The 72,089-nt window shown below is 32.0% G+C and overlaps 1 protein-coding gene across 3 annotated transcripts; it reads left to right on the top strand.

Annotated features, from left to right (window-relative positions):
- The first annotated feature begins 21,400 nt into the window (after positions 1 to 21,400).
- On the top strand, positions 21,401 to 62,370 carry LOC127735514 (solute carrier family 23 member 2-like). Of its 3 annotated transcripts, none has more exons than XM_052245696.1 (11): positions 21,401 to 21,596; positions 35,295 to 35,467; positions 36,838 to 36,932; positions 37,493 to 37,575; positions 38,419 to 38,600; positions 39,292 to 39,412; positions 40,351 to 40,507; positions 40,952 to 41,205; positions 41,865 to 42,138; positions 43,870 to 43,965; positions 62,072 to 62,370. In XM_052245696.1, the coding sequence occupies exons 1-11, from the start codon at positions 21,462 to 21,464 to the stop codon at positions 62,362 to 62,364; spliced, it is 1,863 nt and encodes a 620-aa protein (XP_052101656.1). In that variant the 5' UTR covers positions 21,401 to 21,461; the 3' UTR covers positions 62,365 to 62,370. The 3 variants fall into 3 exon arrangements, with proteins under 3 accessions (XP_052101656.1, XP_052101655.1, XP_052101657.1); XM_052245695.1 differs by lacking the exon at positions 62,072 to 62,370 and adding an exon at positions 44,795 to 45,241; XM_052245697.1 differs by lacking the exons at positions 21,401 to 21,596; positions 62,072 to 62,370 and adding exons at positions 30,943 to 31,034; positions 44,795 to 45,241.
- The last annotated feature ends 9,719 nt before the right edge of the window (positions 62,371 to 72,089 follow it).

The following is a 72,089-nucleotide window of genomic DNA, read 5'->3' as shown; positions in this document are numbered from 1 at the left end:
TTGTTGTTGTACGGGGAGTAGAGTATGTAAGTTTTGTTGTTGTACGGGGAGAAGAGTATGTAAGTTATGTAGTTGTACGGGGAGTAGAGTATGTAAGTTATATTGTTGTTCCGTACGTTGAGTATAATAAGTAAGTTTTGTTGAACGGGGAGAAGAGTATGTAAAATTTGTTGTTATATGGGGAGTAGAATATGTAAGTTTTGTTGTTGTACGGGGATTAGAGTATGTAAGTTTTGTTGTTGTACGGGGAGTAGAGTATGTAAGTTATGTTGTTGTACGGGAAGTAAAGTATGTAAGTAATGCTGTTGTATGGAGAGTAGAAAATATAAGTTTTGATAAAACAAATTGCATCTCGCAGATCTTTACACTGGTGTGATTTGTTACCTGTTGTAATTTTGACTTGTAGTACATGTATTTAATTTTGCTGTTTGCAAATAACTGATGGGCAAATATTTCTTGAACATTCATGACGAGAACAGAATAACTATACACCCAAATATGTAGGTTCTATAAAGTGAGTTGACCAGGATGAAGGGCGGGTTATTTAGACAATCGCGTGTAACAAAGGACAAGAATTTGCCTTGAAAACAGGCCACCCACGGGCCCCTTAAGAAGTTGTTTCAAAGTTGTGTAACATGCAGTCAAGAGACCGATGCATTCTCCCTTCACGTGGAAAAATAATAACGACTGGAGTGTCTGCCTATCTATATCCTGTACTGTCAACCGGACCCCTCTTTAGCATGGGCTTCACTGACGGAGGTAGAACACCAGCTGACAATATATCTAAATCCCGATCAACCCTTGAGGTCTAATTATGTTTATAATGAAATTACAAATAAAACAATAAGAAAAGTTGAAAGATGTTTATTTCAGTTTAGCAGTTACAATGCACATTCACTAGTAGCAAGATTTAAGTCTGAAACGGTCATTTTGGTCTGATCAAGTCTTAATCGCCTTGATTTACTACTAGGGAAAAACGTTAAGACCGGTTTAGACTTTCAGACTCTCAACGGTTCCGATATATCGTGTTCAGTCATATCAGTCGGGTCAAGATAAACAAGACAGATTCTTCTAGCGTTCAAATAAGACTTGATTAGATCACGTTCAGATAAAATAAGACCAAAGGTAAAAAAATCGGTTTAGTTGCTGTAAGATCGTGTTCTGTCGTGTTAAGATTTTATAAATATTTTAAATAAAACGAGCGACACTTTATCTGTGTTTATCAGGGGTTACTCCCCTTTATGAATAAAATCGGCATAGCTAGGAGGATATTCTTTTGTGGTCTTTTAATGTAATACTGTATATCTATTTCATTAAATAACGTATGCAAACGTACAATTCATTTTTTCCCGATAGAATTTTTAACATTTAATTGGTTATATAAGAAAAGATTAGTTGTCTTAACCGGGAAATGTGTTTGTCATTAAAACTTTGCAGTCGTGCTTTCTGACATAAAGTAGTCCTGTATTTATTCATTCCGCCCGTAAAGATATAATGATAAGTAATATATCCCAAAGATGTTCTGAAATTTTCTTAAACATTTTTTGTTTCTAATGTTAAATAATAGTTCTGATCTGGGAACAGTATATGTTCCTGTTCTGATTCATATACAATTTGTCAAGAAAAATATATTCTAAGTATCTAATTTACTTTAAATTTTTAAATATTATACAGATGACAGTTGCTTGGTGAAAGTTATTTACATTTCAATAAACGGATTATCTAAGCAGTCAACCGAAACGGGTTGTCATAAACTATCTAAATAATTACCCATGCAACGCTTATGATGTTTTATCTATGGACGTAAAATGAATAAAGTTCCATGTTTTATCTTATATAAGGATTTACCGGGTAAAATTATTACATTGACAAATAAAACATTATTTTTAAAAAAAAAATGCAACAAGAATAAAGAATATTTTAAGAATTTAGTTGACAGTTTATATTTACCATTAGGTACCTATAAGACCGATTTCGATACCTCTCTTGATTTTTTGTTATCATCAAGTTTTTTTTAGCAAGAACTAATACAAGAATAAATCTTATAGAAAAATATCAAACAACGATTGATAAAATCTTGTGTACGGTTTATATTTCTGTTTCGTATCAGATTTTTTTTATAACACCAGCGTTACTTCTCATTTAAAAAACAGTGAGATGCTTACTTGCTTTTTCGAAATTGACCAAAAAGCTATAGAATAACGTAGCGAAATGACTGTACTTATAGATTATACCTTTGTTTTTCCATTTTGAATTGTTTTGCACTAGTCATTTTGGGGACCCTTATGGCTTGCTGTTCGGTGTGAGACAAAGCTCCGTGTTGAGGCCGTATTTTTAATCTATAATTGTTTTATACTTTGTAACTTGGATGGAGATGATTATTTGGCACACATACATCTATGTTTATATTAACCGGGAGCAGTTTATAATATTTTCATTTCGATAAAAAGAAATATGCAATTCAGTAAATCAAATCGATTTGTACCATATTGTTACATTCAAAAGTCTTTAACTGAAGTAAATGATTGATAGAAATACATTATTTGTATTGCATCGCTCCTAAAATAATGTCCAGTGTCAAATATTACACATCACTTAGATGTTCAACTGATTCAACCAAAAATTAAACTTAGGACTAGGATCAAATGCAATTCATTACGTTACAATTGTATCCAATATTAATATTGCTAATAACATTCAGTCGAGGAAAAGACACATGTGACATTGATATGCATTGGTTTGTTCTAGCCTGATACGGCGAGCGCGTGTCGACAAAAAAGGTCATGTTTACAAGAGAACAATTGTTGTGAATCAGAGCCAAATTGACCTTTGTTCCAACTTTACTCATAAATAATGCTTGCTTGTGGACAAAAGGTCACAGACGAAAGGTCACAATTCAGTTTCTGAGACTATTTTCTTTGAAAAAGAGAAAATACTTATTTAAAAAAATATATTTTGTATGTATCTTGAACTATTGTATATATAAACCAACTCTGTAAACAAATGTATTAAATGAACAAATAATTGTTTAGTAAATAAACTATCAAAGTGGATTGGTACCTAAACAGCTTCATGGTGCTAAGAAATATTATATCATTTGCATGATTAAAATTTAATAAATCTTCATTTACCAAGGCTAATGAACAATTTCATAAACTGTAAAAAGAATATATGTAATACAAAGTAATTTTTCAAGATATTTCTCTTACATACTTAAACAATTGTCACTTCCTGTCCTGTGACTTTTTGTCCTGTGACTTTTCAGTGTTTGCTTACTGTTAAGAATAGGACCTCCCTTACCCAGGACCTCCCTTACTAATGGAGAGAAAGCTGTCGGGACTACCAATCCTAAGTGTTAGAGAGAATAAAAAGTACATCAGTCATTCTCAATTTTATATGTTTTGCGTAAAACAAAACGGTTTTAAATGTTGAATTTAAGGAATGCTCGGATTTAAAAAAATAAATCTTTTTCGTTTGCTTTTCGTTGAAATCATCCTGAATATTATGTAATATTGTACGCTGAACATTCAACGATCATGGCCAAGCATGTGTTCTTCAAAATGCAATCTGTAGAAGAAAAAACACGGTTTTAAATCATGTACATTGGAAATCAAGAATCGTGTGTCGTGTTCGACCTATAATCCTTTATTAAATAGTCGAAATTGACTATTAATATATAGTTTTGTTTTGCACCTACATAACTCTATATATGCATGTTTTTGCCACTTTGCTTGGAAAAATTATCATATATCTTAATTCTCTTTCAATAACATTTCCTTATTCAATTTGCTACTCGTCCACCAAAAAAAAAAATAGATATTGTTTCATTTTTGCCATTTTGGTTATAATAAGTTCTTGGTAGATGTATGTCCTTTATGATCTCTCAGGTAAATATCAAAAATGAGTTCTGAGTTTTGACGGTTGTGAATTAAGGATTAGTTACTTTATGGAACACTTATTTCCTTGGATGGTAGTACAAACTTGTATTTTATCCTTTAAAGTTAGTATGCCTGTTTAATAATTTACAGTTTTAAGGAGAATTCTTCGTCTTTTGCAAATAGATGAAGAATAAAATGAAAATTTGCTTTCGATTGCATTGAGGCAGAGAGAAATATGTTTTGTTATATTTCAGACGATTTTTAGTACGGATATTAAACTATAATTCTTAATCTCTTCCAATTTACAAATATAATTTGGTATTGTTTTTTCTGCAAATGGTAGATGAAACTTGTATGTTCTAACTTTTTCAGAGGTCTGTGAAATCTTGAAAATATGACGTTCCCGGAAATCACAAGTCGCTATATAGAATGCTTGTAAAATTCAGAAACTTGCAGTACGCTCATATTTAATACTTTCTGTTAAAAAAGAAAGTGTAAAAATAAGAAGGCGAAAACGGGAAAAGGGGAGGGTTGTTACACGAACACTTTCTTCGCAATTTAATTCTAAACGAATAGTGATTATCTAACTTTTTGTTCAAATATCGAATACACAATCAAATCTCTAACTTATCCACGCTTGCAATAACCTTTTTATTGACAGGTTTCTGCTGGCATTTGATTGGACAACAGTTTAATGTAGGCGTGACAATCTATCACATTTATCCAATCAGCTGTCTTGTTAAACAAACCTGTGTGCGATGACCCACTGTCCACATAGTTTAGTTTAGAGAGTTTAGTTGTTTTTTTTATAATGAATTGATCATCAAAAGGACGTTGTTGCTATTGTTGGCCAGGGACTTTCTATACTAATGAAAAAGTCCATGTGTGTGCTTGTCAGATAGAAATAGACAACGCTTATATTTAAGAATAAAAAAAGTGATGAAAAAGAAATATTACTATGCATTGGATGGATATTTAGACTAATTCACTAGCTGTATTATACAGACGGAGAAATAACGCCACGTGTAGCCAGGATAAAAAAAATGATGATTTTAATTATGCTAAAAATGATATATTATCCAATCAAAGGGGAAGCGATATGTCGGCTCCTGAATCCGCCACTGACCAAGCAAATTACGACATAATTAAACAATTAACAACCTTGTAAAAAAATAATAGAAAAGCGTCTTTTTTATCCCTTATATTTTATGATATTTTGTGGACAATATAAATCTTAAATCAGTGTTTCAAAGTCATATCAGATAAAAAACATAATTGCAATTTCTGCCACAAAAAAAACGTTTTTTAGAATCACGAAATAATTGAAATCGAATTTGGATTAGTTTTGTGCTCAATGGAATTTATTAAGACTTTAAAATATCTGTTCCTTTATATTCGCTATTTTGAGATCGAATTTAATGAGGTTCATATATAAGTATGTGCCAAAACAGAAAAAATACAGTTGCAAATCAACGGGTACGTCTAAACACTGCCCAGGACCTCCTGAGTGCACTCAGGACATACAAAGTGCACCCAGGACTCTTTTAAAGTCATCGTATATGCACACAGGAAAAATGTTTACATTCTTTTCACGTTGTCTATTTTAGTGGAAACTTTTGGAATATTTTGAAAACGAACTTAAATAGATATTCAATATTTTTATAAAATAATGAGGGCACGTGTCACTGATTCACAACTACTCAGCCGTGAATAATCCAATCAACAAAATTGATTGGATTATCCTTATTGCTTATGAATATTCAGATTCAATATTTTATTAATCTATCTTATGAATATTATGTTATTGAAACAGTGTTCTTTATAAAAATTTAATAATGCGAAATTTTAAATTTTTTTCGAAATTGATTTATGTAATTAAATACTTTGTGTATTGACTTTAACTATAATGGAGAAAAAAACCTCAAAAGTCCCATTTAATGTATTTTTATACAGTTTATGTGTAATGAGTCAGCTTAATTAATTTTGTTATTATACGTTCTGCAGTTCTAAAGTAAAAGAAATAACAATTGATATTGTTTTATAGTTTGTCTATTATCAGTTCGTTTTTGTTTTTCTTCGTGAATTTTTTCTCCTTTCCAACATCAATTAAATAAACGAATATCATATTTTATTTAATATAAACATACAAAGTGTTTTTTTGTTTTGTTTTGATAAGTCTAATATCTTGGTAGAGTACGTGCTTTTATTGGTTTCTTTCTTTGGTTTGGCTTATGGGCAAGTTTTTGTTTTATTTTTATTTAACATCTGTGCATAAGGACTTATTCGTTGTAAGAACGGACTGAGTATCTTTCAACAGTCTGCGAAATAGTCTTTCTCGCTGTTCTTGATTATGAGTCTTGCAAAAACAATATTAAATTGATATGAAATAACATGTTTTCTGTAAGACCAAAAAGTTCATAATTTCTCATGAGCTCGATTTAAAACCAAATCTTACTACCTGAAAATGTTAAGAAAAAAAACCAAATATGATAAATGACGGGAGTTCAATGTACGCATTATTTTAGCCCGTTTGTGAAAGGGGGGGCGGGGGGTCGGTCTTGATTGGGACAGAAAACTGACAGAAAAATGGAGTCAAATTCATTATTCAGAATTTATTTTCTCATTGAAATTCGTTCAGGCTTGTAATCATGGTAATACTGGAGAAGAACGATTTTAAGGAGAAACAAAACTTTACTGTTTGAGTTTGATTATTTGAAAATCGTATTTTGATAAGTACGGCAACAAATACAGATAAGAACGGGCTTCATTCAAAACCAAATATTGCCTTATTAAAATGTTGATGACAAATTCCTTCTTCAGATTCTATGTCCCTATTCAAACTCGTTTGAGGAATTTATTACTCACTCATCGGTACAGCGGATACAGCTTAATAGGTACTTCGAAGGGTGAAAAGCTATATACCGTACATTCATTTAACTATGCACTGTACAGAAGGATTTATGTGGTCAGCTATACACTGTACACAACGCTTCTTTTCGGAATAAAATATCGAAAAATAACATATGTATGAAAGATTTCAATGCCAATTATTGAAACAGCTATACTTATTACGTACATACAGTGCATGGCCTTCTATCAGAAAAAGAGTTGCAATATTGAATATAGAATCATATCGGATGAGACGAGCGCCAACTTCTTTGACAAGTATTTGCGAATGTTTTAGTAAGTGTTCTTGTTTTAGGAAAATAATGAGACTTCTCTAATCATCAACCTACGACCAAATCATTTCTTAAAACAACAATTATGTTTAGATTGAGGTACACATTGATATTATGTAAACACAACAAAGACTTTCTTACCGTGTCAGAAGAAAAATCGATCACGTCCGCTTGGTTAGTACCTATATCCGCTGTACCGATGATACACGGTGTTACTGGACAAGAACGAGTGAAAAAAGCGACAGTGTCTTGTAAATATGTGGATACACTTTCAATAGTCACACACATATTTTATATACATTTATTTCGGGAATTATTTTTTAATTTATTATGCGCTCTATTGATGCCAGATTTTCCTTTTTTTTACTATCAATGTTCAACCACACCTATATATGCATTCTTATATTATAGGACTTTCCTCGTAGATGAAACAGGGGTTTTATCCAAAAAGGACGTCACGTTTTGCAATGAATAAGATCTATATTATTTTTAACGTTTTCAAATGAAATGAATTGAATTGAAAATTTCCCGACTATAGACAAGACAAGACGTATACATGTACATATACGTAGACTTCGTTTGGATGTGACATGTCTTTAAAATTAATACAGTTGAAATAAGACTGAGAATGAAACTTTTTTCTGTTAACTATGTACCATAAATTTAGGTACATCTCTCTACGATTAATCAGTTCAGTTCAGTTTCTTGTATATTCCTCCATTAATTGTGGAGCACTACCCATAGGGTATAATTGTAGCAACTATATACACCTTAGAACATAAGGAAACATTTAATTATGTACAGATGACTGAATTTATGCAATAATAATTACTAAATAATTAATATTATAACTAATTCATAGGATTGTCATCATAAAATTTTAAAAATAATATTCATAATGTGCAGAAGTGTAAGAATAAGTTAAGTAAGAACTGGATATATTTACAAATAAGAATTTAGAATTTAAGTGGTCTTAAATTAAACTTTCTTATAATTGTTAGTTAAAGGTGCTATACGTACATCAGAATTTATAATGAGAAGGTTATTTTATAAGACTTATGTAAAAGGGTTGGGGTTTTAGAACGATTCATCATATATACATGTTTTCCTTCACAGTTTAAAGTTACCTTATTTCGGATCTTATCATTATTCTTTAAAGGTAACTGGATATTTTAAAACTTTGCAAAAAATTTTATTTAATTTAGGTCCTAATACGTCATAAAATAGTAAGATGGTAAAGTAGGGAACTATTTTATTTTCAAAAAATTTACTTATACTGTACTTGTGTTCAAGTTTTTTATCCTTTTTGTCCTCTGAGTATATGCATGGCTTGGGTGAAAGAAAAGCAATTGATCTATACTCATGCAAATAACCCTTTCAATTATGCTTTTCTAAAAAGCTAGCCGTCTCATAGCTGATGAAAGTGGAAAATGTTTTCTCTTTGTAGTTCAATTCGTTCAAAATTGTATGTAAATTGTAGTAGATAACAAAAATTATAAAAGGCTTATACCTTTTTTTAGATTTACCAATTTTTTTGGGGGGAAAGTATTAAAACTGGAAATTGGGGGTAATGTCTTTTTCTCGATTATTTTTTTTCAAACAGATATCGGAGTTGTTCGTTGGCTTTTTCTTTGGTTGTTTGCTTGTTTATTTGTGTTAGAAAAGTATGGCCGCTTCCACCTGAAAGTTTTTCGTTCATAATAGGCATCGAAAAGTGTAGAGAGCAGGCATGGGGTAATGCAAATTTGTAATTGTAATGCATGGTAATGCATTACATTTTTCCAAGTAATTGCATGTAATGTGTAATGCAGCAATTTGTGCATTACATGTAATTGTAATATAATGCATTACTTTAGCAAAAAGTTGTGTAATTTCATGCATTACATGTCATTACTTTTTTCACATACTACATCTTTAACATATTGTTGGAGTTTTAACTAAACCAAATTTAAGATTTCTTGATTAATTAAGAATATGTTAATTTTAATTAAGGTCTATGTTTATTTTATAATTAGGGAAGTAATTCACAGTAATTAAATATTTCGTTTAAAATTTAAAGAAAAACAACAAAAAATATATTTATAAAGGTAAAGTCAACATTAAGTTAAAATAATTAAAAATTGTAAAAGTCAAATTAAATAGACTTTTTACATGTATACTTATATTCAATTCATGGAACAGTTACTGCATATGCTAGAATCTTTTGTGACTTGTAGTTGTTTTTCAAAATGTTTAATTTTTCTATTCACTAATAAAATTTTCAAATGTAATGTGTAATTCAAGGCATTACTTTGCAAAAGTAATTGTAATATAATGCATTACTTTGATAAATGCATGTAATTGTAATTGTAATATAATGCATGGTTTGGTCAAAGTAATTGTAATATAATGCATAACATTGAAATGTAATTCGCCCCATGCCTGGTAAATGTGAAACGTAGTAAATTTAAACATATAAGAACACAATTAATATATTTCCAACGGTATCTCACATCTTTTCAAAAATGATCCTTAAAATGTAAAGCTTCACATATATGTATGGTTATTTTTGTTGTCGATGAAGATTTTGTCTATTCATTGTAGTTGGACTGCAATGTGGAATGCCCCACGCCTCTTTTTCTATATTTGAATAATGAGTATCCTTAACAATTAAATGTTTCTTTTTTTCAGATTATTTGGTTTTATTGGACTTCTTGATTTTATTTTTTGATGAAAAATACTCAGAGTCGTGAGACGGATAATTTGTTATATAAGACCTATTGTAAGCGCCTGAAAACAAAGTAGTTTCGCCGCCATTTTTTTTCAAATCATAATAGACGTCGTTGGTTATAAAGAAGGTGATAAGTTCTGCAAAGCTACTTTAAGTTCACTATGAGGCCATCAACATAAGAGAATCAACAAATTTGACCAAAACTTAATCAAGCATACAGCTTGATACTGTATCTTTTGTTATTGCTTTACTTGTACATATCTTCATATTTATTTACTATACCATTTAATGTTGGATGACGAATAAGGCCCTTATCATACTTACCCTTAAAAGCTTGACATACTGGATTGACATAATCTTTTGTGGAGTCAAAAAGCGAGACATAGGTATGCTGTTTCCGGCGTCGGCGGCGGCGGCGTCGTCAACAATGTATTAGTTTGTGATTAGGTCTAGTTTATGGCGAACCACAAGTGGTAGGTCAATCATATTTGGTATGCAGTTGTATTAGCATTGGTACATCTCATTTCCATGGAGATTATTTGGCCCTGCCCCCTCAGTCATGGTCTATTGACTTTGAAACTTTTGCTTATTTTACATGTATTAGTTTGTGATTAGGTCAGTTTATGGGGAACCACTAGTGGTAGGTCAATGATATTTGGTATGCAGTTGTATAAGCATTGGCATATCTTTTTTCCATGGAGATTATTTGGCTCCCTTAGTCATGGTCTATTGACTTTGAGAATTTTGCTAAGTTAACATGTATTAGTTTGTGATTAGGTCAGTTCAAGGGGAACCATTTAGGGTAGGCAAATGTTAATTGGTATTCAGTTGTATAAGCATTAGCACATCTCATTACCATGGAGAATATTTGGCCCCGCCCCCTCAGTCATTGTCTATCGACTTAGAAACTTTTGCTTAGTTTACATGTATTAGTTTGTGATTAGATCAGTTTAAGATGAACTGCTAATGTTAAGTAAACGATATTTGGTATGCAAATTTATTGGCATTTGCAAATATCGTTTCCATGGATATTATATAGCCTCACCCCCTCTTCATGGTTTATTGACTTTGAAACTTTTACATAGTTTATAAGTTAATGTTTGTGTTTAGGTTTGTTTAAAGGGAACGACTTATAATAATTCAATGGTATTTGGTATGCAGTTGTATTAGCTTTGGCACATCTCATTTACATGGAAATTTTTAGCCATGTACCTCAGTCATGGTTCATTGACTTTGAATATTTGCATAACTTATGAAACATGTTAAAGTATTGCTATTTTAATTTCAACATTTGCATAATCAAAATTACAAAAGGATGAGACATATTTCTGTGATAACAGTTTATCTACAAATTCTGATATGAAGTTACATATGTTGAATTGCAATATTCATAAATAAATGATTGATCTATAAAAAATTTCTGACGGATTTTTCTTATTCTTCGCTTATCTGCCTCATTAAATTATTGTCATTTGGGTATTTTTGTATGGATAATGTAATTAAACATTTTGCTATACTCCACAGAATCCATATTGGATGTTTACACCTTTTATTTATTACGTTATCAATATAATACATGTTTTTATAATGTACTTGAATTATAACTTTAAGCTCACTGATAACAATGCTCAGTATAAAAGATAACTTGTATAACCAGTGGAACATATTTCACAGACAAGGAACTTATTTCACCAGGTAAGGAACAAATCTCACAAACCTGGAACTTAGTTGTTTCATAAGCAATTCTTAATATACCACATCTCCTTGTGTTTACATAGAGGAAATTAGTCTGTAATTTTTATGACCACACATATAGGTTATCCAGTATAAATAAGTATATCTGAGCCGTTGCCTACAAGTCTAGTGTCGGAACAAACTTTTGGTTTTACTCCAGTATATATATAGTCCTTTATTTCTAGTTTTTATGAACTCGTTCAATTATAACATAACTGTGTTTTAAAGTTATTATTCAAAGTCTCTTTTAAATAAAACAACTTTTTATACTATTCAAAATTGAGAATGGAAATGGGGAATGCATGTGTCAAAGTGACATCAACCCGACCACAGAGCAGAAAACAGCCGAAGGCCACCAATGGGTCTTCAACACAGCGAGAAAATCCCGCACCCGGAGGCGTGCTTCAGCTGGCTCCTAAACAGACACCAAGTGATGGATACAATTGTGGCTTATATTGTTTAATTAATTTTTTAGAGCAAAAGATTAATTGATTGTTGGTTGCTTAACGTCCAGTGGCAAACATTTCATGCATATTCAGGACGACAAAACTTTTCAGAAAAAGATTATGAAGTACTAGGTATAACAAATGTTAAAATTTTCTCATCGTTGACCTTTCAATACAATTTTGTTTATGATATGATCTTTCGTTGTCTTTCTATGGTTATGAAGTCATAAAGTATGTTCTATATATTCTAAGTTAGCATATCTGTACAGTTTGTCATTTTGACTTTTTTTTATTTTGCCATGGCGTTGTCAGTTTGTCTTTGAATAATAAGTTTGAATATCACTTTGGAAATGTAATTCCGCCTTTTTACAAAAATCATGAGATTCAAATTTGATAAGATGAAAGATTATATTTTAGACTAATACGTATGCACATCTGTACAATTTAATGAGATTCTTGATCGGGGGTAGACAATTCCTCTATCTAACAGAACAAGTATCGATTTGCATATTTGTAAAATTTAATGTCAGTGGTACACACAGTGGCGGATGGGGCGGGGGGCGGATTTTGGACCCCCTTTTGTTAATAAGGACATACGGTTGGATCCCCTCCCTTTATCCTTGGTTGGGAACCCCCATTTAAAAAGACTGGATCTGCCACGTGCACTGTACACAGATATAGTCCGCATTGTTTTCCGGGCAGTATAGACCACCACTGTTACTAATTTTTATAGTTGTAAATATTTACGCTAAATTTTGTTAATAAAGATAGGAACAGTTACAATTGTGTGGTCATAGATTTCGTAAATTTGTTTTCTGAATCCATATAGAAAGTGGCATGACATCATAATGGTGAATCGGGGAAATCACAGAAAGCTTATGGAAATGTTAGATTTTTTTTGATATATGACAACAGCGCAAAAAGTATCAAATATGTTTTAATAGAGAAAAAAAAAATGACTGTAGCTGTAATAACTATATTTTTATTTGTTTTTAATTGTGTCGCTCTTTGATGACCACTTATGAAACCTGCATTTTCGTCTTTCATTCTTACGTACGTCTAGAAATTTACAGAACTCAAATTATGTATCTGAATAAAAGGAGTTGTCGGTTTTATTTACGTCAATTATATAGCAAACAAACCAAAAACAAAAACAAAAACCAAGAGACATCCAGAGAGCAAAGTGGATTTTTCGGCTTGCAGTACAAACTAAGCATAAGTATAAAGAACAGTCATATTATAACTATACCACGTCAAAAGTTTTCTCGTTCATTTCATTCCATAGTAGAGTGAAATGACTAACTTTCATTTGACCTTTAAAGAGGCAGAATTAGTTGACACAATTGTTATGCCTTTTTGCATAGCTGATTGTATATATTTATGTTGAACATGTTAAATTCAAGGCGATCTTGTAGCGAACGCACAACCCTATACTGTGTTTGGTTTTTCTACGATATCTAGTTAAGAAAAAACTTTATTATCGGAGGGGTGAAACGAGGGAGAAAATAATATGTATTAGATACACATTAAGGGCGTTAGCCCGAATGAGCGCGTATTACTTACACCAAGATAAATTGAATATTGTCAATGCAGAATGACAAATTCAATAATTTAGGACAGGGACTTTCAATACTAACGGATTCCCTGTTAAGGAGGAGATCTTTTAACAATTTGACAATATGCTATTGAAATGCATGAAAAATGCAGGGTATCAAATTTTATTTATCGACATCTTTGTGTAAAAAAAGATACAATTTTGCTAGATAAATAGAAAACAATAACACATTTCCTTGCATAATCTTATCTAAAATTATTGAAAATTATCATAATTTATGGGTATTGTTTTAACATGATACACCAAAGCCGAATTTTGTATGTTTGCATTACACACTTGCACTGTTTGGATTAACGTATCAATTAGAAGGTAGGTTAGAAAATCACAAAAAAAGAATTAAAGGACAAAACGCCATTATATGGTTTTCCGGATAATGTTTTTTTTTTGGCAAATATTACCAAAAAAATCTTAAACTTTTACATATACATAACATTTTAGGTAAACACCTAGAGTTACATATATACCAGCATACATTTTTGATAGGAAAAAAATGCTATCAAAGATACTTCAGAAATGCCTAGCTCCATGCCTAAGAAATATACATCTTTTTTATTGTTCACATTTATTTAACCTCCATTCAACAATGGGAAGGAACATTTGCCTCAGCTGTGAAATGAATTGATTTAAAACGACTTTTAACATATTTACTTCTGTCTTGTCAATATCTTAGCATAGAATATGATCAGAATATGGTCTGTGTATAAAACAAGTATACCGCTGTAATAAAAGCACTAGACAATTTATACATGTAAATATATGCTACTTCCAACAGAATTTTGTTTTGTTTTTAGTTTTTAATTATTTTTTTTTCATTATCGTTTATTTTTTAACCACTAAATTTGCGGTTTTGTGATATGTTCGTGCAGTTTTAACAATGTCGTCAATAGTGTTCAGAAAGAAGCTATTATAAAATGTGTCAGAACCTTAAATTACACATACATGAACGGAACTATGATACCATGACAGGTGTACATATGATGTAATTGTGAAATAGCCATTGTAATTGCCAAGTTTTTGATAGTTTAAGGATCATTTTTGATCAGTGGCACGTGCCATCGAATTCAATCTTTATTGACAGAAAATATTAAATAACGAATACATTTATTACTATTATAGGAAGAAAAAAACGAAGAAGAATTATTTGCTATAGTGCAACTTGAATAAACAAATAAATACATAATTATTTTATATTAAATAAAATTGTTATTAAAATGAAAGAAAGGATTAACGCATTTACAAGGATATATACTCGATGCTGAACTTAAATTAGGTTGTATTGTTTTAACGAAAACTTCTATGAGGATCTGGAGGGGGTCCTTTATTTCTGTATTCTTTAATTTTTTATGCCGATTTTCTCTATTCTTTAAACTTTTTGTCTATTATTATCAACTCTTTATATTCAAGCACCTTATTATTCTCTATTCTTTATTTTTTTATCCATTTTCTCTATTCTTTATATTTATTGCCACTCATTCTCTATTCTGTAACCTCCTCCCCGCCCCCTCCCATCAACATCTTCTTCTTTCCGATGGTATGTTATTTATAATTTTATTGTCTCGTCACGGTCTAAGTGCAGTTTTCAGAATATTAACTGCACTCGGAGACATGGTTCCCTGATGCGGCCTTGGTGACTACGCATCACTACGAAATAAAAGCAAAAAAAAAAAAAAAAAGACGGTTGTCCAAATATAAAAAGAATAACACGTACGGGGAATGATTACTAAATGCCACGAAGTAATTATTAAGTTTTAGAGGAAAGTATCGAAAGATAACGAAATTAAGGATATAAATTATCTGACATAAAACATATTTATATTTACGTTGATCGTTCCCGATGAAGATAAATCCAGAAACGTGCTTCAGACGCATGAAATTTATAAGGTGTTTTCACTCTTTTGATAATGTTATGTTTAAAATTTGCAATTACTTCTTTTCAAAGAATAAGTAGATAAATACATAAATAAACATCAGAAAATAAAAAATAAAATAAAATCATAAACAGTTATAGGCGAATAAGTTATTTCCTCAACAAAACAAAATCACTAATCTCTTAAAAAAAGACCAACAGAAATAAAAAGTCAACCAATGATTTTATGTTTAATTATTAAAAATATACGTTTTTCATTCTAGCATTTATATTGTAATTTTTTTATAATTAAAATGTATCATCCACATGAAGGGGCGTAACTCCTAATATCATTCTGACACACTAAACGGATCTTAACCCGATCTGAAAATTTTGAACATTACTTTTTATGTTTGGTCTGAATTCGTCTAAAACCGTCTTAACATATCTTGTTTAACAGCTAGAGCCTTCTGTCTTGTTTATCTTGACATGAATGAACGGACTGAACACGACATATCTGAACAGCGTCTGAAAGTCTTAAAAAGTCTTAACGTTTTTCCCTAGCGGTAAATTCAGTTGATTCAGACTTGATCAGACCAAAACGACCGTTTCAGACTGAAATCTTGCTACTAGTGATATTGCAATGTCGCAGTTTCGCCCCCTTAATTTCAAGCAATAGTATGATGCTCGCATATATTTTTTTACTTTGAATTTTTCACATTCCTAAGAATTTGTTTCTTCAATCTTATATTGACCACATACAATGTTTAAAAGGGAAAAGTGCTTAAAAGCTGTGTTTCCGCAGATGGCGGTATCTTGGGCAACTGTATGAGTTATGATTTGCTGTTTGATTAGAAGTAAGCATAATTATTGATGATGTCAAAAACTTCTTTATTATTTATTACAGGGTTTTACTTAGTTTTAAGTGATTAGCAGTTGCATCAGAAACAAAAATTTTGGTTTTCACTCATTTTGTTAACTTTTACTCGAATTTCAGGAAACATGTGCTGTCTATCAAAAACACGCTTTAATTTTTTAAAAGTGCGTTTGATAAGCGACTGTTAATCGCTCTGCTTAAAGTTTGAACTGTTTGCATACATGAATTTATTATATAGAAGTCAGAATATGCAATCAAGTTGACACCTTGGAAAATATACACTTATTCGTCCTTGACCTTTGATCTTGATTTAACGGAAATTGCACCGTACGAATATTTTACGACCGGGCAAAACAGATAGCTCAGATGTTTAGCTTTCGAATAATATATAATTCAGCCGTGTGCTAGGTGGGTGCATTAAAAAATTAATTTTATGGTTAAAGTCACTCCACTATGTATCATATATATGATATTTAAACAAGATTTTAACAAGATATATTTTTTATATAAAATAACTATGAATTGCGGCGGAGAATCTGACATTCGGACACGTGCTTATACTGTATCATACTACGGGTTGAGACAGGATGTTATGATGTGTCGTATTTTTCTATTGGTCATCGATTTTTTCTAATTTTTTTTAAGAATATTTAGATTTTTCTTATTTTTGAAGTTCAATCCAACATTTTCTCAGCTTAATGCAAATATGAGATAATCCAGGATCTTCTCAAAACTGTAAGACAAATAATTAACTGGAGAATATCCCGGTTTAACTGCTATTTCCGAGAAAATCGGCAAGATAGAGAGATAATCCGGGGTTAAGCTGAGATAATGTCGGTTTATCTGAGAGAAAATAGGATTAATCAATTAACCAAGAGTAACCCGAGTTATTTAATTTCAATATAATAGAGTCGACCTGGGAAATACCGAATGTCAAAAAATTTGACAAAAATAAGATTTTCAGGTGAAAACTCTTTGTGTTTTGTATATTATTGATTTTTTTTTTATCTCCGTTGCCATTGAGGAAATGTAAAAATCGTTTTGACCTTTGAAAGTCATCAATGTCCTAACGAATAGCCAATGGTAATGTGGCAATATCGTTTCATGATGCTGGATAAGCCAACCAAACTAACGCTTTTTTGTATCACTTTTTCGTAGAACGCTCCGTGCAGTGTGATACGAGATTCATACGAGAAGTAGATAACATGCCACAACCATAAGAGATTTAAAGTTTCTATCTATCTATTATAGTTTTCAAGATAATAGGAAAAAATGAAAAACAAATGGTAAAAATCGTAGTTTAAGGACAATAACTCATATAGGGAGTCGCCAGGCAATTTTGGCCATGTTAAATTATTTGTAGGTCTTGTTTTGCTGATCATTTGTGCTATTTAGAATTTCTCTTTATCTATCATAATTTTTCAATACGCAAATTTGAAGGAGAAAATGGGAAAAATCGTCAGTAAAAGGCAATAGCTCATACAAGAAGCCGTCTGGCAGTTTTGGGGTAAGTAGACAAAAGGTAGATCACAACATTCTGAACATTTAGTCAGATTTTTTCTATCGATATAGTGATTTGCAAGATAATACAAAAAACACTGGCATTGTACCCGTATGTTCTATTTTAGCCATGTCGGCAATGTTAGTGGCAGGCGAGATCATCGGACAATTTTTTTTAATTAGTTGAAATTGACCCAGTAAGTTAAGATGAGAAGATCGGGAGGTGATGAGAATAACCCAGGTGATCTAAATAGAACGAAATAGCACGAAGATAACTACTAAATGGTATAGTTTTAATGTACATGCAACACGAATGAAAACCGACAATTCGAATTTTTAGTTGTGCTTTAAATTAGTTATGCTGAATTCTTAGTTATGCTAAAAATTTAGTTGTGCTTAAATTTTAGGTATGCTTCAGTTTAAGCATGTTTAAATGTGCTTTAAAAGTTTTGATGTTTTGCATGTAACTTAATATGCATGTTCTATATTTATTTATTTTGATATATGGTGCTTAAATCCCTTATCTTTTATGTTATTTATATATGTTATTTATATTCGGTATAAAGCTCTCAAGTGGTTATGTGTTTACTGTTTTGTGTGAATTGAATCAAAATAAAACTTCGTTTTCGTATTTCCAATACACTGTGAACACTTTTTTGTTTGTTTTTTATATCCGTATACATGAATATATTGAAATTTTTGCTCCTTTTAATATGTTAAAGTTTGACGTTTTAATTTTTTTCAAACTTGGTATCGTTCGAGTTGTTTCTTTAAAAAAATACATATCGTTCTGAAAAGAAGTAACTCCATATAGGCATATAAAGACATCAAATCAAAACTGCTAAATCGACGTGATTTTTTAAAAAAAACCTCCAGCAGCGTCCTGAGGCCCTTTGCGTGACTTGTTTCAAAATAGTTCCTTATAAATAGATCGTAATTATTTTCAACACAAATATTTCGCAATGTACCGAAACAATTGCGAGATTTATATTGCACGAGACACCCGTCCGTAAATTCGTGAAAAACATTAACATTGTAACTAATCGAATCAAGATATTCTTTAACCAAAGACTGAACTTTACTAGTAAAACACTGGTCATGTTTTTCATCCGAACTGATTACGAAGAAATGTTCGGTTACGATACAGGGATCATCGGGAAACCTTTCAACACCACCAAGCTCTAAAACAGAATGTCTATAAATGATCGAAACATGAATCATGACTTCTGTTCTCTGAAAATATGTCGATTGCACCTCCACCCTTTCCTTACATGCATAGTTTTCTGAATAGTCATGAATCTGACACAATACAATTATTTTGGGGTAAATTTTCCTTTAGAGATTTGAGTTGAGCATTTTGCCAGTATGCGCGAAATTGATGACCTGCATTAGCCTCGACATGATAACGACAGCAACACGTGAGTCTGTCCTTTGGAGAAGCTGCTCTAACGAAAAATGGTTTCAAACGTTCAAAAGTTCTTTGGTTCTTTGGTTCTTTGGTTCATACTGATCTCAGGATATTTAATTTTGATCAATTTTGAATTCATGAAATATTTCTGTTTGGGTTTTATCCAAAATATGTACAGTATGTTTTGAAAATTGTTTTGGTGCGATTCGAACACGTTTAATATCTGTTTTATTTGGGGACGGCCGGGAATTGTCGGGGTGCAACCAAAAGTCATATGCAATTTTTTTTATTTCATGGGAAATTGCGTCTTTTCTGGTTTTCCTTTTCAAATATATTTCCAACAGGACTCTTCTGAACTTAAAATTTTGGCTCTTACATTTTTTCCTCCGGAAATTCGTTTTACAGGAAGTCCTATTTATTTTGCTAATAAAACTTTTTTCTTTTCATTTTGAACATTTGATCCATTTGTAGACGCCGTTATGATGCTGATTGCAGTTCTTGCACGTTCTTGCACCATCTGTTCTTAATAACTTGGTTTTGTCGACAATTTCACGTAAATCGTGGATAACCGCCTTTCCTAGGTGTATGTCGTTTTTATCTTCTGGCGTTACAACAACATTTATTTTTTTCAAATTGGAAACTGTCGGTGATTTTTTACTGCTTAAGTAAGAAGCCATTACTGCAGTTCTTCGGTTCGGCGTTAATGGTAAAGATTGTTTTAATTATTTTAAGGCGCGACTTTTTTCCGTTCTATTTGCGAAAGTTTTCCGATATAAGGATATTTGCTCAATTACGGCAGTTTCCTTCGCAGATTTGCGATAGGATTGTTTTCTTTTTGTTTCCTTTTCTCTTTTCTCTTTTTTGCTTTTTCTCTCTTTTCTCGTATTTATTGCAGAATTTGTCATTGAAAGTGTTTGTTTTGGCTGTTTTGTTTCATTACTTAGTTTCTTATTCAAATAATAAATTTTGTTTTTTTCTTTCATTTTCTCAATTTTCTTTGCTTTCCAGAGTTTTATTCTATCTGCGGCAGAAATCTTTACTTCTATAAATAAAAGTTTATAGGGTCTCGGTCAAAGTTACATCTATCAATACAAATATCAACTGAAAGTATTTAAATATGACAAATATTCATATCATAACCGTTTTCATAATTTCTGGAATTATTAAAAAAGTATTTCGTAACGTTCAAACCAAAACTTCGACTGAAACGTTGTTTTTAAGCAAGTGCAACATTCTTGTAAGACTCCGCAAAATCGACGGTGCTTTTTAACGACTTATTGAAAATTGATGTATTTTAGATTTTTGAAAAATTAAGAAAAATAACATTTTAAAAAATCATAAAATTCTACCATTATAAGAGCAAGCAATTGACGTAAATTTGAGTTGAGTTTGTTTTTACGTCAAAAAATGGCGGTGCGACAACCTTGTAAGCCTTTGAAAAATCGCTCATAAATTACCATATATCATTTTTCAGGATATTTGTCTTTAAATTCATAAAATTAAGCAAATTAACATTGATGTAGTAAATACAAATACTGACCTTTTTCCATTTTAGATAAATGTTTTTTGATTCTCAAATCTGTAATCCCAATTTTTTCCCGTGGGACAGATTTGCCCTTGTAGTATGGAACGCTTTTTTTTCTATGGCGTCATCATAACGTCATAAAAAATGCATAAAAGACTGAAGGAACCTTTCTGTTAAATAATGGAAAAAACCGTTTTTCAAAATATTAAATAGTTTAGACGAAAATCATAGTTTAGTGGTTACAATAAATGAAATATGTTACGCGGGACAGCCTAAAAATAGCCGTTTTTTGTTTAAATGAAGCTTGTCGCATGCAGCATAAAACATAGTTTCAACAATTATTTTTTTCGTTTTTATTTTAAAAACACATTATTTTTTAAAATACGTACAATAGCAATGAATATGATATCACAAAATTATATATTTTGGACTTGCATCTTGTCAACTACACCGATTCTCCAATGAGGTACGAACATCGTGCGTAACGTCAAACATTTATGAATTATTCAATGTTGAAAAAAAGACTAGATACAACGTTATCTAGAATATCGGCTACATTAAAAAAAATATTTACAAACAAAACAATCAGTACAATGTCAATTTACTTAAATTAAAACAAATTTTTAAATAGACAATCTAAAACGAAGTAAATTGTTCATCCTCCGGAAATATTATTTTCTGTTTAAGGCTTGGTAATTGAATGATTATACATAAATATCCCCAGGATTTACAAGGAAAGAAATATGGAGGGAAATGACTTTGAGGATGACAGGCTAGACGCTGATTTGGATGAACCTGGTGTAGATGATAAGTGTACTGTTATATATGGAGTTGAAGATACACCAGCTCCTCACATGAGTGTTGTGTTTGCCTTACAGGTATTGTCATATTTAATAATAGGCTATTATCATTTATGTTCTGTCGATATCTTTTCGTCGTTGACTATTTTACTATTTACTTACTTATTAATTACTCAGGGCCGTAACTACACTGAGGCAAACGAGGCAAATGCCTCATGTTGGAAATTAAAAAAAAATAATAATAATAAGTTGAAACAAAAGCTTGTATTCATAACAAATTGTTAAAACGGCGAGTATCTTGCAAGAAGCAAGTTCAGTTCACCCTCTGACGTCGCCCCTGTATTTTCGAGATCCATGTTTCTCTTCTCATTTATTTTTAGTTTTCAGTGTTGATGGTCTATTGTTTGTCGTTATGTGCCTTATCTGTTCCCAGGGTTGTCGTTTGGTCATTGATTGCCCTGCCTTCTTCATGACTATTTTCCTAGTGTTGAATTTTATTTGTGAATTAGTATTTTTATGTTAAACTTCAGTTTTAATATATTTAAAGACCTCTTGTCTAATTCTAAAAACTACTTTGAATTGTAAAAATATTTGAAATTAGCTCTCGCCTTTTTGTTCTGAGGCGGCGTTAAGTGAACACCAATCAATCAATCGATCGTTATGACTATGGCTTCAGTTGTCTAATATTCCTTGTTGTGAACGTTCATTCTCTGCTTTGCGTAGACTAAATACTTGGGAAAGATCTACGATGACTAGTGAACGGTCATGTGTGGTTTGGCAATGTTACATGCCCACTGATGTCCAGATATTGTTCGAGAAAATGTTTTGAGAAGATACGATGCTACCGGACATAGATAAATTTGTCGTTTTTTCATGGAAAATTAAACTTTATATTAAAGAATACAAAACTGGCTCTATTTTCTGTAAATTAAACTAAAAAGCTGACATGGATTAAATTAAAGTGAGACAACCCAATCTCCCGGATTCTAATCATTTAAAAAGAAAATAATGTATTACCATATGACCTTTTACATTGAAGAGATAAACTTGTATTAAGCCGTGTTCAGTCCCTAAAATAGAAAATGAAGAGATATGGAGTATATGTGCATGGGACAACATCGCACACAGTACATAGAAAAAATACAAATTATCAATGAACAGGGCTTTTATTCCTGTTCTTCATCTTGAAAGTCGCTAAAGGGTCTTCAACAAAGAACGAATCATTCATACCCTACAACAAGATCAAGACGGCCCCTAGCGTCGACTTAAGCGGTACTTAAAGTATTGCACTGTGAATAAATTTTAAAGTCACAAAAATATTACACCAAAGTCTAAACACAATGCAAGACCAGAAAAGGCAGATCCGACATTAATCAGCCGGTATACATATTAAAACTACACAAACATGTAGCAATGAGGACTAAGAACAGTTTTCCTGAGGCTACCCTTAGTGTACCCTTTTATCCCAGTTAGGAACTGCATCAAGTTGTTATTGAAATGTGTTATAATAAACTGTTAACGCAGAGATATGTCTCGCCTTTTTGTACTTTTGATAATGCAAATGTTGAAATTAAAATAGCAATAGTTTCACATGTAAGTTATGCAAATATTCAAAGTCAATGAACCATGACTGAAGGTACATGGTAAAACAATCTCCACGGAAATAAGATGTGCCAGTGCTAATACAACTGCATACCAAATACAATAGACTTATCATAAGTCATTCCCTTTCAACAAACCTAAACACAAACATTGACTTGTAAACTATGTAAAAGTTTCAAAGTCAATGAACCATGATGAGGGGGTGGGGCTATATAATCCATGGAAACGAGACTTGCAAATGCCAACACATTTGTATACCAAATATCATTGACTTAACATTAGCGGTTCATCTTAAACTGATCTAATCACAAACTCATACATGTACACTAAGCAAAAGTTTCAAAGTCAATAGACCATGACTGAGGGGGCTGGACCGAATATTCTCCATGGAAATGGGATGTGCTAATGCTTATACAACTGCATACCAATAACCATTGACCTACCACTAACGGTTCCCCTTGAACTGACATAATCACGAACTAATACATGAAAACTAAGCAAACGTTTCAATGTCAATAGACCATGAATGAGGGGCGGGGCCAAATAATCTCCATGGAAATGAGATGTGCCAATGCTTATACAACTGCATACCAAATATCATGGACCTACCACTAGTGGTTCCCCATAAACTGACCTAATCACAAACTAATACATGTAAACGAAGCAAAGTTTCAAAGTCAATAGACCTTGACTGAGGGGGCGGGGCCAAATAATCTCCATGGTAATGAGATGTGCCAATGCTAATACATACTCCATACCAAATATCATTGACCTACCACTAGTGGTTCACCATGAATTAGACCTAATCACAAACTAATACATTGTTGACGCCGACGCCGGAAACAGCATACCTATGTCTCGCTTTTTGACTCCGTCAAGGCGAGACAAAAACTAAATTCACATAGTTATATCAATGATAATCAGCCCTCTTAACAAAATTTGAAAAAAAGCATAATTGACAGGCATAATACGTTTTCCTGCAAGCCAAAACTCAATAATAAAAACAATTAAAACAGCAGCCACAGACTTGACTATGTGAATTATGATTTTTGCTTTATCCTACATATCGGTCTTTTGATGTTGCCCCTAAAAACTAAAAAGTCTTAATCTGAATCTATATATTTTGCTTTGAGACCAGAATATTGTCGAAAAAATAATTAAAACAAAACTTGCGTTTTAAATTAAGAAAGGGTCCGGGAAACGCTCAGAATGCACGATTTTGCGTCATTCTTTCCAATTTTCTGCGGGCCTTGAGCGGACCAAATCCCCTCGCCGAAAATTTTTTCCTGTCTCACCGCTCGGCGAATATATTTTGCCTCACTTTTAAAAGAGGCTAGTTACGGTAGTATTACTACTAGTATATTAGTACAATTAGTAAACTAGAAAAACTGAGTAGAGTAACCTACTTCAAAAACGTTATAAGAGTAGTTGTATGGACATCCAATCAATGGCTTAGGAGATTCAGATACAAAACGTCTACTTCCATTCATATTGATATGGCAAATTACATGTTATGCAATAGGGAACTCTAAAAGTTACTGACAAAAATAGAAAAAGGGAACAAATATACATGTTAAAAGTTTCAATGAAATCCATTCATTGGGTAAGGAAAGCATGACTGGTTTAGAACTATGTTTAGATTATTGAGACTATGAGATACAGTTGCATAATTGTTGACGATGCCGTGATTTCATTGAAATTCATCTTGAAATTTAGGACGAATCGCAGATAAAATGTGCCATTCCCATTTGCGTACATTCCATATTTTCAACTCGTTATGAAGACAAATTTGACCAATTTGGTTTCCAATAGAAGTTTAAAAATAAGTTCTACATGTACATGACATGATGATCACCAGCAATGAAGGTGATATAGGATATAATATTCAAAGTAGAGAAGTATAAAGTGAATTTGAACCTCCCACCATAATAGCATTCTGCACATTTTGGATCACATATGGATCAAGCTGTTGTACTTGTGAACTAAAAGATTGTTGCTTGTTTGTTGTCAGGTACATTGTACATGTTGACAGTGCTATATGTTCATTAAATAAAATGCAGTTCAGAACAGTTATATTTTAGTAATAGATAGATTTCTTCTGTCTTTATTTGAACGGATAAACCAGATAATTAAAAAAAAAAAATTCTGACAACTATGTCTGTTCTGGAACTGAAGACTACCTTCACTTTTTGTATCTTCCTTGTTCATTTTCCTCCAGATAAATTACTGACTATCACCATGAGGCTTATAACATGTATAAGTAGGCTTAATTCCTCCAAGGTCTCCAGTTATGTCCTGTCTGTGACAAAAGTTTCAGAATACAAGACATGCAAAACATGAAATGCTAATCGGACAACAACATTTACTATTTATATGAAGTTTTATATTTCAGAGGGTAGAAATCATGGATTTGTCATTCTTAAAATCATAATCATGATAATGTATAAGGAATCCTTATGTTTAGAAGTTTCTGTCAAGACATTTGTCCATTGTCCTTATTCCCTTTTCATTGTTCAGTGCTCCTTAAAAAACTACATGTGTAGTGATTTTATCAAGTGAATTTGTGGCATATTATAAGTAATACGATAACTATATTTGGTATACATGTATGGGATCAAAGGTTTACATGTACATGTGATGTCAGACGGGTTCAACTTGTCTCTCAATTTTTTGTCGAGCCCCGGGTTCTCACTAAGGCGAGTCCTGGACTCATCATTTTCAAAACTTGCGAGTCCCAAGATGCATGAAAATTGTAAAATGTTGTATCAACTGACCACATACATGTATATCACCATTTTATCACAAAAGTTAAAAAATAATCTAAATTTTGTGTAATTAGGGATAGTGATGCGGCGGCGTTAACTCACTTCTTAAAAGCTTAATATTGCAGAAGGTAGAAGATCTGGATGCTTCATACTTTGTATATAGATGCCTTATGATATGAAGTTTCCGTCAGTCATATGTCTATTGTCATTGACCTCATTTTCATGGTTCAGTGACTACTTGAAAAAAAAGTTCAGATTTTGTTTCATGGATCAGTGAATAAGGTTAAGTTTTCATGGTCAAGTCCATATCTCAGATACTATAAGCAATAGGTCTACTATATTTGGCGTACATGTATGTAATGATTGTAAGGTGTACATGTCCAGCTGGCAGGTGTCATCTGAGACCTAATTTTCATGGTTCAGTGTTAATAGTTTAGTTTTTGTGTTTTGGTCTGTTTTTCTAATACTGTATGCAGTAGGTCAACTATATTTGGTGTATGGAAATATTTTACAATGTACATACATGTATCAGTCTGGCAGGTTTTATTTGACCTTGACCTAATTTTCATGGTTCATTGCTCAATGTTAAGTTTTTGTGTTTTGGTCTGTTTCTCTTAAAATTTAAGCAATATGTCAACTATATTTGGTGTAAGGAATGATTGTAAGGTGTATGCATGTATGTATGTCTGGTAGGTATCATCTGACCTTGACTTCATTTTCATGGTTCATTGGTCCATATGGAATTTCCATGGTTTGGTCTGTTTGTTTTATACTACAAGCAATAGGTCATCTATATTCTGTGTATGGAATGATTGTATTAAAGGTGTACATGTATTTCCGCCTTGGTTTATCTGACCTTGACCTCATTTTCTTGGATCATAAATGTTAATGTGATACTTGTAGTAAAACTTTATAAGTAGGACTATCAACATAAAATCAATGGTCAGTATAGTAGGCGAGACATTTCAGCGTGTGCACTCTTGTTTCAACTTATAAGTCTACAGATATCTAAATAAAAAATTAAGGTATATACATTAGGTAAAAATAAAAGACGGTGTTCATGTGACCCCAACCTCATTTTACCCATCAGTGATTAAGGTTATTTTTTTGTGCAAATTAATATATATTGTGGTTAATTCCATTTCTCAGATTCTACACAATGTATATAAAGCAGTAGGTCAAAGTTTACATATGAACAAGAAGAGATACTATACATGAAACGTTTATATATATGTTAATGATGATGATGATGATGATGATGATGATGGATAGCTGCTTACAGTCCAGTGGCAAATTAATATGCATATTCAGGACAAGAATATGTTTATGTGATGTGAATAATAACCCTGCTTTGTAATAGACCGACAGCAACTAAAATAGCAAAAAATAATTAAATGACATCTAGAATGCAACCTACATGTATATATAAGGCTTCAATAGAAGGAAAGGCAATTGTCTATGCAATATGTCAAGCTCTAGTCTTTAATGTGTCTATAAAAGTAGTGAATAAATTCAGCAGAAATATCTTGTTCATTGTGTCTGTGATAATCATTCATGTACATGTACATCACATCACTGCATGTACAAAAATGTACCACATCTATTTTATATAGATCTGTCATATGCATTTAATACACAATTCTAAAAATAAAAAAATAAAAACTATAGGCCATGCAACATGTACTACAAGTATACAACAGGGTTTATACTTGGTACAGGCACATGAAATGTGATTGAATTTAATGAAATAGTTTTTGTGTCACCTGAGACCATTGTTGTAAAATGTGACACTTAGGGATTACAATCAGCATAATCGTGCAGCAGCATAAACTATTTGAATAAAGTTTGATATTTCAGAAGATAGATGACCTGGATGTTTTATACCTTGTACACAGATACATTTTTGTGTACCTTATATGTGTAGTCACTAAGTTTCTGTCCAACAAATGTCCATTGTCCTTGACTTAATTTTTATGGTTCAGTGACTGCTTGATTAAAAATTATGCTTTTTTTTCTCATTTGAAATTTTCACTTTACAAATGTATTATGGTCAAGTCTGTATCTCAGATTCTATAAGCAATAGGTCAACTATATTTGGTGTATAGAATAATTGTTAGATGTACATATGCATTTTGGACTAGCAGTTTTCATCGAACCTTGACCTCTTTTTCATGGTTCAATCTTTAGTTGTTGTGGTTAAGTCTATTTCTCAAACTAGCAATTAGGCCTCTACATTTGGTGTATGGAATGATTTTAAGGTGAACATGTCCGACACAGGCATTTTTTTCTGACCTTGACCTTTTTCATGATTTATTATTTATGATTTTGGTCTATTTTGCAGACACTTTGAAGCAATAGGGCCACTATATTCTGCATATGACTTCTGCAGCCCTTCTATGTCAAGTATATATTGATCTTAAAAAATGACAGGTTATTGATAATTTAGTTTATTGCTTTCAATTTTAAAAATTTGATTAAAAGGTAAAAAAAGCTAGAATTTTCATTTTGGACTAAGGGAGCTACCATTTGATTTTTATGGGGCTAGGATGAAAAAGTTTTTTTTTCTTGTATGCAAGCCGAGGGGGGTGCTTGTGGCGCTAAACATATATATGTATGGTTTATCAATGCTTAGACTTTTTACATGTCCCATTCAAACTATGCATAGTTTGCACCCCCTTATCAAAATCCTTGATCCACGTCTGGCAGAGGGAAGCAGTCAGGGGCGGATCCAGCCATTTATAAAAGGGGGAGGGGTTCCTAACCCAGGATAAAGAGGGGGGGTTCCAACTATATGTCCCCATTCAAATGCATTGATCGTCAAAAAAAAGGGGGGTTCCAACCCCCGGAAGCCACCCCCCCCCCCCCCCCCCCTGGATCCGCCTCTGGCAGTGCTATAGTGTACAGTTTAACAGTGTTTACTGTACTCTTTAATTTCCACGATTACGATCCGACCTCAAGTCATAAAGCATATGAGGCACATCTGAAAACTTTGACAAACGTCACATATTTCAAATATTCATGGCTATAGTTACAATATGACGACGAAAGAGATTTAAAAACTATTTCCAAACGATTAACAATCGAAGCGATAAATTTTAAGTCCCATTGTTTTTATTTTTTGGATACCCTCGGGACCTTTCAATGAACCTCATTCAAGTAAATATGTTCCGCGTGCGCTGTTCAGATTGGATAACTAGAATTCTGATTGGTTGAAAAAGTCACATGCAAAATCTTTCAGAAGTGAAACCTTATACGGGTAGTTGTTAGATCTTCGTATGTAGTATAACCAAGGATTTGTATAGTGAGATCTCACTATACAAATCCTTGGTATAACGTAGTATAACGAAATCCGAGATCTATATTTTAATTAGATTGTTGCTGCCACTAAATTGGTAATTTTCTGTCTTACTATTTCAAAAATCTTCTCCTCTGAAACAACTGGGCCAAATACCTTCAAACTTTAAATGAATGTTCCTTTGGGTATTTAGTTTATAATTTGTATCCGAAATTTTGATCCATCAACAAACATGGCCGCCATGACTAAAAATAGAGCATAAGGGTCAAATGCAGTTTTTTGCTTATATATCAAAACGTAAAGCGTTTAGAGCAAATCTGACAGGGGGTAAAAATGTTAAACAGGTCAGGAGCTACCAGCCCTGAAATTTTCAAACAAATCAAACAAACCATTGTTGGGTTGCTGCCACTTATTTGGTAATTTTCGTCGTCTCTCGTCGTAAACTATTTCAAAAATTTTCTTCTCTGAAACTACTGGGCCAAATACATTCAAACTTTAAATAAATGTTCCTTAGGGTATCTAGGTTAAAATTGTATCCGAAGTTTTGATCCATCAACAAACATGGCCACCATGGCTAAAAATAAAACATAAGGGTCAAATGCAGTATTTTGGCTTACATCTCAAAAACTAAAGCAGTTAGAGCAAACGTGAAAGAGAGTTAGAGTGATGATTAGGTAAATATTTATCTATTATGAAATTTTCATGCCAATTGGAGAATTTGGAGAATTTATTGTTGGGTTACTGTAAGAAGTAGTTATTTATAAGGAAATTTTAGATTTTGATTATTTTCTTGAAAATTATAGTAGATAAGAAGAAAGTGTAAATGAGAAAAATAGTATTGATCTATCTGCATGAACATGTTCAGAACAATGGCACATTCACAATGCTTGTGTTCCAAAAGTGTTATATTGTCCTCTTTTCGAACATATTTTAATTAACGGTGGTAGTACGACGAAAACCAGGTAATTTCTATCATAATACATTTTAATTAACGGTAGTACGACGAAAACCAGGTAATTTCTATCACAATACATCATAGATTTCTACCTGAATGAATATTACTACTCAAACATAATTTTTCATAACTTTTTTTTTAAATCTAAGACTTTTATAACAACATCCGAACGCATGTGCTATGTTAAGTATTTACTTATATGCCTGGCAATATGAGTATTTAGTTTTTAGTACACGGATGTCTAATTTGTAACATCACGATAATTCTTTAACTGTCAAAGTGCATTAGTTTATACCATATTCCGTTTGCACTTATAATTTATAGACGGAGGCCGCGTTGTTTGTTACATATATTTCTACGTAAGCCCAAAAAGCATACGTGTAAAAGTTTTTTTTTGTATACGCATTGTCGTCCTTTCCTTGCATGAGTGAAAGACTGTAACAAAGAACGATCCAATTGGTTTAGACTAAAGACAAATGGGTATGGGATAATGTATAGACTGACATATAATTAGTTTTTCGATCCCGTTTGGAGCCAACACATGTTATTTATACATTTATGTACACCTGGAATAGGTCAGTCACATTTTATATCAATAGATCTTTGAATTAACGTGGTTAAATTTTGTTGATTTTTATGCTATTGACATTTTATGCCCAAATTCACCCTATGGTCAACTTTAGATCAAAGTCATTCACATTAAGTTATTTATCTTAGAGACATAAATATTTGCTATTCCTATGTTTGAACAATATAACAGTTCTTCACATAAGCATGGCCTTATTAACTATTAATACCTGTCCAGGTACAAAACAAACATGGGTGCACAGGATAACGACGTTTTCTTTCATGTTGAAGATGTTCCTTCTCCTCATATGTGTTTTATTTTTGCATTTCAGGTAAGAATTAACCAAAAATGATTTTTTTCCTTAAGCCATCAAGAATATGTTGAAAATATATTGAAAAAAGTCCATTTTTTAAAATGAAAGTTTATTTTGATAGAAAGACCTACATTTTCCCCATTTAAGATTTTCTGTAAGTATTTTTGGTCTAGTTTTTTTTTTAATTTTTGTAAACCACTTTATATTAGTCACAAAATACAATAACGATAACATATATCATTTTATAGTTTTCATTTAAATCTTCTTTATATTTGTCTTTCATACTTTTACCGTTAATTCTTTTCTATTTTAACATGTGTGTAAAAAAGCAGTATTCATAGGGTATATCCAAATTACCTAAAATTTTCCTATTATTATTATTATTATTATTATTATTATTATTATTCAAATCGTACCCATTCTTATTAATATATCCATTTTTTTTCATGTTCATTTCATCATGTTCCTTGTCCATTTTTACATTAATTACTACAGTATTTTTGAATTTCATAATACACTATCGTTACTCGATTCGCGACAAATATTCATGCACATTCAGGATGGGAACAGCTTAAACACTAAATCAGTTACGGTATGTTCTGGAAAGTAGATCGATGGGATTGTAGACGTCGACATTTAAACAAAAATAAAACAAAGAAAAATAGCAATCTCTAAGAACGAAAATTTACAGCTACATCGTGATCATTTTCGATTTTTAATCAAGGTAAAATGACCTAACCATCTTCTCTTTGATTTTTCTTCTACTGTTTGTGTAGAATTATTAAACTGCTTCTGGTCTTTATGTGGGTCTTATTTCTTTAACCCCATTGTATGTCATGTATATATTCTGTTAAACATCTTCAACTGTCGATTCTTATTATCATATTCATATTTCAACTTTCACTTTCTATCTCATTTTGTCTTTAATTTTAGTTGAAAAAAAGTAGAAAAATAAATCTGCATCATATTTTAACATTCAAACGTTTAAGAAATATATATACAATTATTTTCAGTTATTTAGAATGGTTGTGACATTAAAAAAAAAAGGAAATAGTGAGTGATATGAAAAAAAGGTTTATCAGCATTGTTAAGTGGTAAAAAATTGGTACTCGATGAAAAATGCTAAATATTTCTATTTATTGTCAAATATAATAAGTTTAAAACTGTTACGTAGGGGACATTACACCAAAGGCGTTCTTTACTTTAGGATCAGCTATTTAACGTTTGTATTAGGTTTTGGATTTTAAATATTTTAGCCTGGTTCATCACTGAAGAGACATTAATCGTCGAAATGCGCATCTGGTGCAGTAACTTGGGTACCATTAATGTAAATATGTTTCAGACTACGGTTCATTTCAGACTTACTATAGTACTTTATTGTAATAAGAGTTGAAAAAATCTGTTCATGTCATTTTGTTCTTCTGAATCACAATATCATGAATGAAGTCAATCTGGTCGGTAGTTCCTCACTCGCATATGCATATTTGACCGAAAATTACCCGAACATATAGAAGCTAAAGCACTACAAGAAGTAATTATTTGAGTTAAAGTACGTCGAAGGAAGGAATGTAAAATTTCTTCGCGCTCAGATCATCCCATTTCTTCACAAAAAGTCTGGTTCGAATAATTACTTCTTACTGGGGTTTAACTATTACATAATGAACAGTTCTCCATATTTGCTCCTGATAACAAGTGGGTCTTAGTTGAATTATGTAACAAGTGGGTCTTAGTTGAATTATGTAACAAGTAATAGTGTATATAGTGTGAATTAAAAAGTAAAACGGATATTCACATGCTATGTTTTGACTTGAGTTAGACGTATTTCTTTCTTACCATACATTTTGTTATCATAATAATATTAATCCATTGATAAAGGAAGCCTTTTCTCTAGCACAGTCTCTAGATTTGACTGGAACTTATTCATGGTATACATATGCAAATAATATTATTGAAGAGACTAATATTGACCTTAATATTTTTTCTAATTGTAAGGACATAAAAGATGTAAATAAAATAAAAAACGATATAAAGTTAAAAATGAAAAATAGATATGAAGTTTTAATTGAAACTAAATTTGAAAACATTGATGATAAAAGTAAATTTTATCTATATAAAAAACTTAAAAAGGATTGCAAACTAGAATCTTATCTAAATATATCTAATTTTCAGATAAGGAGATTGATCACTAAATTTAGACTAAGTGATCACTCCCTCTTAATTGAAAAGGAGAGATATTTTAAAATCCCAAGAGAGGAACGACTTTGTCATAAATGTAAAATACTAGAGGATGAGAAACTTTTTTTACACTATTGTGATTATAATAAAACACTAAGAAATGCCTTTTTTGAACACATATGTACTGAAAATAATAACTTTAATAATTTAAATGAAGAAGAAAAAATTCATTATTTACTAAATCCATCAACGCCTTTACAAACAAATAAGTTAGGATCCTACTTGAAAAAGTCATTAGAACTGAGGGCAGGGGACTCTTAACAACTTGTTTGTTTTTATAAATTTTGATGCTGTTTTTATTGTGTTTGTTTGATATGTATGTATATATGTTTATTGTGTTAATACATGTTGGTCACAAACTGTAAAGTTTATAAGGCAATAAAATATTTGATTTGATTTGATTTGTTATCGTGAACGAATCATGCTTGCGTAACAACCAGTTTCAGGCTGACAAACTAATTTTAGCTATATATATGGTTTCAATAAACAAGATACGGGGTTAAATGCGATAAAATATTTAATAATATTATCGAAGTTGATATCTCAATTGTGTAGGAAGTTCTGTTTATCCTTTTTCAGACTTGGGTTTATATAATTTTCAAAATTGTCTTCAAACTTTAAAACATTGACACAGATTTATAGCTACACATTTTCAAATTAAAATATCTCCATTGTTTAAGTTCTAGTGTAATTTTCTGTTGAAAAGCAGATGTAAACATTAAAAGTTGTTCTTTTCGGTCAGTTTTATCAAAACTATTACACTTTATCAGGAAGTTCAAGTTGGTCCAATTATCAATTGTTATCTTAGTGTATTTGAGTTCTATATCCGATTAGGAAATGATATCATAAGATGATAATATTAGACACAACACACTTGTATAGCTACTGATCTATTTGTTTGACTTGTTTTCTTTGTAATCAACTCCTGCTACAAATTTCAACTCAAATCTACCAAACTTTCTATAAAGTTTGTATGAAGATGGGCAGATTATTTTGTATACAACTTTTTTTTTATAGACAATTGACTGTCATTTCAACGAAACTGTTCGACGTACCCTTATATGAAGTATAAATCTTAGATAATCTGACTTTGGCTGCTTTTCACTATATATGGCTTACATCTTGAAATTGAAAACTATATATATAAAAAAAATAGATAGATATACGTTTTGTCGTATGACTCTTGACGTGACTCGGTATTTATGCATCCAGCCATCCGGTTTTTGTTTGGTCTGGGCGTTCCTGGTGCAGGTGGGTCCAGAGGGTGCGATTCGAACACAAGAGGTTTTTACAGTATTGTTTCATTTAGTTTACCCTTGTCTTTATGTGTTACTTAATTTGTACATTATCGATAAAGGGTATTCTATATACTGTATGTACCATCAAATGCAAAATCTTTTTTTTGCGCCTCTATCAAATTTACTATCAACTACATACAATTTTTGTTGGCGTATTTATTAGATTTATTTGAATGTTTGTTTGAATTGTTTAGACAGTTGTGTTGTATGTCTGTGATGATTGTTTACACAGTTTTGGCTGCTGGATACCAATTATTGTCACACTAACCTATTATGTCTGCTTGGGTTTCTCCAATTTTGTCACTAGGACCATGGAAGTATTATATTGTCAATATAATACTTCCATGCTATGGCGGAATTATAAACATAAACAACTGTCATACAAGTGGGGGTTTAGCTAGCTATAAAACTAGGTTTAACCCATCATTTACTTCGGAAAAATGCCTGTACCAAGTCAGAAATATGACAGTTGTCTTCCATTCGTTCCGTTGGTTGATAAAGTCTAACGTTTGATTTCATTCAGCATATTGAAAAATTCAAAGTATCAGAAAAATAACAACTGTGATTAATTTAATGTTTGATTATGAAATTTTCAAATATGCAATGCTTTGTTAGAATTGATATTAGAGACGTGTATTTGTCATCATGTGAGCGTTACTGTTTTTTGCTGCAGAAAGCGACGAAGGTCTGCAAATACAAAAAAAATATTGTTATGAAGGGATAAAATCTGTTTATATCTTTTCAGCAAGCAATATTATGCATTGGAAGTACTTTGTCCATACCTTTTATTCTCGGGGACAAGTTATGTACCGACTTATTTCCAGCACAAGAAAAAGCCAATGTCATAGCCCAACTTTTAAGTATCTCTATGTTTATGTGTGGGCTTGCTACACTTTTACAAACAACGTTTGGGGTAAGGTAAGTTTTATTAGTATGTAACTTTACTGTTTGTTTGTAGAAAATATAGAATGCATTTGTTCGTCAACTTTCCGTTAGTATAAATTACTTTTGTTTTCCTTTTCTGATTCAATAATAGAAACAAGAATAAAGACAAACTTTGATTAACGTCAATGAAGATGAATTGACTCTACAAAACTTTTGTAATAAAATTAAAGGACAATAACAAAAAAAATGTGATTAAAGTAAGATAAAATAACTAAAATAATTGATAAATGAATAACATATTAATAATCACGAAATATCCATATACACACTAGTGCGTTCGCCCGATTGAATCACGGTATCTAGTTTTCAACAAGATATTATGATTGATGCAAAATGATGTATTACAATAATTTGGAAGGGGGTCTTCCAGCAATTAAAACTTATTTCAAGATAAAGCATGATAAATGCAGTATATACAATTACAATTACATAACATGACATCATGATGTATAAAATATTGTTTACAACGCTTAAAACTTGTATGGTCCAATCTGGTATATATCAAAGTCGGTAAGGAATGTATATATAACAACCAAATTCCTTATAGCTCTACGTTTCAATCAAAATGTACTGCGATCAAAGCTTTTACACCCCGTAAAATTACAAAAAGAAGCATTCAGTTCTTATAGTGAAATTTTTCTTAATCAAAATCACTAATTTAATTCAAATGAATAATGATTGACTTCAACGTCGAATGCAAAATGAGGCATTTGACCATGTTTGGTCTCAGGAACAACTTCATAAATAAAAGGACAAGTGATGTGAATTGCCATACAGACAACTATCCAATAAAGACTATCGGACAATCGGATGTGAACCATTACTAGTCATCATACGGCTTTCAATAAAGAGGAAAACAATTTTTGTTTTGTTTCATGGGCGGATACCAACAAAAATATGAATTTAATTTCACATTTTGTTTAAAAGAACTGTTAAAATGACTTTTCGGAGAAGATACTAGTTAGAGGTACAAATTTTATCACAAAGAACGATTTTTAAAGAATTTGAACAGCTGTATTACGGAAGATGAATAAGAAAATATTGAAAACATTGTTAAACAGCAATTTGTTTAAAAAAAATATTCTCGTTTTGACATTCAAACAATAAAAAGTTGAAATTATACGTTTCCATGATGTTCCATGATGCGAATCTATTGCCATCATCCTTGCTACTATCTACAGGGTCACCGCACCAAACTTCTCCGGGTCACCACGATCATGACGATGATTACAACCAAAATGAAAATATATTTTACTAATCAATTACATACACATGAATAAGTGCAGAGTTTCTGATTGTATATAAATTAATTAATGTTCATGGCTGTATGTTTCCTCTTGCAGATTAGGAATAATACAAGGAGGGTCGCATGTTTTCATTGCTCCAATCGTTGCCATGATGTCTCTAGAAAAATGGAAATGTCCAACAAGTCTTGAAAGTAAGAATTGTATTATAGAATTATAATAGTAATGGTATTCGATATGTCAACAGAAAATGTCAATGCAAAAAAGCGAGTGGAACATTTTCACTCTTTAGGTGGAATTATTTAATTAACTGAGACTTACAAACCAAGCAAGGGTATTCAAGTGAAAAAGAGCGGAAGATACCAAAGGAACATTTAAATCTCATAAGTCGGAAGAAAATCTAAAAACGCACTGGCAAAAAATAACAAAAAAAAACGACGAAATGACGAACAAGTCTATAAGACATTACATAGAAAACTAAAGACTGAGCAACAAAAACCCACCAAAATATGGTATATAGGGTAATCAGTTCCCGTTCCACATATGGCACCCGTCGTTTATCAAAAAAGGTAAATAATAACTGCTTAAAGCGCTTCTTTATTTATCATTTATGTTTTATCAGGAAAAGGATACCAATTTGTAAACCTAATGATACACTGCTATTAGGGAGGAACATAAATACACTTATACTTGCCATAACAATCAATACACAGGAATGAAAACATGTTTGTTTTATTTTTAATTATTATTTCAGTTCCAGCAGCAAATGAAACAAATATTACGACTTTTATGAGCCAGGATCAGAAAGATGAGTTGTGGCAGAGCAGACTCAGAGAGGTTTGTATGGATAGCGATTGGTATTGGTATTTGTTTCAAGATTAGCTCCATAGATTTGTAAGACTAGGAATAGTTTATTTGAAATATTTTGGCTGTTTACTAGAGGGAGATTGAATGACCAATGTTTAATTCTTTCAATCATTAATCCTTATTTTTTGTGATTTCTAACATTTCAGATATTCCAGTGAACTTGACAGATGAATTGAATTATTTGATCGACTTAAAAAGTAGAATTTTCAACGAACAAAATGACTTCATTTTCCCAGTAAATTATCTTCACCAGAACAATAAGCATACTTGTTACTAGAAAAACTTACACTACCAAGTAAAAATTTGTGAAAACCTGGGAGTTAATATGCAGAGAGCATAAACTGCAACAAACAAGCTTTTAACTTAAATGATTGGTAGTAAAATTCTAATCAACATTGTGATTGAATATTTGTTTTAGTCTTTGCTCATTTTTGATGGCCGTCATTTCCCTGTAATTTCATTTTTTTTTCTTAAAATTTCTGATGTGATTTGTCTCCATTGACAGCTATAAAACAGTTGGACATTTCGATTACATTACCTATCTAATAAATAAATATGTACTATTTTAATCCTCGATTTTACATCTCATTTAGCATTTACAGGTCTAAATGTACGAACTTTCTATGAATCAAATAAAAGTACGAGAACTTTGCATTGTTATTTTGTTTTGCCTTTTTTAAACCACCCGTTAGAAATGCAAAAATAAGCCTCACGCTTCCGAAACCTCGTTTCAAAAATGTTCTTTATCCTTTCAAGAAAACCCGTTGCTTTTAAATGGTAATAAACTAATACAAGGAACATTTTATTATGCAGATTCAGGGAAATTTGATGCTTGCATCAGTGATTCAAGTCGTTCTAGGATGTACTGGCATTATGGGTCTAATGTTGAAATACATCGGACCTCTAACAATAGCTCCAACTATATCATTAATAGGACTTTCCCTCACTGCTGTCGCGGCTGATTTTAACAGACGACACTGGGGAATAGCAATGTTGTAAGTTTGATCTTTAACTGAATTGTGTTTTTTATGCACTCTTCATTTACACCCTCATTCATTAATATGGCCTTCTTAGATCTTTGACGCAAGTTACGACAGAGCGACATATTAATTAGATTGAAATAGTTAACAGACGAACGGTAGTTCTTACGTTGTTCTGATTAAATGTTAAAAGTTAAAATTTAATGATATGTTCATCTACCAATACAATATAATATACATATTGGAAATCATTTGAAATATTTAAGTATCTATGCTACTAAAATAACGAGCTCCAATTTGTAGCCGGCATGACGTAAAAACGACGAATCAAATAATTCAACTTTATATATAACCGTTACTAGGGTTCAAATAGAAAGATCTTGAAAGTAGAGAAAACTGTGCACCTTATAATCAGCATGACTTTATCAGATGACAATACGAATACTTAAAATCCAGACTAAAAATAAGGCGTAGGTACTTTGATTCAGTCACGGACACGCGATGTCGCGGGTGTGTCTAGTTTAACATATTTTTCTTCACGTTGATACAGAAATATGATCAGTATATATATATACGATGTTGTTTAATCAATTCCTCCAACTTATATATAATAATGCTAAATATTATTTTTTCAAATAGTAATAAAATCGTAAGAATATTTCCATATTTCAGAACTCGTTTTTGAAACACACATTTATTATTACAGGACGTTGGTTTTAATAGGATTTTTCACTTTGATTCTTGGACGTGTCCGAGTTCCTTGCCTTGGCTTTAATTTGAAGAGGAAATGTTACGTGTTCAGATATCCAGTTTTTCAACTGATGCCAGTAAGTTGTTTATGTTTTACCCTACATAGCTATTTAGTCCTTTCTCGAGACAATTGATTGATTTATTGATTGGTTATTGGTGTTTAACGCCACTTTCAGCACTATAGGCTATATCGTAACAGTCAGTGTCGGAGGAAGCCGGATCGCCTAGTACATTACACATAATAGTAACATATTTTATCTAACATATAAACATACTAGCAATTATTGAATATATGCATTGATTATGAAGGAATGTTATCGAAGAATATATTTTTATACCTAATATAAAAATAAGAAGATATGGTATGATTGCAAATGAGACAACTCACCACAAGAGACCAAATGACACAGAAATTAACAACTAAAGCTAAGCTTACTAATATATACATGGTATATGAAGTATACTTCAATAAACCAGCAAACTGAACGACACAAATAACCAAAGAGACATCGATATATACAAGTATGTGTGTACTAGTTTATTTTAAGGGCACATTTAATATTAATCACTTTTAAAAAAAAAAATTCTTTGCAACATCAGGTGTCATTCTTCAGTACTTACGAAACTAATAAAAGTTCAAACTTAAACAACTGACCTAATTCTAAACACATAATTGTTGAATACAAATGATTTAAATGGATTGAAAAAATTGAACAGTTATAAAAAAGTTATTTGGTTTATGAAAAAGTCCTATAATTTATAAGAGTTTTACTGATCGTATAAAATATAGATAAATTTTATAACTTTTACTGATCGTATAAAATAAACAACCTGGCAAGGCCAAACAAATAATATTTATGTTTCAATTGATTTGTTAAAAAGGGAGTAAGTAAGTGACTCATTGCAGTTTTACTGTTTAGCTGTTTGAAAGATTGACTCTTTATTTCTTACATATTTCTGCTGTACGTGTGTGAAACATGTTATAATTACAATAACTCTCTCACCAATAAAACAGGTACTGCTTAGTGTTGGTATATGCTGGCTTCTGTCCTATATTTTGACGGTGACGGATACTTTACCAAATAACTCTACATTACCAGCATACAAAGCGAGAACAGATTCACGACTTGCTGTTGTATCAGATATTGATTGGTTCTTCTTTCCATACCCTTGTAAGTATAGGTTACTAAAACCAAGTGTTTAGAAGGCTTTTAGCAGGATCTCATTTCATTTCCTCTTTCAACAAAAATAATATATGTTCGGTCAAATGTAATTACTGACCTAGCTGCTTCATCCCGAAGACTTCCACAAGTATATTCCATTCTTCATTGTCCCATGCCACATGGTAAGCTTGCCCCAGGTGTAGCGAATGCCTTGTACCTCTTTCGTAACTTTTCTCCTCCAGGTGATACAAGTTCGGCTTGGGTTTCTCTTTCCTGATGGTGTCCAGTTGAGAGCTTAGGTTAATTTTTTATGGTGGTCGGTAAAATTTAGTTCTTAAAATATCTTCCAAATCGGTAAAATGCTAGTTGTTGTAATGTTTGCTTTCAGTTGATCAAGCTGCTAGTCAAAATATTTCTTTAATTGTAGAAAATATAACAATTTTTTTTTCTCAGTCAGATTTGGAATCCCAACTGTGTCGGCTGCAGGATTTGTAGGGATGTTAGGCGCAACTTTATCGTCAGTCATAGAATCAGTTGGAGATTATTTCGCCGCAGCACGCATATCTAATGCATCTCCACCACCACCACATGCAATTAACCGAGGCATAGCCGCGGAAGGTTTCTCCAGTATTATATCGGGTATGGTTGGTGCTGGACATGCAACTACATCATACAGTGGAAATATTGGAGCAATTGGAATCACGAAGGTTTTATCTTTTTTTCTAAAAACTTAAGTCAGATAAGATTATTAATATTCTCAGTGAACTCACTCTCAGAGCAGTTAACATTGAATTTTAGCAAAAAGTAAAAAAAAACAAAATAAAACAGAAAAAAAGAAATCAGCAACTTGACTTAGAAGAACCTAGATCAATATAGTCTGTTGGATTTCCCATTAACCATTCAGTCCACATTTCCCGGTCTAGTTCAAACCAAAGTATCCAAAATGAATATTTTCTTCTGTCCAGCAAAACACGAAAAGACTTATAGAAAAAACTGGTTGACTCAGCGTTAGAATAATGACATTATGTGTCCGGTTTGGGTAACATATCTCCCTGTGGACTGATACCTTGTAATAAATACATGTATACCACGTAAAAATCCGACTCGGTGTCGTTCTAGTACATACATCAGAGTATATAAAGATATGTATATGCCATTAACATATTTTCGTCCTGATATGCATGTAAAATTTGCGATTTGACAGAAAACAGTTATGCACCAATTAACCATTTGCACTTAAAGCAAACTATTCCTAAAAATCATTAGTAATATCATTATTGTCGGAAAGGTAGGGTAAAAAGAAAGTAGTGAAGATGAAACTTTACATGAAATTTGTAAAATGTTGGTATTTACTCCCGTGTTTCAGGTAGCAAGCAGACGGGTTTTCCAGGTTGCAGGTTTAATACTTCTCATTGGTGGTATTATCGGTAAATTTGGTGCAGTATTGACACTGATTCCAGATCCTATAATTGGTGGGACTTTAACCATCGTCTTTGGTATGGTGGCGGCTGTTGGAATTTCGGTCCTGCAGTTCATAGATTTTTCATCTACAAGAAATTTAACAATTCTTGCTATATCTATGATTCTTGGATTAATGATTCCTCAATGGTTGAGTGAAAATACAAGTGCTATTGATACTGGTAAGTATTTTGATCGTCGTGTCCTCATTGGCTAATCACTGGAACTTCCGGTATATGATTGGTAATGTTTAACCCGGACGTCAATTCCTGATAAATAAATATTCTAATCATGAATGTAACTATTTAATATAAGCTAACATATTCACACATTAGTGAAAAAATCTTAAAAGGAAAAAAAACTTCTCTTACAATTGTTTACACAGTACATTGAGGAATTACGGTTATCTCTCTTAAATTTAAAAAAAACTTCGATTTTGATAAATGAAAAGTTCACATTTTTAAGAATTTCAAAACATGATTAATTTATATCATTATTATAGCTCTGTGGTTCAAAAATTATACTAGTTAATATGAAACATACATGATGGAAAATGGATTTCACACAGGAATAATAAACGAATAAATATTAATCAAGAGAGATATCACTTTTTTTCAAATTCAAATTCAAATGTTTATTGCCATATAAACTTTAAACAATAAGTCTGTGATAAGTATATCATGTATGTGTAGTTGAACACAAAGATGTACATTACTTTTGCTTCTCTACCTCTCAAGATTTTGATTTCTTATTCCCATTTTTATACAGTTGGTTCACTATCTTTTATATATCATTTCAGCGTTTCCAAAACATTTTTTTTTCAAGTCACACTATCTACAAGATTTAAATTTGTTGATTTCTCTGTACCTATTATTACCAAGTACAGAATACTCTATAGTACGTCTATAGATTTTGTTGATATCTCTGTTAAAATATTATTATCAAAGACTGATTACTCTATAAACATTTTGTTGATATCTCTGTTTATATTATTGATCACTCTATAGATCTACAGATTTTGTGGATATCTTTGAAATATAAAATTATCAAAGATTGGTTACCCTATGAGTATACACATTGTGTTATCTTTTTTTTATTATTATCAAAGAATGATAAATCTTTACGTATACATATTTCGTGGATATCTCTGTAAATATTATCAAACACTGATTACTCTATTAGTATACAGATTTATTGGATATATCTATGTTCATATTATTATCACTCTAAACGTCTACAGATTTTCGTGGATATCTCTGTTACTATATTATCAAATACCTTTTATACGTTTTTACATTTTGTTGGTATCTCTTTTAATAAATCATCAAAAAATGATCACTCCATACGTTTACCTATTTTGTTGATATCGCTGAAAATATCTAACCAAAGAGTGATTACTCTATGCGTCTAAATATTTCGTGGATATCTTTGTAGATATACTGTCAGAGATTGAGCACTTTATATGTCTACATATTTCGTGAATATCTCTGTGGAAAAACTGTGTGTGTATCTCTACTCATAATATTATCAAAAACGGACTACTGTATACTTATAGATTATCGTTGGTTATCTCAACGAGATTGATTTTCTCGCTTGAGCCGGTACGGCGAGAGTGAGAAAAGCAATCGAGTTGAGATGACCAATGATAATCTGTTTATCGCTATTTTACCTATGAAGACAACGGCACGTGTTCCCTTAGTTTCTAGCGATAATTTTCATATCACTCGACTCCGTTTTCATATCACTCGACTCCACTGAGAACGGAAATTATCAGTCAGCAAGATAAAAGGAAAAATTCGTAAAATAGCGATAAATTTACATATTTGTGGGTATTTTCTTCCTGTTCAGCAGTCACAAATTAATCTTTTAATATATCATTTTAAAAACTGATGATTTCAAACTTCTTTTTACAGGATCTGAGGATTTAGATCAAGTTTTAAAAGTATTATTGGGCACAGCCATGTTTGTTGGTGGAGTACTTGGCTTTATACTGGATAATTTGGTTCCAGGTAGGTCACATAATGATACTATTTCTAAAAGAAATAAAAGTGCCCGAAAATGGTCACATTAATATATTATCTATTGGTCATTGTGATGAGAAATACAGTTTATAATATCGGTTTACAAGGGTGATTATAGCATCTTTTAGGAATCATCCAAGTTAAGAGAACAATGCGATTATAATGTCGAGCAGCTTAGATTATTTTTGTGTCCTTAACTTTAGATCCAAAGCAGTCGGCCCAATAAATCAATACATGACGTGAATAATATGAAAAACGTGGCATAAATGAGACAGCAGCACAAAGACACATGTTACCCTGAAATGATATCACGGCGGACGGTCTTGAACGACTGACATGGCGCTCAAAGGGTTATAGTTGTCAAGTTCTGAATGAATTGAATAGAGACAACAACATATAAACTAAATACAATTTACAAACATACGAATAGCCATATTAACCTCTGCAGATGTTCTTACTTGGGGTGGAACACTCTTAAACACATACACCGGGATCAACCTACCGTTTGTTAGCACCATAGCCTTTCCTTATTATCTCTTCATTGGAAGAACATTAAGAAAAGATAGATTAAAAAACTGAAATTTGTAACGGCATATAGGAACTTCGATTTTTTTTTACCAGAATGTGAATCCCAAATAATCCATGAAACAATAATTTTTGGGAAAAATTAAATAATAACATATTGACAACTGCTCAATCCTTTTGTTTCAAGACGTTAACTTGAATATGAATTTTATATTTTCAGTTATGTCTATAGTAATCAGCATATATCTATACATTTCATATATTGCGAAATTGGTAACTTCTTTTCTTTTAGGGACATTAGAAGAGCGAGGAATTCTTAAATGGCGAGAAAGTTTATACACTAAATCAGGTGGAACCATGAAACCCGTCATGTACGAATATCCTTACGTTACAAAATACATTCAGAAAATAAATTGTTGTTCATATTTCCCGTTATCCCCTACATTTGACAAAGAATTAAACTGTTCATGCTGTTCAAAAGAAACTGAAGCATCTGAACCAAGCAAAAGTCAGGAATATCATCTCGCTGTTGGCAATGGAGGTACGCAGGATGAAAAATTCGATCACGTGGACACCAAGTTTTAATCATGTGACGTATTCATAATACAAATGACTGAAAACTAATGAATCTATTTTTCATGTAAAAAATGTTTTTAAATATTATCATTCCAGATGGACGACTAAACAAAATGTAACTATTGTTTATAACTACATCATGTATTACACACATTTTGCAAGATTCTTTGTTTATTTTATAATTTAATGAAAACAAATACACCACCCCCCCCCCCCCCCCCCCCCCCCCAAATAGATAAAATCAAAACAACACAAAGTAAAGTTAAAAGAAAACCAAACAAAACAAGCCACAAAACAAGCTAAAACGTAAACAAAACGAAAAAACCCAAAACACTCAAAATACATGTTTTCCAACTTCCTGTAGGACATTTATTCTGAGATGATCTTGATTACCTTTCAACTCCGTTTTGATTTCCATGTGTGGTTTTCCAAAATATTTAGCATAAGGCGATTCTTGTGAGTTGAAGTTTTTCAAAACCAGCGAGTTTAATATTTTTCACACGTTTAATATGGTGTTGGTGTATAACTCGTACAATAATTATATAAAACGAACCAAGAACTAAAGCCTGAAGGATTTGCATCACTTCAAACGGAACAGGACAATTGTGGTGAGTCAACAAAATCAGCGTCTCTTGCTATTCATGCGTCATTTGCCAAACAAATCCAGATTCAGTAAAAATCTTCACGACACGGGACAGGACACAATCGTTAAATGTATGTCTACATATTTTGTGGATATCTCTGTAACTTTTAGTATCAAAAATCGATTACTCAATTCGATTTCAGATTTTCGGTGCAAAATATAATAAGCATGCATTTTGTGTCCGGCGATACAGGGACACGTAACGTTTTGGTCTTTCATCAGGCCTCAACAACACAAGGCACATCCGAATATATTTTAAACACATTTATAATTGCATAAAAGTTGTTAATGGAACATGTACAGGTCTACAAAGCTCACTAAAGAAGTTATATTTTAATATCTGTTTTGAACCACGAAGACACATATTATATATATACTTTAATGAAAATTAATCTCTTCGCAGCTTCAACTAAATCATTTTTTTTGTTTAATATATATCGACATTATATTATCAAGGATTTGTATAGTATTATATATATATATATATATTACTATACAAATCAGTGATATTCTCAATCGAAACAATGAGGTTGAAAACCCAGAGCAAATTGATAATAAAAGATTTGTGTAAAAATCGCTAGAATGTTAATTTTTGCATGCGCCTGCGCAATGCGAATTGAAAGTACAGTACAGTAAAAGTTGCGATGCCAAAGCAAGTGTGTCTTTTTACATACTTCACAGAAGGGTATAAAGTTGTACAGACGATTAACTCTCTGTCTTGAATAACGCACATCATTACACAGGAATTATTTGAATATTTAATATTAATATTGGTGTTCTAGATGGATGTGTCCGGTGCCTTCACAATGCCAATACGAAATTACAGTATAATTTGAAAAGATCAGAAAATTGTATCTAAATAAAATTTACATTTGTGTCATTTTACATTAGAAAACGATCATTTGTATTAAATTAAGCCTTTAAACTGAATTATTATATTCAATATTTATAATTTATCATTGTGTCCTTGTGTCCGGCTACAAAATGCATGCCAACTATTTTTTGCACCGGAACCTTGCCACTAATGTAAATATTATCATCAAAGAGTGATCACTTAATTCTTTTACAAATTTTGTGGATATTTCTGTAGATATTTTTACCAAAGAGTGATAACTCAATTTTTGAGTCGACAAAGTCAGCGTCTCTTGCCATGCATGCCAGTGCGCGAACTGGTGACAAAATACTTCCTCTCCTGTAAACAGTGCGCTCTTCTGACTAGAGGCGATCGGTAAAGAAAAACGGATGATGCTGTAATTGTTTTGCTTGTTTGAAATGAGCTAGCACAGACGAACTAAGACGTATCAACATAATGTGAATATGATAATGAATCAGGTAAATTATTAATTGCCAAGTTTATCACCTCATCGTATCGTCATATGATAGGTAAATGCGTGAATTTTCGATTTTCAGTGTCGTCATGGTTCAAACTTGTAATCATGCCATCCTTTCATTATTTTTTTTTAATACTATCAAATTGTTGGAACACCTTGAGTTTCTCCCAATTTGAAAAATTGATATGCAGCAAAATTGGCAGTTTTTTATTTGTGTTGCTACGTGAAATAAAGGGAGGTAAATTAAAGTAAAAGAAGGCGCGCTTTTTCAAAGAGTAAACAATTTCATTCAGATGCATGGTATTTTGTCAAATAATAAAGAATATCATTGAAATTTACTAGAAATTCATCTCATTCATGCGATTTTCATTAAAGATATACAATATGACATACTGAAAGCCGAAAAGGGGTAAAACCACCATACCTTGAACAAATAAGGGGGGGATGTCGGTTGAAAGTATTACGAAATTTAGATAATTTTTATCTGTGGTAACAACCATTTGATTTACAGGGGCAGCTAAATTTGGCAATCACAATACTGGAATTCCAAATACCGGTTTAAAATTTTGGTTTGAACCAAAGATCTGATCTACATTTACTTTTAACTGAAACAAAAGATAAAGGGACATGCAACTAACTAGTTTTTCAATTTCATTGTCTAGCAAAATGGCTGTTTTTTGGGGCATTTCTCTGTTTAAACATTGGTCTAATATTTTCAAGTTCTCTTTGGATTGCCAAATAATATTATTATCACCTAATTGAATGTTCAAATTATTTTGCAGCGATGTTCTGTATGGAAGGAAGACTGTCATATAATCCAACAGTTCCGGAGGGGCCTTTAAACTAACTGCTTAACATCAAGATCGATGTAAGATTCAATTACCTGATCCAGTGCAAGTTGTAGCCAGTTTTTCCTTGTAATTATGGCAGAAAAACCACTAGCTCTCAGCTGGGTAATAGACAGTTTCTGGCATTGAAAGTATATCAAACGGATGTTTTATGGAATGATTCTCAAGTACATACCGGTATGACGATCATATGCATAGAAATGTGGAGCTAGTCTCTTTCATGCAGCAATTTGTAATTCCCAATTTAAACTCCGAAAAGACAAGAGCAAAGAAATATACATCAATGAGAAACAGTCTTTGTGAATAAAATCATTCCAAAACATAAATGTGTCATTAGTGTTGCATTATTTATCAGTAGAGATAATTAGATTACAGTAAGATTGCCCAACTGAAGGCTTTTGTCGGTAATGTTTTGTAAATCTTGAAGATTTCTTTAATCAATATTGTCGCTCCATTGTCAGTAAAACCACGTCTTTCAATATTTTGTTTGTGGTTTGTTTACATGTAAATTCTGAATGCTTATGTTTTAAATTTCTATTGATAAAGAAACTGAGCAACTGAGCTTTGTAGAAAGATGTCAAGATGAAATAAATGAGTTTTCCTAAAGTTTGTGCATTGCTGTTGGACTGTTAAGAGACCATCTTCTTTGTGTCTTAATTTGGCAATTTATTTCAATCCAGCATCGACGTACGTTTTCAAAAGAACTGGCTGAGTGATTTTTAGAAAATGCTAGTCACTGAGGGAAAGGAAAGACCCACGAAAGTTCATCTGTATATTCAATTTTGAACATTAACATATATGTTTTGGCATCAACGACATTTAAAAAAAGGCCGCAGTTTAAATTTTAGCCTAAAGTTTCATGAGTGTAGTGTTTGCCTTACAGGTATTGTCATATTTAATAATAGGCTATTTTCATTCATGTTCTGTCGATATCTTTTCATCATTGTCTATTTTACTATTTCTATTTACTTATTAATTACTACTAGTATATTAGTGCAATAAGTAAACTAGACAAACTGAGTAGAGCATAGTTACCCTACTTCAAAAACGTTATCATAGTAGTTGTATGGACATCCAATCAATGGTTTAAAAGGAAATTTAGATACAAAACGTATACTTCCATTCATATAGATATCGCAAGTTACATGTTATGCAATAGGGAACCGTAAAAGTCATTCTGACAAAAATAGAAAAAGAGAACAAATATACATGTTAAAAGTTTCAATGAAATCCATACATTGGGTAAGGAAGGCATGACTAGTTTAGAACTAATTTCGGATTATTGAGATCGAGACTATGAGTATGTTTGACGATTCTGTGATTTCATCGAAATTCATCTTAAAATTTAGGACGAATCGCAGATACAATATGCCATTCCCATTTACGTACATGCAATTACGTATGCACTATGTTTTGCTATGGGAAACACCACATGCCATGTAGATAAAAAAAAATAGATGTAAATAGTGCCATTTTGAAATCCGATTTTCAATAACTGTTTTAGAAGGAGGACTTTTAAAAACTGGATGAACGTACGAGTGAAATGATCACTAACATCTACTAAAGGCTGTGGATTTGGTCTGTATTATAATAAAACATACGACTTATTTATCTCACGAAGAAATGAAGATCAAATCAACAAGACTATAACAGCTTATTATGGCTTATGTTCAAAAATTAAAAACAAATTCAACGTAATACAACGTAATACCAACGAAGTTATAAATACACATTACTTTTTCTGTAATAGATGAGTCCGGATTCCACTGTTCTGAGTAACAATTTGGCAATTTAACAATCGTCTTTTAATGCACAAACACCTGGAACTGACTATTTTTGCCTAGCATGATTAAGCCTTAGATTCCAAAAAAAAAAATTGAAACGGACCGGTATCAGAACTTACCTATTAATGAAAGAATATGTTTTAATTGTAATGACAATACCATTGAAGATGAGAAACATGTAATTTTGAAATGTCCACTATATGCAGATTATCGTGCAGTTTTGTTTAGTCATGCTAATTCCTTCTGTCATGATTTCAATAGTATGTCAGATGACGATAAATTTGTATTTTTATTTAGTGATGAACATGTTTACTTTTGTACTGCCAAAATCTGCTATGATATTTTACTGAAAAGAAAATGCTTATTATATTCTTAAAATGTATATTTTTATCATGTTTTATGTTTTATATTTTATGTGTATATATATATATATATATATATATATATATGTATATACCATTTTTATAGTCTCTCATAACTCTTTTTAGAGTGGCTCTTGTTTTATATGTGAAGTTGTAATATTATGTAAATGTTTTATAAGAGGTGAGACTCAAATAAAGTATTGTCATGTCTTGTCTTGTCTTGTCCAATAAATATGACAAAACTTGAGTGTTGTATTGTCCTTAGTGGAGTGACCAAGCCAACAAATTTTCAACTTTAATGGACCACCCTAACTGCAGGCCAAATTATGAATTTTCATTTAGAGAAATGTTTAAACTTTAAATTTTGCCTGGTCGTAGAATCGAAAAACGGTGCAAATTTGTAAAATTTGAGGTCAAAGTTCGGATGTTGAGTTTTTCATTAGTATAAAAAAAAATTCACAAGGGGAAATAAAAAGTCAGGAAATAATATCTGAATTGTGAAAAAGGCAAGATATTACTCCTTTAACGAAAGAATAAACAATAGCAGTTCACTTTCGAGTCAATTTGAAAAAATTGTAATCACCAAATGCCCATTTTTAGGGAAATTCAGGTGGGCAACAAGAAAAGGCGAAGACAAAACAGATCATGGCTTTCAATTGATATTTTGTACATTACATGTATATTTAAAGATATATTTCTGGTTTTTACGCGGTTTCTTAAGAAAGAATCAAAGTTTATTTTGTTTTTGTTTAATTATATTCCGCTTGCACGCGGCAAATATTTCACTAAGTAACTGAATACAATGGTTTAAATGAAGTACTGATAGGTAAACATATATTTTTCTATTGTAAACATTGAGATTGTATGGGCAGGAATGTTGACATAAGCAGCCTACTATGAACCCCTCAGAAAGAGTTGCTGCAAGGGTCCTTTAAATGCAAAGTGCACAACATTTTCAGAAAACCAGACTTCTCATTGTTCTTCCCTGAGTTTAAACATTAAACATAGTCAAAGATGTAACCACCATCCCTGAGTTCTACTGTAATATATGTAGACGAAATATTTTTCCAATATTTCTGACTTTATTTAATTTGTTCAGACATCGTTTTCATCGTCGTCTTCTTCGGAAATTGCTTCGTGAGTAAGATGATTCCTACATCAATCAGACCGTCCACACAATCAAATACTTGGACAAGCCGAACTCTGTGTGTTGCATACACAACTTTTATTTCAAGCTCTTTATCCTTGCATGTAAAAACAAGGAACTATGAGGACATAGGTCTCTCGAGGAAAACCAGTATGGGTTCTCAATTCTTCAAGCAAATGTGTGATCTTTATAAACAGTAAAGAAATCGTCAATGCCTTTAGTGCTTTTGGATAAGACAAAACATGAACTTCGACAGTCAAAGAACGCCGTCCATACTTTTGGTGCAATGCTTTTTATAAAGTTTATGTTTCTCTATCAATTAAAAATGCTTTAAATAAAGGAGCCATGAGAGCATCATAGGGCAGTATTAATTCTGGGGCACTACGATTAAACTGTTCGCAAATAAGAATATGCTTACTGTATTTCGAGCATAAACTCCAGAGTCGACACATATGTCATCTAGCCCAGCTGAAGTTAATAACTTACTAACTGTTGCTATAACATGTATAAAAGAAAGATGAAAGCCCATGACATTCTCATATTCTTATAATGTGGGACTATAAAACGCCTGTCATAGACCATATTTCTTATTGTGCATCAGCATGCAATTGCTGGTCAAACGTTTGCACAGCATTTTACTGAACATATCCAAACAATATTTCATAGTGGTATATATAATAAACTGTTGCTATGTTTGGTGCATATGATTGGAGCATAAGGTAGAAACGTATATACAAATTTGAATTCTCATAGCCTTTTGTAAAAGCTGATCCGAATTATGGAAAATTTTGTCAGTTTTTTCTGTAGAAATAGGTATTGGATCTAAGTTTTGTCTGAAATAAGTTGGATAAAATATCCAAGACTTGTCCAAAGTATAAAACTGTGCCACTTTTACTGTGAAGTTTCGTGAAAAATTATATCCCAGAACGGAAAGTTGATATGCACTACTATTTTATTCAAAGGTCAAAATATAGGGCTGTGCGGTATATTTCAACATTTATATGCCCTAAAGGGAGTTCCTATTGGAAATTGCATTGTCTATATTTACAGATTTGCAACCTATAGTACGTCTATTATGGAACGCGGGAACCACATTTATAGATAATCACAGTTTATCGGGGATAATGATAGTTTATCGGTCGATCATTATAGATAGTCGGCGTAAAGTATAATTTACGGTCGACCATCATAGATGATGTAATGAAGGTGACTCGCGCGCAGGTAATGATAGTTATTTTTTTGATAATGCATTAACGGTCGTAAACTCGAAAACTTGAATTAAAACCAGAATTGCTTGCCGATTGTTAAATCGAATTTGATTGGCGGTCAACTTTTTTCTACTTTCGCTTTTGCGAATAGATGTAAGCAGCATGAATACAACAATCTATATGTTTTTGGAGGTGACTGACAGCTGTAAATAACAATCTTATGTTATTTAAGGACATAGTTACTGTTATTTGTAATACTAATTCTCATTACTCCTAAATATATAGACTTGAATCAAGCGATATTAATTCCTCAAATTCCTTGACAGGTCAACGTCAAAAGACCAAGGTAGCCTGTTGTCACCTGGCATTTAGCTTTTGACCCCATGTGTCTATAAATTGCGTTTGTGTTATGGGGAAGGATTTTTTTTAAATAGAATTATCGCTGGTAGCCGATGGTAAATAAGTATCCGAGTACAGTTACAAACCCCTGTGACAGGATGAAACAGTTAAAAAAAATATCTACAGGACAACAAAGGCAGTCTGACTAGACCCAGCCCCATACTAACGGCAGTGAATAGTAGGGGCTGGGTCTAGTCACGCAATGTGGTTTTCAATTTTTAGTCCCAGTGCATTAAACTTGCTTGTCCAAATAATTATGACAACTTATGAGGCTAGTTGTATGCTCCAATTGAAGGAGTATTATATTTTGTGGTAAATGTATCTGTCCGTCTTCTTATCTGTTTTTCAATCCATTCCCAATAAGTTTATAGTTTTTAAAGTAGTTTAGGGTAAAGTTGTATTCACTTCAACTTGAAAATGATTAATAAATGTTCCTTATGATGTGTTTTTCCTTATTTGCAATTCAAATTAGGGCATTGACTCCTTTTTCATGCTTCTGGTATGCGGTAAACGATTGAAAAATAAGGAACAAGAAGTCACACCAAGACCAAAAAGCACAAAACAGCCCAAGGCCACCAATGGGCCTTCTACACAGCCAGAAATCCAGCAGCCAGAGGCTGGCTTGAGCAGGCCCCGAAACACAAATGTATACTAGTTCAGGAAAATGGCGCCACTCTACACTCCGAAAAAAAGATATGAACCAAAATGAAAAAAAACATACAAGACTAACAAAATCAGATGTTCCTGACTTATGACTGGCGCAAAAAATGCTGCCGCCTTAAACATGTTTACTTTTGTGAGATGTCAACCTTACCCCTATAATATAAAAAAGAAGATGTGGTATGATTGCCAATGAGGCAACTCTTCACAAGAGACCATTACATTTTAATAAACTTTAAAAAAAACCTTTAAATATCCCTTTTTAATTAAAAAAAACTTTACTTATAAAAAAAGTTAATGTTTAAAACATATAAAATTCATCACAAGAGTAGACCGAACGGAAAACTATAATTTTCTAAAGAAGACGAAATTGTTATACCACTTGCGACCTGGGATTAGATCAAATGGGAGTAGACCAACTGGGATGTTACCATTTTCAGTACCTGCTAATACCTAAAGTTATCTAATCAACATAAATATGATTTTATGGTACATGTACTGTATTGTACTGTAAATTATTTTTTTTTAAAGCCGTGGGCTCTGATGTAGTTTAAATGTTCAGAAGTAGAAGTAGGAGGTAAACAAGTAAATTGAATGCTTTTATTAACATAAAATTTTCAAAACTGTCTGAACCAAGTATAATGAACAGTTCTTGTAGTATAAGCAATATCACTGTTCCAAAGTTCATCACAGCTTGATTTTTGACCGTAAACTTCTGAGCTATCCTTAAATATAAACATCTGATCTGAAGAAAAATCAAACTACAGTTGGGTGCAGAAATCTGAATTGAATGCAAAACATAAACAGAAGTGCTTTAGTACTTCAGTATATCAGATGAAAAAAGAGTAATGATACCAAGAATGCAATGAATACACAAAATTGCGTCTGATTGGGGTTATGAGTTTCGTCCCGTTTACACTGGTTAAAATGTGATCATTTGCAATGGGTATTATCAGTAGGCTTCGCATGTGAGGAGGTGACGTACCGATACACTATTCGAAAAGAAAAGAGCTAATAGCACTGTTTAATATAGTTAGGTGCATAGGCATACATGTTTAAACTAAGGAAATATAAGTGAGAAAAAAGTTGATATCAAATTGTAAAGATAGCTTTTGAGGAACCAGCATTTAAAAATGTTACATTTAGGTTTAAGTAATTTAATGTAATATATTAATATAACATAAACTTTTGGTTTTAACATTTTGTACTTTCAATTTTGATGATTACTACTCTGAAATCATAAATGTTGCATATATACTGCATAGTAAAATCACCAACATAAATAATGTAATTGCGATTTCACCTACAAAATGCAAAAGCATGAATGAATAAAACTAGATGTAAAAAAGTAGTATTATTTGTACAAATGTTGTATGATACATAATGTTCATAAAAGGGTAACCACTTAGACATGTTTGCAGAAGATAATAAGCCAATGAGCCCCCTTTAGAGTGAGATCCAGGATGTTGACATACACGGCATCAAATACTGTTGATCAGCACCAGTAAAGACTTAAAATTGTAATTAATTTTAAAAGTATATACCAAAAACAATATCATGATAAACTAAAAGACAAATTTAACCGTTTACACATGCCAATATACCAGCTCTACAAGGAAATTCATTTTTTTACTTAAACTGACTCTCTCCCTTTTGGGCCGGTCACCTGCCATAGAATTCAAATTTTTTTTTGACAAATAGCACCCTATCGTTATTCCCTATCATCAAATATTAAATACTCATTGGGTGTTGACACCTAAATTTTTTTGTGGTAGGGGTGAGCAGCTGAGGTGTCATACCCTGTCATATATTGTTTGAAAAAAAATTACTATTATAGCCTCATTACACTTTTTCATGGAGAATAAGAAAAGATTGCATAATTAAGAATATTAAGCATTTCAGATAGTATATAACCTATGATATCAGCATATATTTAATCTTAATTTCTCAATCTTAGCATATGTTATGTTGCTTATGATAATAGTGACATATTGCAGTGGTTACCCCTGACACTCATCTGTAAAAAAAAACTATTATTGGAATGGTAGAAGAACATAGAGTGAAAAGCCAATTTTACATACCCCATAACATAATATTAGTAGACTAAAAGATAAACATCCGATACGTAAATGTTAAATTAAAATCAAAAGTAGACAAAAGTACCACACATTACATAAACACGTCATATATTTAATTATTGAATCACGTCAATTAGACAGCAATTTAACGATAAAAATAATCTATATTAATCTACAGGACATTGGTTCATTTTCAAGAATAAACAGGTGTCCCTTACAATTACGGTATATGATCATTTCTTAAACTCATTGGCAAACCGAATGTTCAGAACTCGAAAGTTATTAGTTTATAAAACTATATGAACTTAGAATTCCATGGAAAAACATGTTTCCGCAATAAATACTATAAAAACAACTCTAATGGTGATAGGGAGTAACGATAGGGTCATAGTTGTCCAAAAGAGGAGATTTTGATTTCAATCGCAGGTGACCGGTCCAAAAGGGAGAGATTCAGCTTAAGTAAAAAAAGGAGTATCCTCATAGATCTGGTATGTGGGTATTTGTAAACGGTTTAATTTGTATTTTAGTTTATTCATTATGATTCTGCCTTTGGTCTAGATTTTGAAAAAGAACTAAAATTTTAAGTCTTTACTGGTACTGATCAACAGAAGCTGATGCCGTCCATGTCAACATCATGGAGCTCTCTCTAAAGGGAGCTCATTGGCTTAAAATTTTCAGCAAATCAGTTTAAGTGAAGTTACCTTTTCATGAACACTATGTATCATACAATATTTGTACAAAGATATACTACATTTTTAAATCTACTTTATTCATGCTTTTGCATATTTTTCGGTTAAATTCCATTTATATTATTGTTATGTTGGTGATTTCACTATGTAGTATGTATGCAACATTTATGATTTCAGAGTAGTAATCATCAAAATTGAAAGTACAAAATATTTGAAATAAAAGTGTATGTTATATTAATATATCTTTACAATTTGATTTCTTTAATTCTAACAGCTTTCATTCAATTGTATGTCCTTCGTTTAAACATATATACCTTTACACCTAATTATATGAAACATTGATGTTTGCTCTTTTCTATTCGAATAGTGTTTCGGTATGTCACCTCCTCATATGCAAAGCCTACTGATAATGCCCATTACAAACGATCACATTTCAACAAGTGTAAACGGGACGAAACTCATAACCCCAAACAGACGCAATTATATGTATTCATTGTACTCTTGGTATCATTATTTTAATTTCATCTGATATCCTGAAGTATCATGGCACTGTTATTCATATTTTGCACTCATTTCAAATTTTAAAATATTCAATCAACTTTTACTTTTACTTAAATCCTGTAAATTTCAGTTTGGCCTTCCAAATCAAATACAAAGCCTTCTAATCTATTTCATTGCAAATGATGACATCGTAAACATTGTAAATGGGACGAAACTGGCATATCCAAACAAAAGTTAAATCCATTGATTGCATTTCTGTATCATCAAAATGTTTCAATGATTTCAAAAGTACTGATTGTATCTTGCATTAAATTCATAAGATTCGAACATTTTTGTGAAATTGAAATCCCTTACATGTTTAGCTTAGACATGACATTATCAAATATTCAACATATTTGCAGAATTACATCAGACATGGAAATTGAGAGTCACTCTATCTTCTTTGTTAGAATGTTGGTACTTTTGGCACAATCTGTATCATTTTTCAATATAAAACAGTGTTCATATTCACCCACTAGACAACACAACATAATTTAAGATTTTAAAGTTGCAAATGCGCCTTCTTGCACCCACCAGAATACGCACTTGCTCATGTCATTATTAGAATTCGTTTATTAGACAGTAGACGTATGTGTTCACACTTTTTGAACGTAAAATAATAAGGTTAAATAGAAGGGACATTCATGAGTCACCTTGCATTGATGCAATACCTATGACATGCGGGAACCATATAGATAAGATAATCACAGTTAATCGGGGATAATTAACAAAAACAGCAAAATTTCCTTCAAACGAGATATCATTGCAAAAGAATGCTGTCATGAAAGTCTCCCAAACGAACACCAATTGAATATCCCTCCTCTCCAAAATTTATTTCACCCAGGCCCTGTATAATGATGGAAATGCCTTTAAATGTTTTTTGAAACACCTTCAAAAAAATTTGGACAGGGGTTCCCTGCCAGCTCTGGGGGGTATTCACCAAATATAAGTATGATGAAAGAGACGACATAATGGTTTATAGAAAAGTAACACTGAATAATTCTGAAAATGGAAAATATCAAGCAGAAATAATAAGCACCCTTACCCCTGAAAAAGAAATTGCACCCCACCCCCCTGGAAAAAAATCAAATCATCCCATTGTAGTCTTACAAAAGTTACCGATGACCCCTTATCATTATTTAAGCTAGTTTTCAAGTTGTGACTATTTGAAATTGTTTTTTTTTACAATTTTCCCATAGACTTCTATAGTAAACCCCTATATTCTATTTCTTGTCATGGCGGCCATGTTGGTTGGAGAGCATGGTCATCGGATATATTTTTCAGTCAAGATACCCTATTGAAAATTGTGGCTATATTTAATTCTATTTGGCCGAGTAGATTAAGTGGAGAAGATTTTTGTAAAAGATTACAAAAATTTACCAAAAATTGTTAAAAATTGACTTTAATTCCTCAATATAGTGTCACTTGACCCTTTGGGTCAGATGAGCTTAAAATGACATTTCAATTTGTGCATAAAATATAATTCTTCAGTTGAATTAAACTAAAAGAAAAGGCTATTTTGATATGATTTCTAATTTTGTTAAAACGATATGTCACGAGCAAGAAAGTCACAAATATGATAGGGAAAAAGTCACTGGACAATGTCACAGGGGGAAAATCACAAGATAAAAGTAGCAATATATGACAGAGTAAAGTTTTCTAAATGGAGCAGAAAAAGTCATAACATACATGTATGAAATGTATTAATCAAATAAGTGTTTGAATGCACAGAAAAAAGGTCACAATTTTTAGATGGTAGATTTTTAATGCATATCTGAAAAAGTAACAATATAGCATATTTAAATATAAAAATGTAAATGATTTAATGGGCACATATCTGTAATATAAGTGATGTTTATACATAGTTTGATTTTTCTTCAGATCAGTTGTTTATATTTTAGGATAGCTCAGAAGTATACGGTCAAAAATCAAGCTGTGATGAACTTTGGAACAGTGATATTGCATATACTATAAGAACTTTTCTTTATACTTGGTTCAGAAAGTTTTGAAGATTTTATGTTAATAAAAGCATTCAATTTACTTGTTTACCTCCTACTTGTATTTCTGAACATTTTCATTACTTCAGAGCCCACGGCTTTAGAAAATTTAATTTACAGTACAATACAGTACATGTACCATAAACTTATATTTGTGTTGATTAGATAACTTTGGTTATCAGTAGGTACTGAAAATGGTAACATCCCAGTTGGTCTACTCCCATTTGATCTACTCCCAGGTCGCAAGTGGTCTAACAATTCCGTCTCCTTTTAAAAAATATAGTTTTCCGTTCGGTCTACTCTTGATAAATTTCATGTTTTGAAACATTAACTTTTTTATAAGTTTAGGTTTTTTTATAATTCATAAGTGATATCTAAAGGTTTATTATTTTAAAAAGTTTATTAAAATGTACTTATAAGGGGAAGGTTGAGATCTTACAAAAGTAAACACGTTTAAGCCGGCAGCATTATTGCACCAGTTCTAAGTCAGGAATCTATGTTTCGGAGTGTAGAGTGGCGTCCATTTCCCTGAACTAGTATATATTAGTGTTTCGGGGCCTGCTCAAGCCAGCCTCTGGCTGCTGGATTTCTGGTTGTGTAGAAGGCCCTTTGGTGGCCTTGGGCTGTTTTGTGATTTTTAGGTCCCGGTGTGACTTCTTGTTCCTTATTTCTCAATCGTTAACCGCATACCAGAAGCATGAAAAAGGAGTCAAAGCCCTAATTTGAATTGAAAATTAGAAAGAATACACCATAAGGAACATTTATTATTTACTTTCAAGTTAAAGTGACTACAACTTCACCCTAAAATACTTTAAATACTATAGCCTTATTAGGAATGGATTGAAAAACAGACAGGAAGACGGACAGATACATTTGCCAAAAAATATAATACCCCTTCTATTGGAGCATACAACTAGATTCACAAGATGTCATAATTGTTTGGACAAGCAAGATTAAAGCGCTTGAACTAAAAATTGAAACCACATTGCTTGTCTAAACCCAGCCCCTACTATCCACTGCCGTTAGTAGGGGCTGGGTCTAGTCAGACTACCTTTGTTGTCCTGTAGATTATTTCTATTTAAACTGTTTCATCCTGTCACAGGGGCTTGTTACTGTACTCGGATCCTTATTTTCGGTAATTGCCAGCACTGAATCAATAATTTCAAAATCCCCCTTCCCCATATCACAAACATAATTTGTAGGCACATAGCTATAAGGTCAAAAGCTGAATGCCAGGTGACAACAGGCTCCTTGGTCTTTTGACATTGACCTGTCAAGGAATTTAGGAATATCGCTTGATTCAGGTCTATATATTTAAGAGTAATGAGAATAAGTATTACAAATAACAGTAACTATGTCCCAAATAACATAAGATTATTATTTACAGCTGTCACTCACCTCCCAAAACATAAAGATTGATGTATCCATGAAAAGCGAAAGTAAAAGAAAGTTGAGCGCCAATCAAAATCGATTTACCATCGGCAAGTATTTCCGGTTTTAATTCAAGTTATCGAATTGACGACTCGTGTTTTAATCCACTTGATCAACCGTTAATGTCAAAAAAATAACTATCATTATCTGCGCGCGAGTCGCATTAATTAGATCATCTATGATGGTCGACTGTAAAGTATACTTTACGCCGATTATCTATAATGATCGACCGATAACCTTTCATTATCCCCGATAAACTGTAATTATCTATTAATGTGGTTTCCGCTTTCCATAGTCTATAGATATCTCTGTTAAAATATTATTATCAAAGACTGATTACTCTATAAAGATTTTGTTTATTTCTGTTTAAATATTAGTATCAGAGTGATCACTCTATAGATCTACAGATTTTATGGATATCTTTGAAATAAAAAATTATCAAAGATTGAATCCCCTATGAGTATACACATTGTGTTGTTATCTTTTTTTTATATTATTATCAAAGACTGATAAATCTTTACGTATACATATTTCGTGGATATCTCTGTAAATATTATCAAACACTGATTACTCTATTAGTAAACTGATTTTGTGGACATATCTATGTTCATACTATTATCAAAGAGTGAACACTCTATACGTCTACAGATTTTCGTGGATATCTCTGTAACTATATTATCAAAGACCTTTATACGTTTTTACATTTTGTTGGTATCTCTGTTAATAAATTATCAAAAAATGATCACTCTATGCGTCTACCTATTTTGTTGATATCGCTGCAAATATCTTACCAAAGAGTGATTATTCGTCTACAGATTTCGTGGATATCTTTGTAGATATACATCAGAGATTGTCTGAATATTTAGTGGATATCTCTGTGGAAATTATTACTGATAACTGTGAATGTTTACTAACTGTGTGTGTATCTCTACTCATAATATTATCAAAAACGGACTACTCTATACATTTACATATTTATGGGTATTTTCTTCCTCTTTAGCAGTCAAAAATTAATCTTTTAATATATTATTTTAAAAACTGATTATTTCAAACTTCTTTTACAGGATCTGAGGATTTAGATCAAGTTTTAAAAGTACTATTGGGTACAGCCATGGTTGTTGGTGGAGTACTTGGCTTTATACTGGTATCGGTTTGCAAGGGTGATTATAGCATCTTTTAGTAATCATCCAAGTTAAGAGAACAATGCGATTATAATGTCGAACAGCTTAGATTATTTTTGTGTCCTTAACTTTAGATCCAAAGCAGTCGGCCTTTTAAATCATTACATGACGTGAATAATATGAAAAACGTGGCATAAATGAGACAGCAGCACAAAGACACATGTTACCCCGAAATGATATCACGACAGACGGTCTTTGAACGACTGACATGGCGCTCAGAGGATGAGTGTTGTCAAGTTCTGAATGAAATGAATAGAGACAACAACATATAAATAAAATAAATACAATAGGCACACATATGAAGAGCCATATTAACCTCTGGAGATGTTCTTACTTGGGGTGGAACACTCTTAAACACATATACCCGGATTAACCTTCCGTTTGTTAGCACCATAGCCTTTCATTAGTATCTCTTCATTGGAAGAACACTAAGAAAAGATAGATTAAAAAACTGAAATTAGAAACTACATATAGGAACTTAGATTTTTTTTAACAGAATGTGAATCCCAAATAATCCATGAAACAACACTTTTTGGGAAAAATTAAATAATAACATATTGACAGCTACTGCTCAATCCTTTTGTTTCAAGACGTTAACTTGAATATGAATTTTATATTTTCAGTTATGTCTATAGTAATCAGCATATATCTATACATTTCATATATTGCGAAATTGGTAACTTCTTTTCTTTTAGGCACATTAGAAGAGCGAGGAATTCTTAAATGGCGAGAGAGTTTATACACTAAATCAGGTGGAACCATGAAACCCGTCATGTACGAGTATCCTTATGTTACAAAATACATTCAGAAAATAAATTGTTGTTCATATTTCCCGTTATCCCCTACATTTGACAAAGAATTAAACTGTTCATGCTGTTCAAAAGAAACTGAAGCATCTGAACCAAGCAAAAGTCAGAAATATCATCTCACTGTTGGCAATGGAGGTACGCAGGATGAAAAATTCGATCACGTGGACACCAAGTTTTAATCATGTGACGTCAGTGGCGTAGCTAGGCCATTTTTAAGTGTACGCCCGAACCTCATCGAGGGGTTTGAGGTCCAGAACAGTGGACCTCCTAGTTGGGGGCGAAACCCCCGGATGTTCACACGTTATTGAGAAAGAGATACCAATATCTCATTAAAAACTCATCAATAGCAACATACTTGGTCGGTTGAGAACAAAACTTTACGACAAAGGAGATGATTTCAGCCTCCAATTGTGAACTTTTCTTTTCTATGTAGCAACATTCCAGCAGCACCTTATATCTATATTTACTCGCATGCTCGTATCTTATGAGTATAACGAAATCAGAGATATATATTTTAATAAGTTTCGTTTAAAAGGAGATGTGGGGTAAACAATCAATCGACAACAAATCAAAACTTTATAATATAGAGATAGTCAAAAGGCAAGTCTCCATTTCAATGTTGTCGTTCTATTAATTTTTTTGACCTTATAGATCTAGTTTACTCACCTTTTTACACCTAAATTTTGTTAATGGACATATGTTCTAATTAATTTTCATAGATGGGCAGGTGTTACGGTAAAAATAAATATTGAACTGTAACATAAAAATGCAAGCCACATCGTATCTGACCAGATAATGAATTGCTTTAAACAATAGTAAACTGAGTAGAATTCACAGTAGATTGAGACTTTGACAGAAAATGAAAAAAAATATATAATATGAAATATGAAAACAACACATTATTAATTTCATGAGTTTGAAGCGCTTTTCTGGATTTACCTTCATCAGGAATGATCAAAGCCGAGGATGTATAAGAACCGAAACAGTTACAGAGCTACATGTATATTACATAAAAGTACCTAATAAATCATATGATACCATTTGATTAAAAAGTATATTTCGTCACTTTGTCTTTTATATCCAATTACAAGTCATTGAAGAAAAAAATACAAGGCTCGTGTGCTTTTAATCAGTTCTTATAATTTATTTGGGTTCAAATATTTTTTTCTTCAAAATTTATGTGTACGCCCGGGCGTTTTGACGTAAACGTAGCTACGCGCATGGACGTATTCATAATACAAATGACTGAAAACAAATGAATATATTTTTCATGTAAAAATGTTTTTAAATATTATTATTCCAGATGGACGATTAAACAAAATGTAACTATTGTTTATAACTACATTATGTATTACACACATTTTGCAAGATTCTTTGTTTATTTTATAATTCAATGAAAACAAATACCTCCCCCCCCCCTAAAAAAAATTATAAACAAGTCTAAATTGAAAACAACGTTCAAACCTATGATTGCGTTGGATAAAAACCGCAATTTTTATACGTGTGCATGCAAAACAAATTTTTTGTTAGATGGGTCTAAATACAGCACAAACAACATTTTCCAAAAGACCAAAAAAGTGAAAAAGTATATTTTAACAAAACGCATTTGACTAACAGGTCGAGCAACAAATGTTCTTAAACCCTGCTGACTGCCATTGGCGATTACCAAACAAACGGATCACCGATGTAATAAATGGATCTAAATTATAAATTTAATACTAAATAGAAAACAATAAACTGGCGGAAAAGATGGTATACCGCAAACAAAAGGTGCAAAGGAAAATGTTGTGTGTGCTGAATTTAGACCCCTCTAACAAGAAATTTGTTTTGCATGCACACGTATAAAAATTGCGGTTTTTATCCAACGCTATCATAGGTTTGAACGTTGTTTTCAATTTAGACTTGTTTATATTTTTTCGTTTGGGCTTGTATTATATTTGCCTTCGGGTTTATATGATCCGTTCATCCTATTTTGACTCCTCAAAATTCAAGAGTCTATCCTAAAATGAGGTAAATTATATGGCCTTCCAAATACTGTTTCGATTCCTAACATCACTGAAGTAACATTAATAGTCGAAATCCGGATATGGTGTACTAAAACCTTTGCACCTTATGTTTGCGGTATATCATCTTTTCCGCAAGTTTATTGTTTTCTGTTTAGTATTAAATTTATAATGAAAATCCATTTATTACATCGGTGATCCGTTTATTTGGCAATCGCCAATGGCAGTCAGCAGGGTTTAAGAACATTTGTTGTTCGACCTGTTAGTCAAATGCGTTTTGTTAAAATATACTTTTTCACTTTATTGGTCTTTTGGAATATGTTGTTTGTGCTGTATTTAGACCCCTCTAACAAGAAATTTGTTTTGCATGCACACGTATAAAAAAATGCGGTTTTTATCCAACGCAATCATAGGTTTGAATGTTGTTTTCAGTTTAGACTTGTTTATATTTTTTCGTTTGGGCTTGTATTATATTTGCCTTCGGGTTTATATGATCCGTTCATCCTATTTTGACTCCTAAAAATTCAAGAGTCTATCCTAAATTGAGGTAAATTATATGGCCTTCCAAATACCGTTTCGATTCCTAACATCACTGAAGAGACATTAATTGTCGAAATCCGGATATGGTGTACTAAAACCTTTGCACCTTTTGTTTGCGGTATATCATCTTTTCCGCAAGTTTATTACTTGTTTGGTTTTTTAGAAAATGTTGTTTGTGCAGTATTTAGACCCCTCTAACAAGAAATTTGTTTTGCATGCACACGTATAAAAATTGCGGTTTTTATCCAACGCAATCATAGGTTTGAACGTTGTTTTCAATTTAGACTTTGTATATTACAGATCTAACATTGTTAGGCTGATGTTTAGACAAGTTATATATATATATATATAACTCGTCTAAACATCAGCCCAACAATGTTATATATATATATATATATAACTCGTCTAAACATCAGCCCAACAATGTTATATATATATATATAACTCGTCTAAACATCAGCCCAACAATGTTAGATCTGTAAATTTGCATTCGCAAATTTTTTTGTTCTTCCGTCGCCGGGATTCGAACTCATGCTACTGACATATCGTGACACCAAATCGCCTGCACTGTATCCGACGCGCTAGACCACACGAACATCTAGGCTTCAATATATATATATATATTACTTGTTAGAGGGGTCTAAATACAGCATAAACAACATTTTCCAAAAGACCAAAAAAGTGATAAGTATATTTTAACAAAACGCATTTGACTAACAGGTCGAACAACAACTGTTCTTAAACCCTGTTGACTGCCATTGGCGATTGCCAAATAAACAGATCACCGATGTAATAAATGGATCTTAATTATAAATTTAATACTAAACAAAAAACAATAAACTGGCGGAAAAGATGGTATACCGCAAACAAAAGGTGCAAAGGTTTTTGTACACCATATCCGTATTTCGACAATTAATGTCTCTTCAGTGATGTTAGGAATCGAAACGGTATTTGGAAAGCCATACAATTTACCTCAATTTAGGAAAGACTCTTTAGTCAAAATAGGATGAACGGACCGTATGAACCCAAAGGCAAATCATAATACAAGCCCAAACGAAAAAATATAAACAAGTCTAAATTGAAAACAACGTTCAAACCTATGATTGCGTTGGATAAAAACCGCAATTTTTATACGTGTGCATGCAAAACAAATTTTTTGTTAGATGGGTCTAAATACAGCACAAACAACATTTTCCAAAAGACCAAAAAAGTGAAAAAGTATATTTTAACAAAACGCATTTGACTAACAGGTCGAACAACAAATGTTTTTAAACCCTGCTGACTGCCATTGGCGATTACCAAACAAACGGATCATCGATGTAATAAATGGATCTAAATTATAAATTTAATACTTAACAAAAAACAATAAACTGGCGGAAAAGATGGTATACCGCAAACAAAAGGTGCAAAGAAAAATTTTGTTTGACTGTGCTGTATTTAGACCCCTCTAACAAGAAATTTGTTTTGCATGCACACGTATAAAATTTGCGGTTTTTATCCAACGCAATCATAGGTTTGAACGTTGTTTTGAATTTAGACTTGTATATATATATTACTATAAAAATCCTTGATATTATCAATAGAAACAATGAGGTTGAAAACCCAGAGCAAATTGATAATAAAAGATTTGTGTAAAAATCGCTAGAATGTTAATTTTTGCATGCGCCTGCGCTATGCGAATTGAAAGTACTGTACAGTAAAAGTTGCGATGTCAAAGCAAGTGTGTCTTTTTACATACTTCACATAAGGGTATAAAGTTGTACAGACGAATAACTCTATGTCTTGAATAACGCACATCATTACACAGGAATTATTTGAATACTAAATATTAATATTGATGTTCTAGATGGATGTGTCCGGTGCCTACTGTACACAATGCCAATACGAAATTACAGTATAATTTGCGTTTCAGAAAAGATCAGAAAATTGTATCTAAATAAAATTTACATTTGTGGCATTTTACATTAGAAAACGATCATTTGTATTAAATTAAGCCTTTACACTGAATTATTATATTCAATATTTATAATTTATCATTGTGTCCGTTTGTTCGGCTACAAAATGCATGCCAACTATTTTTTGCACCGGAACCTTGCCATTAATGTAAATATTATCATCAAAGAGTGATCACTTAATTCGTTTACAATTTTTGTGGATATCTCTGTAGATATTATTACCAAAGAGTGATAACTCAATTTTTGAGTCGACAAATTGCTATGCATGCGTCATTCGCCAAGCAAATCCAGATTCAGTCAAAAATTTCACGACAGGGGACAGGACATAATCGGTAAATTTTGAATTGTCACTAGTGAATTGAATCACAGACACATTGAATCGGTCAACTATAATACAAATGAGCTCAATAGAAAAACGATCTATGCTGGTTGTTGTCGAAAGTAAGCATTCAGAATACTAACTCGATGACATTAGAGCGTATACGCCGAAATGGATGTAGCTTCATCTAAACTGAATTAAGATGCAAGATAGCGATTAATATGCTTGTCTTGAGTTGGGTCTTGGATTGAATGGGGAAATGGAACGAAAATTAATTGTAAACATGGTAACATAAAAGGAAATTATGGCAGAATACTACTAATGAACATAGCCTTTTCAAAATTATAAACCATGAATTCACAACTATTTAAATTCAACAAAGCCAAGAAGGTCCGTGCTCCGCGAAAACATGTTCCTGCTGATTATATCCTATATATTTACAGTAGATGTTCAATTCATAAAGTAATAATTATATTGTTTATTCTAGTGGCATGTGTATAACTGTAAAACAAATAATAAATATAAGAAGATGTGGTATGAGTGCCAATGAGACAACTCTTCATCCAAGTCAAAATTTATAAAAGTAAACCATTATAGGTCAAAGTACGGTCTTCAACACGGGGCCTTGGCTCAAACCGAACAGCAAGCTATAAAGGGCCCCAAAAATTACTAGTGTAAAACCATTCAAACGGGAAAACCAACGGTTTAATCTATATAAAAAACGAGAAACGAGAAACACTTATGAACCACATCAACAAACGACAACTACTGAACATCAGATTCCTGACTTAGGACAGGTGCAAACAATTACAGAGGGTTTTAAAGTTTTAATGATACCAAACCTTCACCCTTATCTGAAACATTAGTGTAACATCACAACATAGAAAGACACACAATAAGATATCAATTGAAATGGCTTAACTCAAACAAAAGACATACTAACACCAGTGAACATACACTGAACAAATAAATTTGATCTATGATACAATGTAAATATAAAACAAATAAACTAAGGGAAGAATGATTAAAGTAACATGTTATACCGCTGTGAAATGTTAAACAATTTAAGAAAAAAACAATATGATTGAACAAAAATATTATTTTCAAATTAACTCATTAAAACAGCCGGACCATTTATCTCTTTATCTTTATTCTCTTAAATCAAAGTACAATGGTTTAAAGACACATACAAATAAATTAACATACATGTAATAAAATTTAAGTACAAATGTAAAGTAGAGACATAAAGTGGTTACCCAGGAGATTCTAGGCATTTAATAATTATTCGTATAAATTTGCACAGCTTGTTTAGTTCAGACGGGTTGTTGCTATTCATTAGACCTTGGAAATTTAAAATATTTGTCTGTTTACAAAATGATGCTTTAGCAGCGTTTTTCTTCTTTCGTCTATTGCCGAACATTCTAAAACATAATGAAACTCGTCGCCAATATCACCGGAATTCCAAAAAGTACACATACGATTTTCTCTGTGAACATTTTGTCATCTACTAATTTCAATAGGAATTTTTGTGTTCAAAGTTTTAAGTCTACAAAAAGAAGCAATATTTTTGTCATCTGGAATATCAAAGTAGGTTTCGAAATTTAGACTGTTTTTAAATAATTTATCATTTAGAGCTTTTGGAGAGTTCTGTAGAGTAGCATACCATGTCTGTCTGAACTGGTCAGTTAATCTTAATTTAACAGTATCATACAACCAGTTTTTACTTTTAAAATACTTAGTGTTCCATATATTTGATAGTCCACAATTTTCAAAAACATATTTACATATTCTTACACCAAGCTATATTTCCATTATAACTACCAGGAACAAGATTGTATAGAATAACAGGAAGTTTCTTTTCTTCTCCAATTACAAGCTTTGCCCAATAATTAATAGTTCGTAATTTGATAAAAATGTCCAGTGGGAATCGACCAAGTTTCCCATATATCATGTAGTCAGGAGTGGATTTTTTTAGCTTAAGCAGTAGTTTACAAAATTTAAGATGAACACGTTCTATAACAGAGGTGTTACCCATTCCCCAGACTTCACATTCGCACAATAATATTAGCTTAACTACTTTGTCAAATAATTCTAGTTGACATTTAATATTCAAATTATGTAATCTCCCTTTTTTTTAGAATATCGTACATAGCCCTTGTTGCTTTCTCAGCTTGTGCCTTTTTTGCGTTTGTGAATTTTCAAGAACATATTTACATATTCTTACACCAACCTATATTTCCATTATAACTACCAGGAACAAGATTGTATAGAATAACAGGAAATTTCTTTTCTTCTCCAGGTACAAGCTTTGCCCAATAAATGCAACCAAGAACTTCGCAAAACTAACATAACTTCTTGGTTCTCATTTGTTAAGAAATTATTAGAAGTTTTTGAAATTAAACAAGAAGTAAAACATTTTGGACAATATAAATTTTTGAATATATCTAACAAATTAATTCAAACTAAATATATAAAAAATTGGTATGTTCGCCAAAAAATGCTTCTGATGGAAAATTGTTCAATTATTTGAAATTTAAACAAAATTTTGGCTATGAAAATTATATCTCTTTGGTTAAGAACTTTGATTTTAGAAGAGCTATTTGTAAATTACGTATATCTGCTCATAAGCTTCAAATAGAAGTTGGCCGTTTTTCAAATATTCCACGAAATGAAAGAATTTGCAAAAAATGCTCCTCTGGCTGTATTGAAGGTGAAATCCATTTTTAACTTCATGTGAAAAATTTAACTCTGATAGAGATGCTCTCTTTCATAAAATGCCAAACTTTACTTTACTGGACAATCAGGTACTTCATACTGTTGGAAAATTTATTCAAGTCAATATGAGTTAGATGTATTTATTTCTCATATAAATATATTATATACTTTAAACCAAGGGCTTTTTTACAGTCTAATTGTATTGTAATTGTGTATTTAAATTCTATGTATCTATGCTAATCAATGTTCTTTTTCCTTATGTACATGTATTCTCTATATACCCCTTGTGGGCCCTTAATTGGTAATAAAATATATCTTATCTTATTTATCTATTTGATCTTTACATCTAATGAACATCCCCTAACTAATTACTATTGCTATTAAGGTTGTCAGCAAAACTCAAGCTGTTCATAAATTGTTAAACTATTCAATAGACATGTCACCATCATTCCTTAAAAAGTTTGGGTAGAACTAATGACTATATCCACAACATCCTGACACGAAACCATAAACTTTGCTTTTTTATTTCCCTCGAGATGAAACGCCTTGTAAACTTGGTAAATAATGATTTTATCAGTTAAGTTTCATTGGACATTTCAGATACAAACAATTATTTATTTACAAGTCTGCAAGGTGTTGTAATGTATTTTTTAGTGTTTCTTGCGCATCATTTGAGGTCGAAGTTTAAACTTGAAAGAAACGAATAGTCCACATAGAAACTCAAACATAGAAACTCAAACGAATATACAAAAAGATGTGATTTATATTCCAGTCTTCACGGTAAATTTTAAAAACGTTTGGAATTACAAAAGGTTACAAAGATGTCTTACTAAATTATTGCTATAAACAAACGCCTTTTCAAAATGGCCGAAAGAGGAGCAGACGACTGGGAAGGTTTGTGTCACCCATGTAAAAAGATTGGAATATGTTCTACCGGAAGCGTGTATTGTCGGGAATGTGTGCAAATATATTGTTCTAATTGCATCAAATTACATAAAATCAACCAGGCGGGTAACGCACATAACCTAATGCCATACCTTCTACACTTAAAAACTGACGAGAGGAAGAATGAATTTGACATAGATTTATTCAAGTTTGATCAATATGGAAAGGAAGAGAAGAATTTACAGAAAGTTAAGTATAACTATATAACAGCACTTTCAGCCGATCACGACCATACCAAGAAAAATTACCCGGATGAGATCTTCTGTTTAAAACACAGAGAGGTTGTCTGCAAAAACTGTAAGTTCCTACGACATAGTCTATGTACAGACTGCCTACCTGTCCGACGAGCAAGCGAAGTTCTGATGGAAAATGGTCACTACCTCCGTGTAATTGAAAGATTAAAAACCTGTCATCTGCGATCAGCAACAGCATTAATAGAAACTAGAAATGAAAGAGAGCGTTTAAATTCTACAGAAAGGGAAATCCTGCAACTAATACAAGATCTTAAACATGCTGTTATAAGTAGAGTATGTACGTTAGAAAATGAACTTCTTGAGACAATATATGGCTCACATGGTATATCTTTCAGACAATTAACGAAGGCAGAAAACATTTTAAAGCGTGTCAAAGATAACACAGACGAGATGTTGGAGAGTTTAAAAGAGAAAACAAAAGAAGGAATTGAAGCTTCAAGCTTTAAATCCCTTATGGCATGTCACATTAAAAGTATTATGTTTCACGACATGCTTGAGCAACTCGCCGATTACTGTGACCTGGGAAATCTGCATGAATGTTTATTTGAACCAGAATACACAATTGATTCCATAACTCATTGTCTTGGATCATTTGGCACGTTATCCATTGACAAATTAAATTCAAAGGTGCCATCGATTTTATTAAATACGAGAGATAAACCAACCAACGATGCCATTGTACATATGGATAATGACTTAAGCAAGGTGTTAGGGAATAAAAGTGTAACATGTGACGACATCAATCTGGAAATCATCATGGAAAAATATTCAAAACACGAAAAACCTGTAACTAGATGGTCTGATCCTAATTTTTTGAAACAAGGAATCGTTGGAATTATTTGTTTAGACAAAGATGATTTGCTAGCACTTGACCGGACAACATGTTCCGTAATGTTGATAGATAGATTGGGTGAACCTATTTCGTCCTATGGTTTCAACTGTTTACCATGGGCGATGACACTTTACGACGAAAACACAGTGGCGATAAGTGTACCAGGGGAAAACAAAATTTATCTTGTTGCCGTAGAATTTAAAGAATTTGTGCTAAAAAAAGAAATTAAATGTTCTATGGAACCATCGGCAGTTACAGGCTACCAAGACAACATTTTTATAACTAGTTATCCTTGGAGTGACATGGCCGCAGTTTACAAACTTGCAGATGACGGTAACATT

Source organism: Mytilus californianus, unplaced genomic scaffold (assembly GCF_021869535.1).
Source record: "Mytilus californianus isolate M0D057914Y unplaced genomic scaffold, xbMytCali1.0.p SCAF_3, whole genome shotgun sequence".
Classification (NCBI taxonomy): domain Eukaryota; kingdom Metazoa; phylum Mollusca; class Bivalvia; order Mytilida; family Mytilidae; genus Mytilus; species Mytilus californianus.
The sequence above is the reverse complement of the archived record's forward strand: the minus strand, read 5'-3'. Positions and strand labels throughout refer to the sequence as shown.

Coding starts and splice junctions, on each gene's coding strand:
- LOC127735514 (XM_052245696.1), top strand. CDS start 21,462: ATGGAGGGAAATGACTTTGAGGATGACAGGCTAGACGCTGATTTGGAT. Junction 40,508..40,951: donor GTTCTTCTTTCCATACCCTT/GTAAGTATAGGT, acceptor TTTTTTTCTCAG/TCAGATTTGGAATCCCAACT. Junction 41,206..41,864: donor GAGCAATTGGAATCACGAAG/GTTTTATCTTTT, acceptor CCCGTGTTTCAG/GTAGCAAGCAGACGGGTTTT.